The 72089-nt window shown below is 38.4% G+C and overlaps 1 protein-coding gene across 2 annotated transcripts; it reads right to left on the reverse strand.

The window, feature by feature from the left end:
• Window positions 1-16194: 16194 nt before the first annotated feature.
• On the reverse strand, window positions 16195-40324 carry bloc1s4 (biogenesis of lysosomal organelles complex-1, subunit 4, cappuccino). Of its 2 annotated transcripts, XM_069908728.1 has the most exons (6): window positions 40059-40324; window positions 34881-34952; window positions 33943-34044; window positions 32829-32963; window positions 30718-30793; window positions 16710-16799 (listed from the first exon to the last, which is right to left on the reverse strand). In XM_069908728.1, exons 1-5 carry the CDS (start codon window positions 40284-40286, stop codon window positions 30767-30769), a joined length of 564 nt encoding a protein of 187 aa, XP_069764829.1. In that variant the 5' UTR covers window positions 40287-40324; the 3' UTR covers window positions 16710-16799; window positions 30718-30766. The 2 variants fall into 2 exon arrangements, with proteins under 2 accessions (XP_069764823.1, XP_069764829.1); XM_069908722.1 differs by lacking the exon at window positions 30718-30793 and having other exon boundaries at window positions 16195-16799; window positions 40059-40323.
• Window positions 40325-72089: the final 31765 nt, after the last annotated feature.

Below are 72089 nucleotides of genomic sequence, written 5' to 3' on the forward strand. Positions count from 1 at the left end.
AACTTTTACAAAATCCATAATATATGAAAACGAAAACTACAACTATCCCACCCCCTTCCCCTCACCCTCAACAGACCCCACAAGGGAAAAAAAAACATACAGCAGTTTAAGATACATTTCAAACAAGGCGACCACATCTTAACAAAAAAAATCATAATTATGCAAATTATGTTATTTTCTCCATATAAATACAAGACCACAACTCATTATGCCAACGATTTACTTTTATCTCAACTTCATCTTTCCAAGAAATCGCAACACATTTACGTGCTACCACCAATGCCAAAAGTAAAAATGCTGTCCAAAACTTATCTAATCCAAAATCTATAAATGGAGCAGTATAACCCAAAAAAAATTAGATCTAACTAAAATTGAATTTTAAACAAATTTTGAAGAAATTCCCTAATTTTATACCAAAATGATTGAACTTTATCACAAAGCCAAACAGAATGTAAATATGTTCCTAGACATAATCCACATCTAAAACACGACTCTGAATTACCTAATCCATATTTTCTCAATTTCTCGGGGGTTAAATATAAATGATGCAAAAGAATTATAATTAATCATACTACATCTTACATTAAACAATTTATTCACAGCATCAAAACACAATCTCCCAGTCAGCCTGATTAATATCACAAATTAAATCATTTTCCCATTTAATCCTAAATTTATCTAAATTTATTTTATCCATGGTGTCTTGTAACAACTAAATTATACAATGATTGAATATTAACATCAATCATTATCCCTAAATATTTAATTTTATCAGTCCAACGGAGTTTAGTAATTTGTCTAGACTGGTTGTAATTTCCTTCAGAAATTGGTAATATTTCACTTTTGTCCCAGTTCACTTTATATCCTGATAATTTACCATATTGTTCTAAACATTCTTGCAAGAAAATTAAAGATCGTTCCGGATTCGTTAAATATATCAAAACATCATCAGTAAATAGATTAATCTTATATTCATCATCTGCTATCCTTATAGCTCTAATTTTCTCATTCTGCCTAATAGCCTGAGCTAACAGTTCAAAGACCAAAGCAAATAGAGCTGGCGACAAAGGACAACCTCGACAAGTTGAACGTGATAATTTAAAGAAAGAAGAGGTTTGACCATTTGTCACCACCATAGCAAAGGAATTATTATATAATGCCTTACCCAACCAATAAAAAAGGGTCCAAACTTATATTTCTCCAAAACTTTAAATAAAAAAGAACATTTGAAATTGAAGAGAGATTGGGTTGGTCGTGTATTTTCATCTTCTTTCAATTCAAAAGCAAAAGGAGTGGCGATCTTGATTCACAAGAAAACACCATTTGAACTTGAATCTCTGGTGGAATCAGTTGGCCGAATCCAAATGATTAATTGCAAATTGTTTGCTGAATCATGGTCCTTGTTGAATGTGTTTGCACCCAATGTTGACGACGAACAATTTGTGTCTGAAGCTTTTTTAATTTTAAGTCAAGCTAAAGAAAATATTTTGATTGGGGGAGATTTCATTTGTGTATTAGATCCACTATTGGATAATTCTCTGAAAATCTTGAAAAAATCAAAAGCAGTGGTCCAGTTGGTTTCCTTGATGAAAGACTTAAATTTGATAGAGGTTTGGAGAAGGTTAAATCCTACTGAGAAAGATTTTTCATTTTATTCCTCACATCCTGATTCATTTTCATTTTCAAGGATTGATTTCTTTTTGACATCAGCACATTTGCAATCTTGTTTTATTCAAGCTGAATATAAGAGTAGAATAATTTCTGATAATTTCTTGTGTTGGACTGGAAGTTACTCAATTAATTTTTTGGTGGAGGTTTAAATGCAATGTTATTGAAAAATAAAATCAGAATTTGTAAAATTCATTAAGGATCAAATGGTTTATTTTTTGGATTTGAATAGGAATACAGTTCAGAGTAATTTTACTTTATGGGATGCTTTATGGTCAAATTATTAGCTATGCATCAAAGGAAAAGAAGAAATTTTTGGCAGAGATTCGGTCATTGGAAAAACAGATAGCTGATTTGGAAAAAGAATTTCAGAGGAATTGTACAGAGGATAATAAAGCAGCTTTGACTAAATTGAAGTTACGATATAATACACTACAAACATATCAATTTGAATGTTTGATTCAAAGATCTAAACAATGTTATTATGAGTTCAGGGACAGAGCCCATAAAGTTTTAGCGTGGCAACTGAAAACAGAACAGAATCATTATATAAAGGGGAGAAAATAACTTTGTGTATATTCAAGAGGGAATTTTTGTGTGTATTTTGGTCAGTATGGTTAATAGTGTGAAAAATAAAAAATTTAAATAAAAAAAAGAATTAATTACACTGTGAAGAAGGATAACTCAGTTACTTTTAAACCTCAGGAAATTAATGACCAATTTTTATCATTTTATCAGAAATTATATGTTTCTGAGGGAGTTCGAGATGATGGTTCCATTGAATCTTTGTCAGAAGATGATGTGAGGAAACTGGATTCTCCTTTTACAGATTTAGAAATAAAGGATGTTATTCAACAAATGCCTAATGGGAAGTCTCCAGGAGATGATGGGTTCACTGTTGAATTTTATAAAGTTTTTTTATGATGATCTGTCCTCTTTATTTATGGATGTTCTTCATCAGGTAACGCAGGAACAAGCTCTACCAGATTCGTGTTTAAGTGCAATAATAACGGTTATACCAAAAAAAAGATAGAGATTTGAATGTAGCTTCATATCGGCCAATTTCTTTATTAGATGTGGATTATGCCACATTGACCACCGCCAGTGGGCTGATAACGCCTCAAACCGTGCATCTTGGCGCCTCACAGTTTGGCGGGCAGCAGCCTCCTTTGAAGAAGACCGCAGAGCCCACCTCACTGACAAAAGGCAAAGGAGGAAAAACCCAACACCCAACCCCAACCAACCAATTTTCCCTTGCAACCGCTGCAATCGTGTCTGCCTGTCCCGCATCGGACTGGTCAGCCACAAACGAGCCTGCAGCTGACGTGGACTTTTTACCCCCTCCATAAATCTTCGTCCGCGAAGCCAAGCCAAAGAAAAGATAAAATAATAGCAAAATTATTGGTGAATAGACTTGCTAAATATTTACCATGTTGGTACATGCTGACCAGGCTGGTTTTATTAAAAATAGGTATAATTCTGACAATATTCTTAGAGTGATTTCACTGATCAACACTTCATGTCAGCAACCCAACCTACCAATGGTAGTTGCTTTAGATGCCGAAAAAGCTTTTGATAGGGTCCAATTGATGCACTTAACTGAACAACATTAGGTTCAGAAGAACACTCCAAGATATTCGAATACTCAATTCCCAATATTCTGATTGGTAGAAAGCCCTGGAAATAATTCAATACAGAAAGCAAAAGTGGCATGAATCTGAAACAATAGATTTCAGGATCCAGGGAAATACTGCATCTGGATAGCACTTGAACATTGCACCAACACAATCTGTAGCAGAACCCTTAATCTGTCCCACTTCCAACAGTGATCAACAGAGAGAAGGAGCACACAGCCAAAGGACAATATTCAAACAAAAAAAAACAACAATCTGGTACACACAATATTTTGCATCAAACATTTGTCAAAACTTATGTGAAGCTGTCATTCCTTTTATAGATAATTGTAAACTAGTTATCAAATATAATATTCCATATTTATTTCTCAAATTATATATAATTTTCTTAAAGGGAATACAATTTTGAATTCCATCTTTCCACCCCTAAGTGTGAATCTGATTTTCAAGCAACTGCAATACAGTTCCTTGCCACCACTAATGCTATTTTAAGAAATTTCAATTGGTATATTGATTAGTTTTAACTTGTGTCTTATTTATTTTTATTGGGGAATATAAAAGGAACAAGATTTTGTGGAAATACAATACCTCTAACCTGTTATAAAAAAAATTCCCTCAAGTCCATCCAGAAAGGTCTTACCTTGCTTGGGACATGACCAAGTTGAATGCAAGAAAGTTCCCATCTCCTCACCACACCTAAAACATTGATGAGACAAATCTGATATCATTCTGTTCAATTTTTGTGGTGTAAGGAATAACTAATGTTAAAAAATCATATTGATTTGTCATACAGTCTCAACAGAGATATGACCATCTTTGTTCAACAATTCTAATATTCAAATCCAACTCCCACCTTTGATTGGACTTATGAACTCCATGTTTAGGAGTTCCTGTTTGTAATAAAAGATACATTGCAGAAATATATTTCTTAATATTTCCCCTCCTAATGAGAGTTTCTACCTCATTACAAGTACGTCGAAGTACTCGAGATGGCAGAGGTCGACAGCATCGAGTCCACGCTGCTGAAGATCCAGCTGTGCTGGATGGGTCACGTCTCCAGAATGGAGGACCATCGCCTTCCCAAGATCGTGTTATATGGCGAGCTCTCCACTGGCCACCGTGACAGAGGTGCACCAAAGAAAAGGTACAAGGACTGCCTAAAGAAATCTCTTGGTGCCTGCCACATTGACCACTGCCAGTGGGCTGATAACGCCTCAAACCGTGCATCTTGGCGCCTCACAGTTTGGCGGGCAGCAACCTCCTTTGAAAAAGACCGCAGAGCCCACCTCACTGACAAAAGGCAAAGGAGGAAAAACCCAACACCCAACCCCAACCAACCAATTTTCCCCTGCAATCGCTGCAATCGTGTCTGCCTGTCCCGCATCGGACTTGTCAGCCACAAACGAGCCTGCAGCTGACGTGGACTTTTTACCCTCTCCATAAATCTTCGTCCGCGAAGCCAAGCCAAAGAACAAGTAGGTAACAACATAGCTGAACCTAACTTTTGCCTTAAATATCCTGTTTAAAATAACAGAAGAGAGTGTTACGAGTTATTCCAATATTTATTCCGTAATAGTTCATAGAGTTTTCAGTATTTTTAATCCCTTTATGAAACCAAGCATTTAAAAATTGGTTAACCTTTGGAAAAGATACAAGACCATTTGAATCAGAGGCATCTGAGGCTATATCTCTTTTTGTTCCAATTTCGTCATTTATCTTATTTCAAATATTAATCAAATGCTTCAATGCCAGCTATTAATTTTGAATCCCATTTATACATTATATGAATTCCTCTGCTGATCTTTCTTCTACTTTATCAAATTTCATTTTAACCCATGCTGGCTTTTCTTAAAAAAAAATAAATAAAAAAAAAAATCGAATTTGAACTGCTTGATAATTATTCTTAAAATTAGGAAGCTGTAGGCCTCCCAAGTCATATTTTCACACTAACCTTTCTATAGAGACTCTTAGCATTTTACCTTTTCAAAGAAATTTCCTTATAAATATTCCTGAAAAAACTTTTGAGGTAATAATATAGGTAAATTTGAAAAAGATATTCTTGTAAATATATTCATCTTAACACAATTAACCCTTCATACTAATGTTGTAGGTAAAAATCATTCATTTTTTCAAATAAATCCTTTCAGGTAATGGTAAATAATTAAATTTATATAATTTTTGCGAGTCACATGATGCTGAGAGGTTGAAAGGATGTGCTCAGAGAGCCTATAAAATAAGGAAAATAACATCTATAAATAGAGGTTAAACTTACCCACATTGAAGTAAGATGGGCAGGAAGAGCAAGAAGCAGGTGACAGAAGATTGGGACCTGCTAGAAGCAGCAGAAACAGCGATGAGAACTCACTCGACGCTAGTGGAGCCTAGTGCTGAAGGCACAAGGCTGAAGCCTGTGATGTTGGGCTCGCCTGATGTTCTGGCAGCGGTGCTGTCGCTGGCGACCCATATTGGAGGTCTGGAGCAACAATTGGCCACCAGACTAAAAAAGGGCCTGCTCAACCTGTGGACTTCAATTGGGATTCTGACAGATCACATCGGAGTCCTGGAAGACAAGAAAGACTGGAAAATACAGCCGACCCGTGGGTTGTTGAATAAAAACAGCTGATAGATAAGTTAGATTATCTGGAAAACTACTATCTGTGCAATAACATTAGACTAATGGGCCTTCAAGAAAGTAAGTTCTTTAAACAGTGGATCCCCAAAGTGTTGGGAAGGGATTGATTTAGAGCCCCTCTAACCATAGGAAGGGCCCCATCGGACATTTAGCTCCCATCCCACCCTAAATCAACACCCAACGACAGTTCTGATCTGGTTTGTTAGTAGCCGGGTCCAAGAAATAGTGCTAAGGGCATCAATGATTTGATCAAGGGAGACAGGAGGAATTCTGGGGGCTGGCGGGCAGGGGGGGGGGGGGGGGGGGAGGGGAAGACTGATGTGCTTCCCTGACCTGAGTCCAGAATTTGACCAGGTCAAGAAAATATTGAGATAAAAAAGTAGAGTATATGATGCTGTACCCAGCCACCCTAAAAATCACGTTGCCAGGAGGGGAGAGGAAACATTTTAAGGAGTCACGGGATGTTATGTTATGCACTAGGAATTACCAGGAAATGTGTAAGCCTGCAAGAATACAGGCTGAATCAAACCCCTGAAGGAACCATGGACAGAATCCCTGAGAAGTTATGGAACAAAGGATGGGGGGGGGGGTTATTACAGTCTTACAATTATTGATTCACAAAAACAATTAAAATTATTGAGGCTATTGTTGTACATAGTAGTCAAGGTTTTGATAAAATTTTATAATGATCAGAGGAAATAGAGGTCTATATACTTTGTTTTAGGAGGTTGAGGTGGAAGATGCTATTCAAGGCTGCAGTGCAGACTGGGCAAGAGAGAAGATGGCACACGAGGAGACAAAATAGGAGGGAAGATGGCGTAGGAGCAGAGAGGAGAGGCACCAAAACAGAAGATGGGAATATCTTGAATGTTTCGCTTGTTAACTTTGATATATTGGGATTTTTTTAAATCTAGGTTTGTTGATGGGAGGGGGGGGGGTGTAAATTTCTTCTTTTACATTTTTATTTTTTATTCTTTATCCCTTCGTGGTTGGTGTGGACATCAGCATGGAAAGACCATGAATGACGGAAAGGTGTGAGGAGGGTGCTATTTAAGACAAATGGGGGTGCTGTGAAGGTGAAAAGATAAGATAATGAAACACAAATGTGTAAGACTATCAAATTTATCAGTATCAATGTAAATGGTTTAAACAGCACCATAAAAAAGTGGGTCCTGGCTCACCTTAAAAAATTGAGAGCAGATATAATATTCTTACAGGAAACACACTTAACGAAAAGGGAACATGATAAACTTAAAAGGGACTGGGTGGAACTCTAAGGCTAGGAGGTGTAGCCATTTTAATACACAAAAGAGCCCCAGTGATGGTGAGTGGTGGGGCTATAGACCCGGCTGGGATCTTTGTAATGGTACACTCCCAGTTATATTTGGAACCATGGACGCTGCTAAATCTCCATGCACCAAACTTTGACGATGAGCAGTTTATGTAAAATGCTTTTCTAAAGGCTGCAGAGGGAAAACAGAACATATTAATTGGAGAAGACATTTTTGCTTGGACCCTATTATAGATAAGACGACAAAGACATTGACAAGTTCCAAGGCAGTGAAAACCATTTTGGCCTTTATGAAAGATTTAAATTTGTTAGATATATGGAGGCAGAGGAACCCACAGGTTAAAGACTTTATTATTTTCTGACGTCTGCCCAGTTGGAAAGCAGAGTGCTTGAGCCCGAACATTTAGCAAGGCTAGTATTAGACCACTCACTATTGACCATGCAAATAACAATTCCTGAAAAACAGGCAAATGCCTCTTGGTGGCACCTTATTGCTACACTGTTGAAAAACAATGCGGTTCAGTCCAGGCCGGGCTCAGTAACATTCAATCCAAGAGAAATAAATGACACCTTTAAAACATATTATGAGAAATTGTATAAATGATGAGTTCTTGGAGGGGGTTGAGTTGCTGAGATTGGCCCAGGAGGACCAGATGGAATTAGATGCCTCATTTTCCAGTGAGGAAATCGAACAGGCCTTGAGAATGTTACAAACAAACAAGTCTACGGGAGAGGATGGCTTCTGTCGTCCCCCCGAGTTTTAGAAGGTATTCAAAGGCCTATTGATACTGTTGTTAATGGGTGTAGTGAACCAGGTGGCAGAGACTCTCCCAGAATCCTTTTCAACAGCTAAGGTTGTGGTGATACCTAAAAAGAACAGGGACCTGTTGAAGCCATCCTCATGCAGATCTATCTCACTACTAAACACAGATTACAAAATAATAACCAAGGTACTGGCCGATAGGTTAGGTCAGTACCTTCCCAAGGTGATAGATCCAGATCAATTGGATCATCAGGAAGAGACACTTTGCTAACAACTTGAGCAGACTATTTAACATTATACATTTGGCACAAGCAAAACATGATCCAAGTATAATAATTTTGCTAGATGCAGAGAAGGCCTTTGATCAGTTAGAATGGCCTTTTTTTTTAAAAAAAAGTTTTGGAAAAATTTGGAATGGGACAAACGTTTGTTAATTGGATAAAAACATTGTATGAAAAACCACGGGTAAAGTCGTACGAATGGACAAATATCACCAACATTCCCCCTCAGTAGGTCCAGCAGCCAGGGCTGTCCTCTATATCCCGGGCAATTGAACCACTGGCAGAAGCCATAAGGAAAGGTCCATTGATAAAGAGATTCAAAGTGGGTCAGTGTGAGCACAAGATAAATCTGATAGCAGATGGCATGTTGTTGTACCTGAAAAAACTTGGCCAGGTCTTTGCCAAAGTTGCTCACCACACTGGAGGACTATGGTACAATATTTGGCAATAAAGCCAACATAAAAAAAAGCAAGGTCCTGCCACTGAATATATTTGACCATGAAGAATATGAAAGAAACAGCTATTTCAGTTGGCAGGCAGCAACTGTGAAATACCAAGAAATTAAGATTGAAAGTAACCTGGAATATTTATATAAACTCAACTACCCCCCCCCTATGCTGGAGAAGGTGACAAATTAGATGGAGGGATCTGCCTATCACCTTAATGGGAAGGGTCAACTGCATAAAGATGAAGGTGATGCTGGGACTCCAATACCTCTTCCAGTTTTTGCCAATTCCATTGCCACTATATTTTTTTTAAGGTGCATAAGGAAATTCATCTGGATTGGGAAATAGCCTTGAAAAAACTGTCATGAGTTATGGGGTGGGGGTGAGGTCTAAGGTTGCCTGATTGTAAGAAATATTATCTAGAAGCTCAGTCAAGGTTCCTTGCATCCTTCTTTGAGGAAGAGGAACCACCCACTTGGGTGTAAATGGGATTGCATGCAATGGAGGAAAGGACAGCAAAAACTTTCATAAGCAAATAGGATGCCAAATTAATAGTAAAAAAAAATAACCCCACGCTGAAACATCAGATTAAAATCTGGCATGAGATCAATGAATGTATTGGAGTGTAAGTGGAAATATCACCAAAGACGCCTCTGGCTCATAATGAATTGATGCCCATGAACATGGGCAATGAAATCCTGGAGATTTGGTTTTGGCAGGGGATCTGACATATTGAGGACAACTTCGAGGGGAGACAGCTTATGTCCTTCGAGCAGCTAAAGGGTAAATACGTTTGTCTTATAGGACTTTTCATCATTTCCTCCAGTTAAAGTCATTTCTAAGGGATCGGTGGGGCCCTACAATGACCCCACCTACACCTAGTGATGTTGATGGGTTGCTTCAACTGGGAAACGCACCCAAATTTATATCAAGAATGTACTTGGTACTCCAAGGTGAAAGCCCCAAGCTGGAGCTACACAGATCAAGAGATAGGAGAGTCAGACCTGGGCATCACAATTGATGAGAGATGTTCGTCGGATTAGTGTAGAGATAGTGTGACAACAGTTATTAGTTGTAGATACAGACTGGTTCAATACAACTTTCTGCATCAGTTCTACTTCACACTGCATAAGATTTACAAAGCAAAATTGGAGATGCCGGAGACGTGCTTCAGGTGTGGAGTGGAGCAGAGAACATTCATTCAAGCAACCTGGTCCTGTGCAAAGATAGTCCCATTTTGGCAGGATTTGGTTGACATACTAGCCAGAAGAACAAAGGTAACTTTCCCGCCAGACCCAACATTGTATCTGCTGGAGAACCTTATAGCCATAAGCTACAAATTAACCACGTTCCAAATTAAATTCTTATTTATTTCTTTGTTCATAGCAAAAAAATGCATAGCAATGACCTGGAAATCTGACCTCCTCTTATCAGTAAGCGGATTACCAAGATGCATAGCTGTATTCCCACATGGAAAACATCACCGACACAGCACCTATGTTAAAATATGGCATATTTGACATATCTGACGTACACGGGAGCAATAGCTGTAGCCACACCCTGATAAGAAGACAGATCTAACAATAGACAGATTAATGAAAGTAATTATAAAAGGAGGTGGCTCCACAGTCTCTATGGACACTTACTGGAAGCTCCGACACCATATCCAGCCTCTATCCTTTTCTTTTTTTGTTTTCTCTATCTTTCCTTGTTTTTTTGGGGGTGGGGGGGGTGGGAATAGGAGTGGGAGAAACACCACATGTATATAGATTGCTGAGAGATATGGATATATTCTGTAACAGTCAGTGATGTTATTGATGGAAAATGAAAAATAAAATATTCAAAATCTCCCTTGATATTTAATCCCATCTTTTGGCCACTTGAATTTCTGCACAGATGCAAGGTAGGATTTTACTTTGACTTTGGTTATAATCGCAAGAGGTATAATTTCACTTTTATCCTGATTTATTTTATAACCAGAAATCTTTCCATATTCTTCCAATTTAAAATGTAATTTTCATAGCAAGCAAGTCTCAGGCTCTCAAATATACTAGTACATCATCTGCAAATAAACTAATTTTATGTTCTTATTGACCAACCCTAAATCCCTTAATTTCCAAATCACTCTTAATTACCTTTGCAAGTGGCTCTATAACTAATATGTACAAAACTGGAGATAAGGAACATCCTTGTCTGGTGGATCTCATCAATTGGAATGGAGTGGATATTTGTCCATTGGTCACTACTTTAGCTTTAGGATCATAATATAATGCCTTAATCTAGTTCATAAAAGTCTGTCCAAATCCAAATTTATCCAACACCTTAAACAAAAAGTCCCACTCCAATCTATCAAACACTCTTTCCACATCTAAAGCCACTGCAACACTGAAGTCTCTTTTTTTAAAATTAAATGTATAATACTAATTAATCTAGCCACATTATCAGCTAATCGTCTCTTTTTTGCAAAGCCTGTTTGATCCATATTTATTAATTTAGGTAATAATTTAGTCATTCTGTTGACCAAAATTTTGGCATTTATCTTATAATCTGCATTTAATAATGAAATAGGTCTACAAGATGAAGGTTTTAAAGGATCTCTCTCATTTTTTTGGTATCACAGTAATTATTGCTATTGAAAATTATTCTGGTGAAGTGTGAGTTATTGATGCCTGATCTAATATTTCCATAAAAATAGGAATTAATAAATCTTTAAATTCTTTGTAAAATTCAGGCTGAAAGCCATCTTCTCCTGGAGATCTATTACTTTTAAAACAAACTTATTGCCTCCTTCACCTCTACCTGTGTCAGGCGGGCACTCAATTCTGTCTGTTTTATTATCACCCTTTAAAGATTCTGACCTGCATAGTTAAGAATAAAAACTTAAAATATTCATTTATTTCTTGAGGTTTATAACTAATAACATTGGAGTCATTGTTAATTACATTAATCGTTTTGTGAAATCTGCTCCACTTTCAGTTGCCTTGCAAGTACTTTACATGATTGTTTGCCTAATTCGTATTATCTTTGTTTAGTTATTGTAATTGCTTTCTGTTCTGCAAGTTTGTAATGTATTAGACTAAAATTTATCTTCAGAACCTCTCTTTTGAAGATCCTTTTCCCAAACCATTATTTCTTTTTCTAATTGATCTCTCTTTCATATACTTTTTTTAAGTAAAATTTATAATTTGCCCTCTCAAATATGCTTTCAAAGTATCACATATTACAAACTTATCATCAGAATTCAAGTTTATAATCACAAAATATCTGAATTTGTCTAATTAAAAAAAAAATCACAAAAATCTGTTCTTTTTAGTAATGGATTCAATCTCCATCTATAAACCGATTTCTCTTTATCAGGCATTTCAATCATCATTAATAAGGGCAAATGATCAAACAAAATTCTCACTTTGTATCCCACTTTTAAAATCCTACCTTGCATCTGTGCAGAAATTAAAAATAAATCAATTCTAGAATAAGAATCGTGCCTACTTGAATAAAAATAACACTTTTCTCTAAGATGAATTCTCCTCCATGCATCTATTAAATTCAAATATCTCATTAATACCAATGTAGCCTTTGCCACTTTGGCTTGACACTCCAATAGTAAATTTAGCTAAAAATAGATAAACAAAAATTAAAATCTCCTATTAAAATATTTTCATGTGCATCTGCTAAAGTAAGAAATGTTTCTTGAATAAATTTTCCATCATCAACATTAGATGCATGTAAATTCAAAAGGGTCCATAATTCCAAATACAACAAAATCACCACACTTCTTGCCTTAGAATTAAATGAAGAAACCCAATCCAATCTCTTTTTAATTTCAGATGTTCTCAATTAAATGGGTTTCTTGCAAAAAAGAATCCCACGCTGTCTGTAAGGCATTTGTACGTTTTCCCATGTCTGTGTGGATTTTCCCCAGGCGTTCTGGTTTCCTCCCACCATTTAAAACATACCAGAGGAGTAGGTTAATTGGGTACAAATTGCGGAGCATGGACTCATGGGCTGAAATGGCCTGTTACCATGCTGAATGTCTAAATTTAAAACATTTTAAAACTCAATTGTTTTGTCCATAAACATCTTAAACTTGTAATGCCTTAGACAAAGCCCAAAGGATATGGAAACAACACCTGGAATGATGGGCTTGAATTGAAGGAGAGGCTGGGACATTTCTCCCTGGAGCATTGAAGGCAAAGGGGGGACCTTCTAAAGATTTATAAAATCATGAGAAGCATAGTTAAGGGAAATGGTCATAGCCTCTTAAGAGGGTTTATATTTAAGGTGCGAGGGAAAAGATTTAAAAGGGACCTGAGGGAACCTTCTTCAAACAGAGAGTAGAGGGTATATTCGACAAGTTGCCAGAGAAAGGGATAGAAGTGGGGATAACTGGAGAAACAACTGAAAGAAACTGCTTACAGTTAGTGCAACACTACAACAGCACCAATAACCCGGGTTCAAATCCACCACTGTCTGTGATGAGTTTGTACATTCTCCCCATGTCCTCCCTCCATTCAAAATGTACCGGGGACCTGAAGGTCATTTGGATGTGATTGGCCAACACGGGCTCGTGGGCTGAAAGGGCTTGTTACCATGCTGTAAGTCTAAATTTACATTTAATTTTTTTTAAATTTAACTGATTCACTTAAAAAGCATTTAGACAAGAACATGGATCAGAAAGGTTCAGAGGGACGATTGATGATTCTGGGAATAAAAGGGTCATCATATGAGGAGTGTTTGACAGCTCTTGGCCTGAACTCAGTGGAATTTAGGAGAATGAGGGGGATCTCATTGAAACATTTTGAATGTTGAAAGGCATGGACAGAGTAGATGTAGAAAGATTGTTTTCCCACAGTGGGAGAGTTGAGCACAAGAGGGCATAACTTCAGGATTGAAGGGCATCCACTTAGAACAGAGATGTGGAGGAATTTATTCAGCCAAAGGGTGGTAAATCTGTGAAATTTGTTGTCACGGGTGCTTGTGCAGGCCAAGTAATTGGGTGTATTTTAAAACAGAAATTGACAGGTTATTGATTAGCCAGGGCATCAAAGGTTACAGGGAGAAGGCAAGGCAGTGGGGTTGAGTAGGGAAATGGAGCAGCAAGGCAGATTCGATGAGTGGAATAAGCTATTTCTGCTATTATTTCTTCTGGCCTTATGGATTGAGGGGAATGAGCTGGTTTATCCAGCCAGGGCAGATGAACCAAAGGGCCAGTTTCCATGGTGTAATAGTCATTGGTTACTCAGTGTCCAATGCTGGCAGAATCCTAGACCATGGTTCTTCCACACAGATCCTTTGGTTGCAATTCCTCAAGACATATTCCTGCTTACCAGAATGTGTCAATCAGATGCATTTACTTGCAGAAATCTCCTCCCACTGAAAGGCCAACAGGTTTTGGGCCTCTCACAGAGTTGGTCATTTTCTAGTAGCACTAGATGTTTGTCTCTGCATACATGTCCCTTAGGACCAGTCCATAGGAGCAGTGTTCTGTTATACAGCTCAGATAGTCCTTGACAAAGACCATGGCAACCACTCCTACACCAAGTGTACAAGGCAGTGGATGATAGTCACACCTTGTTATGCAGTCACCGAGGGCTGGGTGAGGTGAGATTGTGACACGTGCTGAGCAGAAGGATGACAGGAAGGTTCCTCTCATCATTGTCCAAGTAAGGTGTTGTAGCTTGCTTGAGAACTCAGCCAATCCGATGGCTTAAAAGACAAGAATACCATACTGTACGTACAGTGCCCTCCATAATGTTTGGGACATATTTTTCCATTATTTGTCCCTGTTTTCCAGTTTTAAATTTGTAATCAAACAACTCACATGAGATTAAAGTGCACGTTCCAGATTTTATTCAAGGTTATTTGTCTACATTTGATTTGACCATGTAGAAATTATTTTTATCTATCTATCTATATGTATATTTTTTTTTCAGGTAACCATAATATTTGAGACACCGCAATGGTATGGATATTAAAGTTGTCATGTTTAGTACTTTATAGCATATCCCTTGCTTGCAATGACTGGTTAAAATTTGTGATTTATAGACACCACCAGGTGCTGAGTATCTTCTCTAATGATGTTCTGCCAAGCCTCTATTACAGCCATCTTCCGCTCCTGCTTGTTTCAGGGCATGGTCCCCTTAAGATCTTTTCTTCAGCATATTGAAGGCATGCTCAATTAGATTTAAATCGAGTGAGTGACTTGGCCATTTTAGAATGTTCCAGGGTTTAGCTTTGAAAAACTCCTTTGTTGTTTTAGCAGTATGTTTGGAATCATTGTCTTGCTGTGGGATGAAGCATCATCCAATGAGTTTGGAAGCATTTGCCCAAACCTGAGCAGATAAGATGTTTCTATACACCTCAGAATTCATTTTGCTACCTCCATCACCAGTTACATCAATGAAGATGAGTGCACCAGTGAAATGCACTTCTGTTTCAGTTAGCTTGTGTTTTCCATGAAGATCTGCTTACATGGGTAATCAATTTTGACTATAATCAGTGACAAATACTTGAATCCTGAACACAAAGCACACCAATCAAATTGTAATGACAACAGCACAAGACAACTTTGTTCCCCATGGATTACTGTGAACATCTCATGTATTTCTTGTCTTTTTAAATTCAACCAAGTATCTGTCCAGTTGCAGCATGTTTAGTGCAGTGTTATTGCAGCACCAGTGCTGTCTGCATGCATATGGACATTATACAATGTATATGACAAACATTATAGTCTCAAAATTTGATAGATATAAGACCTCTCCTTCAAGTTCATCTCGGAGTTAATGCAGCAATGCAAGTCTGGTGTCAGTATCCAATCTGCCTATATGCCACTCAGAAAATTGGCATTAACTAAACACACCTTCACACCAATAATACATCTTTAATTGGATCCTCACATCTCTGATAAAGGATTACCTCCGGATTTGCTTTCAAGGGAGCATTGGAATAAGACCTTAAAGAAAAGCAGGGACAGAATTGGGCCATTTGGCCCATCAAGTCTAGTCCACCATTCGAATCATGGCTTATGAAATTTTCCTCTCAACCCATTCTGCCTTCTCCCCATAACCTTTGACACCCTTACAAATCAAGTAGTGATCAACCTCTGCTTTAAATATATCCAATGACTTGGTCTCCACAGTTGTCTGTGACAGCAAATTCCACCCTATGGCTGAAGAAATTCATCCTCGTCCCTGTTCTAAAGAGATGTCCTTTTATTCTGAGGTGGTGCTCTCCAGTCATAGACTCTCTCACCACTGGAAACATCTTCTCCACATCCATTCCATCTAGCCCTCACAATGCTCAGTTGGTAGTGATGAGATTTCCCCCCTCATCATTCAGAATTTCCACAAATACAGGCTCAGAGTCATCAAATGCTCCTCATACATTAACCCTCACATACCCAGGATCATTATTGAATATAAAATGCATCAAATGTACCATTTTTACCATTAAAACAGATTATAAACACACATTCAAAAATTACTATACTGAAAAGCTATTTAATATTTTCCAAGGAAAAAAGAAAATCAAATTCAGTGCCAAATACAGTCATTTGTACAATATAAAAACATTTAGTAAATTGAGAATGTCTTCCTCTAAAGATGGTATAATTAAACAAAATGGCATATTTTGAAACTTGCTGTATGCAATAGGATTAAAAAGTGCAAAAAATATGGCTTTGGATCTGAGACATTGCTATTAATAAATCTAGTTTCAAAAGAGAACTAAATTATCCAAATAGCTCAAAAGCGCAAGTTTGAAAACCATTAATCTAAGGCAAGTCCAAACTATCCATCCCACAGTGCATGTATTTAGGCAATAGTGTGTACCTCGAGTGATTTTTGGAAGATTCATATGGAAGACAGGATCAGTTTCGCAACACAGCAACACTGATTCAGTTGTATCCACAAGATTCTGACCAAGTGCAGGTCAGCGTCCAACCATCTAGATCCCTCTTTCTTGTGGCTGTCATTTCAGTAACATTATTCACGTTCTTGTGAATTCTCTGCAGGGAAGTAATCTTCTGCCCGAAAGAGAGGAGCAATCTCAAATTTTTGATGCTGCTTCTTTGGAAAGGATGATTTCTACAAGAGAAAAGCACATGAAATCACCAACCACCCTTGGCACCTCAGCAAGGTTGGCATTCTTGCACACACATCAAACATTCCCTCCCACATAGAGAATAGCTCTGTGTCTCAGCGTTCAAGTGATATCACTGGCTGCTGATTTTGAAGGAAGTTTCTTACAACAAATCTAATGGTGCTGTGGATGCCCTTTTCCTAAAGGCAGACTTTATTAAGTGTCAATTCCAAGAGATCCCCTGAATCCAGCATTGATGTCAAAATATTGATTCCAAAGACCGTCACAAAGATTTTTCTTTATGGGAAAATCTGGCTTGACAAACCTATTGGAATTTTTTGAGGAAATGACAAACATTTGGATAAGGGAGATGCAGTGGAGGTTGTGTATTTGGATTTTCAGAAGGCATTTGACAAGGTGCTGCACAGGGTAGAACAGGAAACTTATTACTCGTGGGAATTGGCAGGAAGCAGAGAGTCGGAACACAGGGATCATATTCCGGTTGGCCCCAGCTGCTAGTGGTGTTCCACAGGAGTTGGTATTGGGGCTGCTTCTTTTATTGTTGCATAATAATTATTTGGATTTTGGAATGAATAGCTTTGTGGCCTCATTTTCAGATGATACAAAGATAGGTGGAGGAAACACAGTGGCTGCAGAAGGACTTAGGAGAATGGGCAGAGAAGTGGCAAATTAATTGTAATGTCAGAAAGTGTACGGTCATGCACTTTCGTATGAAACATAAACAGGCAGTCTATTTTTTTTTAAATATAAATGGGGAGAAAATTGGAAATACCCAGATACAAAGGGATCTGGGCAGGATAACCTGAAGGTAAACTTGCAGGTTGAGACAATGATGAAGACGACAAATGCAATAATGACATTCAAGAGAACAGAATACAAGAGCAGAGATATGATGTGGACCCTTTGTAAGGCACCGGTGAGATCTCACTTGGAGTATTGTGAGCAGTTTTGGACTCCTCATTTAAGAAAGATGTGCTGTCATTGGAGAGGATTCAAAGGAGGTTCACTAGAAAGGGTTATCATATGAGGAGCATTTGACAGGTCTTGGCCTGCATTCATTGATATTTAGGAGAATGAGGGGGACCTCACTGAAACATTTCAAATGTTGAAAGGCATAGACATAGAAGATGTAGAAATGTTGTTTCCCATGGTAGGAAAGTCTCAGTCAAAAGGGCACAACTTCAGCAGAGGAAGTTCTTCAGCCAGTGGGTAATAAATCTGTGGAATTTGTTGCCATTGGCAGAGCTGGAGGCCAGGTCATTGGATGTATTTAAGACAGAGACTGATAGGTTCTTGATTAGTCTGGGTATTAAAGGTTATGGGGAGAAAGGCAGGCAGTGGGGCTGAGTGGAAAATGGATCAGCTCATGATTAAATGGCAGGGCAGCCTCGATGGGCTAAATACCCTATTTCTGCTCCTACGTCTTATGGTCTTAATACAAAACTCTCACATTAGGCCAACCACAAGCTTAGAGTTTAAAAAAAAAAAATCACACTTTTATACTTTTTAAAGAATTTAAGATCAAGTTTAGAACTTACAAGATTAAAATATACTTTCACATACAAGATGTAAAATAATCCATTTAGAAATTTTATCCAAGCATAATTTCTATGGGCATTATAAAACAAGGTTAAAAAAATCCAAGGTATGAAATGAGGGTCTGAGGGATTTCTAAGCAGTAATTGTGGCTCAGAAGATCAGGTAAAAGCTCACTGGCATTTCATACAAAATGCAAGGGTACTTGGCAAATACTGCAACTGATCATTAATTTCTAAGGTTAAAAATCAAGAATTTCCTGAAGGACCAGAATATGATTAAGAGTGACTTCAACATTCAGCACTCAGAGGGAGTCACGTGATGGAGTAGTGGCCGGTAGGGTAAAACCAACCCTCTCTAGAAAAAAAGAAAAAAAAGTCAAGAAAAGACAAAGCTTAACAAATATAAAGTATAAGAAACAGAAGATAAAATTGCAAAGAGAAAGAAGATAGCACCCAAGAAGGAAAAAGTAAAAACAATGGAGAAAAAAGAAGTCACCGGAAAAGAAAGAAGAAGGCCTTACCCGCATGAAGGAACAGTGAGCCGTGGTGGCGAAGAGCGCCCGATCTCCGAGTTTGGTGCCAGCCCCATAGTCACGACCCCCCGACCGGTGAACTGCAAAAATGACTGAGCCAAACAAAAAGGTGCAACTGCGCAATCAAAGGTAAAAGCAAACACTGATGGGAGGGGGGCTTAGCCGAGGAGCGGGCAACCACGGCGCGACCAGCTGAGGGACGCCCAACACCAGGCCTCTCAGCTGTAAGATGAGGAAGGCGGCAGGAGAGGGAGTGAGGAACCAGGCGAGGAAGAAAGTCGACAGGATGAACGGCAAGAGGAGCAGCAGCAGGAGGCCCGACAGATGAGCAGCCCAGGAGGGGAGGATCAACAACAAGAGACCCAGCAAGAAGAGGCACGACCAAATGATACAAGCAGCTCATCAGGAGAATCAAAAGAGACACAGATTCAAAGAGAAGAAGAAGATGACACAAACACAGGTACAGACACAGAAAAAGAAGACCAAGATCTTCACAGAGAAATAAAAGGTAAAACTGATGGACAGAATATAGATAAAGCCTTTTTTGAAGAACAAATGAGAGCATTAAAAGAATGGTTGTCATTAGAATTTAGTGCAATTAAAACAAAAAATGAAAAGAACAGAAGATAAAATGCAAAGTTTAGAACGGGTCATGACAGAAATATGGAAAAGAGTAGAAAATGTGGAAGAATGACAAATGGCTGTAGAAATTGAAGTAAATGACATTAGAGGAAAATTGGAAGAAAATGACAAAAAAATTACAGAGACACAAGAGTTTCTAAGATATAAAAATTAGAAAATTGATATGTTGGAAAATTATAGTAGGTGAAACAACATAAAAATAGTGGGCCTGAAGGAGGGTGAAGAAGGCACAGACATGAAGGAATTTATAAAAGGATGGATCCCGAAGGTCCTGGGAATGACAAAAATGCAGGAAGAAATGGAAATAGAAAGGGCACACAGAGCACTAGCTCCGAAACCACAGGCACATCAAAAACCAAGATCCATTTGAGTAAAATTTTTGAGATATAGAACGAGAAAATATACTGGAGCGGGCAAGGAATAAAGTTAGAGAAGATAATAAACCATTGGAATACAAGGGTCAAAAAAAATTTTTTTACCCAAACATAACTTTTGAACTCTTAAAGAAGAGGAAAGAGTTTAATACAGCAAAATTGATTCTATGGAAAAAAAGGTTTTAAATTCATGTTAAGACATCCAGCGGTGTTTAAAATATTTACACCCGGGGAGCAAAACAGACTGTACTCAGATCCGGAGGAAGCACAAGAATTTGCAGAATGTTTGCAGGACAGAAGGAGAGATGAAGAGATGTAATAAGAATGAAGAATGGTGATAAAGTATATATAAAGATGTAAAAACAATGTATATGTAAAGAACGAAAGAGGGAAAAGAGAGAGGGGTAGGAAGGAAGTAAGGGGGAAAAAAGGGAGAGCTTTGTTATATGTGTAAAAAAAGTATTTTCGGGGGGGTTGGGGGGTGGGGAGAGAATAACCGTCACTGCGAAATCAGTTGACGCTTGCGAGCAAGATCGCAATCCAAATGGAAAGGGAAGTTGTGGTTGCCCGGCAAAGGATAAGGGGAAACTCAGAGAGGGGTGGGTCATTTGGGGTTAAGGTAAAATTGGGTATGGGAACTGTTGGGAGTATTTTATGTTTTAAATGTGCTGTCATACTTTAAAGGGAAAACAGAGATGAAAATGGGAAAAAGGGGGATGGAGGTGATGAAGCAGAAAAGAGGTGTAAACAAGATACAAGATGGCCACGTTGAACTATATGACTATAAACATTAATGGAATACATAACCAAATTAAAAGGAAGAGGCTATTAAATTTACTGAAAAAATAAAAAATAGATATAGCATTTGTGCAGGAAATGCATCTAACTGAAGTGGAACATAACAAATTAAAGAAAGACGGGGTAGGACACGTAGCGGCAGCATCATATAATTCAAAAGCTAGAGGTGCAGCCATATTAGTTAACAAAAATGTACCAATCAAAATAGATGAGGAAATAATAGATCCAGCAGGGAGGTATTAAATGTCAGATATACTCAGAATCTTGGAATTTGCTCAATATATATGCACCTAATGAGGAGGATGAAAAGTTTATGCAGAATTTTTTTTGAAAATTGCAGATACACAAGGAAATATATTGATAGGAGAGGATTTTAACCTTAATTTGGATCCAATGTTGGATAAAACAGGACAAAACAAGCAAAAAGCATAAAGTAGCCAAATTTATGGTTAAATCAATGCAGGAAATGAAACTTATGGATGCATGGAGGAGGCAACACCCAAGAGAGAAAGAATATCCATATTATTCGAGTAGGCATAAAATTTACTCAAGGATTGATATGTTTTTGTTGTCAGCCCATATTCAGGGGAGAGTTAGGAAAACGGAGTATAAAGCTAGACTACTATCTGATCATTCACCCCTGTTATTAGTAATAGAAATGGAAGACATCCCACCAAATACATATAGATGGAGGTTAAACTCCATGCTAATTAAAAGGCAGGAATTTAGAGAGTTTATTGAACGCCAAATTAAAACATTTTTTGAAATAAACACGGAATCAGTGAAAGACAAATTTATATTATAGGACGCAATGAAAGCCTTCATTTGGGGGAAGATAATAAGTTATGTAACTAAGATGAAAAAGGATTACAATCTGGAAATAGAGCAGTTGGAAAAGGAGATAGTAAGTACAGAAAAGGAACTAGTAAAAAGGGATGATATAATGAAAAAGAGAGAATTGGCAGACAAAAGAATAAAATACGAAATACTACAAACATACAAGGTGGAGAAGAACATAATGAAAACAAAGCAAAAGTATTACAAACTGGGAGAAAAAACACAAACTATTAGCCTGGCAACTTAAAACAGAACAAGCTAAAAGAACTGTATTGGCATCAAGGAAAAAGGACAAACAAATTACATATAACCCAATAGAGATTAATTAGAATTTTATGAACAATTATACCAAACTGAGAACGAGGGGAAAGATGATAAAATAGAAGAGTTTTCAGCTAAAATTGAACTGCCGAAATTGCAAGAAGAGGAACAAAACAAACTGATAAAACCATTTGAAATAGAGGAAGTACAGGATATATTAAAAAAGATGCCGAACAATGAAACACCAGGAGAGGATGGATTTCCAATAGAATTCTATAAAACATTTAAAGAGCTATTAATTCCTCCTCTCCTGGAAGTAATGAACCAGATAGAAGAAACACAATTCTTATCAGATTCATGCAAGACAAAAATAATTACAGTAATACCAAAGATGGGGAAGGACCCATTAACACCAGCATCATATAGACCAATATCGCTACTTAACTCAGATTATAAGCTAATAGTGAAATTATTAGCAAACAGATTGGCCGATTGTGTACCAAAAATAGTAAAACAAGATCAAACTGGATTTATTAAGAAAAGACAAACAGCGGATAATGTCTGTAAACTTATTAATCTAATTCATCCAGTTCAAGGAAATAAGAAGCCAACAGTGCCTCTTGTTTTAGATGCAGAAAAAGCCTTTGACAGAGTAGATTGGAAATATTTATTTAAAGTATTACAGAGGTTTAATCTACCAGAAAAATATATTAATTGGATTAAAGCATTGTATAATGGTCCGTTGTCGAAGGTAACAGTAAGTGGATATGTATCGAGCCAATTTAAATTAAGTAGATCAACTAGGCAGGGATGTTCACTATCTCCCTCACTGTTCGCTTTAGCAATAGAACCATTGGCAGAACAAATAAAAACAGAAAATAAAATAAAAGGGATAAAAATAAAGGAGAAGGAGTATAAAATCAGTTTATCAGAACCAGAAATATCAATAAAAGAACTACATAAGAAATTGAAGGAATATGGAGAAACATCGGGGTACAAGATCAACGAAAATAAAAGTGAAGCGATGCCAATGAGTAATGCGGATTATGTAGAATTTTTAAAAAATCACCATTTAACTGGCAAACACAAGCAATCTGATACCTAGGGATCAGGTTAGATAATAATTTAAGCCACTTGTACAAACTAAATTATCAGCCACTAATAAAGAAATTGCAGGAAGACTTAGAACATTGGATAGAATTACTGCTAACGTTGATAGGGAGGGTAAATTGCATTAAAGTGAATGTCTTCCCAAGGATACAATATTTATTTCAATCATTACCAATTCCCTTAACAGAGAAATTCTTTAATGAACTAAAGAGAATAATAAGGAAATTCTTGTGGAAAGGGGGTAAACCGAGGGTAGCGTTAGATAAATTAACAGAGAGGTATAACCAAGGTGGTTTGCAGTTACCAAACTTTAAAAATTATAGAGTCGCACAATTAAGGTATATCAGATTTTTACCAGCAAGGGAAAAACCAGACTGAACTAAGTTAGAACTAGATAAAATAGGGAAGAAGGTACCGGAACATATACTTTATAAGTGGGATAAAAAACTGGTGCAATATAAAAGCTCACCAGTATTGCATCATTTATTTAATATATGGAAGAAGATCCACTTAGAAAGGAAAAGAAACAAATTACCAAATACCAAAATTGTTATTGACACAAAACCCATGAATCCCTTTTACAATAGATAACCTTTCCTTTAGAGAATGGGAGAGAAAAGGAATCAAAAGAATAGAAAATTGTGTTTTGGGAAATAATTTATTAACATTTGAACAACTGAAGTACAAATATGGAATAACTCATGGTACAATATTTGCATATCATCAACTGAAAGTTTAAAGAATAAATTAGGAAACAGATTGAGATTACCAGAAGGAAGCAGCTTTGAATATGTGATTACAGACACAATGATAATTAAAAGATTTATAATGAACATGTACATTAAGCTGCAAGATAAGGAAAATGATGAAATAAGCTATAAACCTAAATAAAAGTGGGAAAAGGATTTAAACATAAAGATAAAAAATGAAGTATGGGAAAAGTTATGTTCTGGAACTATGAAGAATACAATAAACACAAGGTTACGCATGATACAGTATAATTGGTTACACAGGGTATATATCACTCCTCAAAAATAAAAGAATGGGATCCAACATTATCAGATTGATGCTTTCACTGTAAGAAGGAAATGGGAACAACAATACATGCAATTTGTGCATGTACAAAAGTGAATACATTTTGGGAAGATCTAAATCAGATATTAAATAAAATCACAAAAAAATAACATACCAAAAAATCCAGAGATCTTTCTTTTAAGTAACATAAGTAGTAATGAATTAGGTCTCAAATTGGATAAAGTGCAAAAAAGATTAATTATGAGAGCCTTAGCAGTAGCAAAAAAATGTATAATGTCAACTTGGAAAATGGAAGAGAGCCTGAGAATACAGCAATGGTACATGGAAATGAATAAATGTATTCCATTAGAAAAAATAATATATAATTTAAAAAATAAAGTCATATTGTTTGAACAAATTTGGGAACCATACATGGAACATAACAGAGAGGGCTTGGCTCGAACCTCCATACCCCAAAATGATAAGACAAAACGATTTGATTCAGTGTGTAAAAGCAGATGACGCATTTTTCTTGTTTATTTTTCATGCGTGAAGACATTGTTTTATGATTTTATTGTATTGTATATGTTGAATATTTATTGGTCGGAGGGGAGTGGGAAGCGGGGAGGGAGGGTAGGGGGGAAAAAAGGGAGAAAATGCCACTGTGTATATTTAATGAGAAATGTTTGTATATATTTTGGTTGATATGGTTTAGAGTGTGAAAAATAAAAAAATTAAAAAAAAAATCAGCACTCAAGTGCTCAGATGTAGCACCAACAATCAATGGCTGAGGAAAGGGTTTACATTCCCCATGAGTGAATGGGAAAGGAGTCATCCTGTTCTCCCAAGGAGGTGTTGGTGAGCTGCTTAGTTCCCAGTGAAGGCACTCCCACAGGGCAGTACAATGGAATCCTGATAGTTTAGTAAAGATAAAAAGAACAGTGTCTGTTAGACTTGGAGGGGAGATTACTGGTGATGGAATTCTCATATGCCAGGAGTCCTTGTCCTTCTTGGTGGTTAAGGTCATGGGTGAGACGTGCCTCTTCTAAGCTTCCTGAGCTTTGTTGGAACTGCACACGCAAATGTGTGGAGACAATTTCAGCACCTTCCTACTTTATAGCAAAAAAAGCTTTGAGCACACTCACTGCTGAATGCCTAGCCTATCTGCTCCTGTAATATTAGGTGCTTGGCCGGTCCAGCCCATGTTCTCTACATCTCTCTGATGCAATTAGTGAGAACTGTAACACTAGCACCACCAAAAGTTCAGGGGAATTTGTTACATTCTCTCATTTCGGACATTATCCAAAACTGAACAATAAAAATAAAATGCAGATGCTGGAAATCTGATGTGAGGAAACTTTGGATGTGCTCAGGTCAGGTAGCATGTGAGGAAGGAGAAGGGGAGACCCTCCAACAGAAGTGGCATGCATGTCCTTGTAACATAATCAGCCCATGACCACGTTCTGATCTTTATGCCCAAGATCATGTGCTACCTCATTTTCAGAGGAGCAGCAAATAGCATTAAAGCCCCACCTCTGATCGTTGGATCGAAGGATGGTCACTGCAGCAGCAGCCAAGTGCCCCACTGGACATTCCCTTCTATCCTCTGCCCATTTTTCTCTCTTTCAACTCTAATATGAAGTACATTTAGATGTTTGTGTTATGATCTATGCTGCACAATCAACTTGACCCTTCATTTTAACGTATTGAACCTTCCTTCCCACACTTAGTTTAAAATTTTAGCTACACTTTTATTTGGTAGAAACTGGCCACAACTTGAAGCCCATTCCTCTCTTATTCTACTTCAACTCCCACATTCTGCAGCAGTAACATGGTTCTTTTAATTTATTAACTTTATATAATTAATATTGTCTCTTATATAGGTATCTAATATATATATATAATATATGTGTCTTATCTATTCATCTATACAGTATATCTATTAAAAAATTACATTATAAAATTAATTTAATTTTATGATACCTGCATTTAATTTATTGTCATCCAATATGTATTTTCAGGGACGTGGCCATGTGAAGAGACAGAAGACGTGCCTTGGCTGTGCTCTCCGTGAAGAGTTTATAAAAGGTGACTTAAAAGTATTTTTCTTCAGCTTTTCTTGCATACAAGTTTACCAGTACTGATATTTAATAAAGATAAATGGAAAAAAAAATGAAAGTAAAGACGCAAGAAGCGCTGAGTTTCCCTGTGACATCAGCTGATAGTTCGAAGGAAGCTGCTTCAACTTCTTCAGCTTCAGGAACTTCTGCTCGAGAATTACAGACAATCATATCAGGGATGGATGCCTGAGGAAAGTGGTTTGCAAAAGTTGAAGAAGTGATGAAAGATTTAAAGGACATGATCAAGAACATGGGTGAGTCAAATTCCGATTTAATGGAACAAATGAGCAATGCGGAAAGAGACTTAGGAATGCACGGTAAGAAATTGGAAGAACTACATGACCGAGCAAAACTGATAAGCAAATATTCCTTGATAAGATTGATCATATGGAGAAATTTAGCAGATAAAATAATGTACAAATAATTGTTTTAAAAGGTGAGGAAGGAGGAGATGCGGTTAAGTTCTTTGAATCCTGGATTTCTGAGGTACTTTGTGCTGAGTCACTCGGTGGACAAGTACTTATTGAGAAAGCTCATCGAACCTTCTGACCTAGAAGAAATGAGAATGCGCATCCTCGACCAGTCCTTGTAAAGTTGTTGAGCTTCAGGGATCGGGAAGCGATTCTTAGAGCAGCATTTAATTATGCTAAAATGAACAATGCCCCACTGAAATGGCAGGGACAAGAGATCACGTTCTTCCAAGATTTTAGACCAGCAGTTGGACAGAAAAGGTAAGAACTTGACAGCTCTGGGTGAAGAACATGAGGTACTCCATGGTGACTTTACGATTGGAGGAGTCAGAAGGCGACCAGTGGTTTTCAAGACAAAACAAGAGGCAGAAGTATTTGTTCATGGAGTTTAAGAAGAAAAACAACTTTGGAAGTGAACTTCCTTCATAATATTTTTGTGGACTAAGTAAAGAATTTTCTTTTTGTTGAGTTTTCTGATATTTCTTAAATATCTTATTGATATTTTGTGGAGAACTAAGGGAAATGTTGAATGTTGAAGAAAGTAGTAGCAGGGTGTACACTCTGATCTAAGTTGGGGGGGGAAATCAGTAATAGCATCAGGAGGGAAATTTGTTTTAAAGGTGGAGCTTTAGGGTGGGGTTCTTCTTCTTCATCCCTGGAGGATTCTGTGGGCTTTTATTGCGGGCTTCTGGGTTTCTTGTTTACATCACCGTCAGAGAAGGGGTTTGCATTTTTTTTCAATAGGGAAGAGATCACGACATTGTTTAATTTTTTTTATTGTGACTGTGTTACTGTGCAATTTTTGTCTGTAAACCAATATGAATAAAACATTAAATGTGTAAGTTTTAATGTTAATGGTTTAAACAAATCAAATAAAAGGAAGAAAGTTTTGGCTCATTTGAAAAAAGTTAAAGGCAGATGTAGTCTTTAACAGGAAACACATCTTACTAAGGTGGAACACAACAAGTTAAAGAGAGCATGGTGTGGCAGGATTTCTCCATCAATTAAAGGCAGAAGAGTCAGCCTTCTGCCACCTCCACCCGTAAAGTCGCCAGGTAGAGCATGGAGTACCTCAGGTTCTTCGCCCGGAGCTGTCAAAGGCAAGAATGGTTACGATTCTAATAAATAAAAACGAGGCAGTTATTGTAGAAAATATATCAAATGATCAAGTGGGGAGATATGTAATGATAAATTGTAAGATTTATTCAGAATCACGGATGCTTATGAATATTTATGCACCAAACTACGACAATGAGGCCTTTATGAAGAATATATTTTAAAAGTGGCTGAGGGGAGACAAAATATTTTGATAGGATGGGATTTTAACCTGTCTAGACCTGATATTGGACAAATCTGCAAGAACATTAACTCGGGCTAAGGCTGCTAAATTGACATTATCCTATATGAAAGATTTCAATTTGATTGGTATATGGAAGCAGCTTAACCCAACCAAGAGACTATTCTTTCTACCCAAGGGCTTATGATTCACATACAAGAATTGATTTTTTTTTAAACTGTCGGCTGGTGATGAAGTCAGAGGGTTCATCAAAACTACTTTCTGATCACTCACCACTTACAGTGATTATTTCAATAGCAGAAAAACAGGAAGGTGTTATTAGATGGGTTTGAACCCCATGATGTTGAAACAGAAGGATTTTAAACAATTTATTAGATGAAAAATAGAATATTTCTGTGAACCAAATTTGGGATCCACATATAATAGATTTTGAATATGGGATACAATGAAGGCTTTTTTGAGAGGTCAGATTTTTTCATTTATGAAAAATGTTAAAAGGGAATATAATGCAGAATTAAATAAGTTACAAAAACAGATATTGAAATTAGAAAAATAATTCAGGACAAGTATAGAAGAATGGAAAATAAAAAGATATGTTATAACACTTTACAAGCTTACAGAGTGGAGAAAACAATACTAAAACTAGGCAGAAATATTACGAATTGGGGGAAAATGGGCTCATAAAATGAAGGCATGGCAATTAAAGGCAGAAGAGTCAGCAAGAGCAATAAATGCAATACAGAAGGAAGATGATATAGTTACATATAATCAGCGAGAAATAATCAATGCCTTTCGACAATTTTATAATCGACAATTTATAATCAACAGCTTTATAAATCAGATATGACAGGGATGAAAACAAAATATGCAAGTTCTTAGAAGAGGATGAACTTCCTAGATATGATGAAAATGATAGAAATGACCTGGAAACCACTTTTACAAAGGAAGAGACTGAGAAAGCATTGAGTACGTTGCAGGCTAACAAGTCTCCGGGAGAGGATGGGTTTCTACCTGAGTTCTATAAAGAATTTAAAGATATGTTAATGCCATTACTGATAGATGTATTAGACAGGGCAGTGGAGACACAGACACTCCTGGAATTTTTTTCAATGGCAATAATTACGGTATTACCCAAAAATTGAGACCTGTTAAAAGTGTCGTCGTTTAGGCCAATTTCTCTTTTTAATGCTGATTATAAAATTGTAGCAAAGGCATTTGCCAATAGGCTTGGGCAATATCTACCAAAATGAATACATCCACACCAGCTTGGATTTGTAAAGGGTACACATTCAGCAAATAATCTAGCCAGATTGTTTAACATAATACATATGGCAAAAGTGAGGTGCAATCCAAATATAACAGTTTCTCTAGACACTGAAAAGGCACTCGACCATCTAGAGTGGCTGTTTCGGTTTAAAATACTGGAGAAATCTGGTACAAGGAGGGGATTTATTAATTGGATCAAGGTGCTATATCACAGCCCACAGGCGAAGATAATTACGAATAGTCAAATGTCGACAGCGTTCTCTTTGAGTAGATTTAGGCAAGGATGCCCTCTGTCTCCAGCACTATTTATAATGGCAATTGAACCTCTAGCTGAAATTATTAGAAGATATCCTGAGATTAAGGGCTTCATGGTCAGATAGGATGAGCATAAAATGAGTTTATTTGCGGACGATGTATTACTATACATGTCAGAACTGGAAGGGTCCCTGGAAAATTTACAGGACACTCTCAGAAAATACTGTAGAGTTTCTGGTTACAAGGTTAATATGGACAAAGGTGAAATAATGCCCTTAACAAACCATGATTATGAAAGATGTAAGAGAGGCAGTAGGTTTAAATGGAGAATGGACACGATTAAGTACTTGGGGGTAGTAACAGAGAACAATTTACAAAATCTGTACAAGTTTAATGATGTCCCTCTGCTTAGAAAAATAGAACAGGATTTACAGAAATGGAAGGCCTTGCCGATAACACTAAAAGGAAGAGGGAGTTGTGTAAAAATGAAAGTGATGCCAAAACTTCAATACTTGTTCCAATCACTACCTATAGTTTTACCTAAGAATTGTTTTAAATGGTTAATCAAGTAAGACAATTCCTATGGAATAATAAAATGCCTGGAATTGCATATAAAGCAAAACAAAGAAAAAAATCCTAACTCTACACCCTTTTTCTCCCCCCCCACCTCTTTATTAAATATCTCTTCGTGCACCATCAGAGCTCACAATTTAAATTAACCTCGAGATTCAGGGAGCAATCACTTTTTGAATATAGCAGCATTATTACACTTGACCACCAACATAGTTCGAATATGGTCGCCATATTTTGAGGAACGTGTTTTTTCATTGGTATACCACTATCCATCTCCGTTATTCACCTTGCCAAGGTAATTGGGGAGTCAGACTTCCAATTGGCTGCAATACATTTTTTAGCCATTGCTAGTGCAATTTTAACAAACAAAATTTGTAACTCTGTAAGATCATTACTTATGTTTATAAAATTGCTTAACAAATAAAGTTCCGGGTCACCTGGGAAAGTCACCCTTATAATTCTTGTTAATACTTCAGAGACTCCTTACCAAAAGGGCCTCAACTTCACACATGCCCAGGTTGAGTGAAGAAATATTTCTTCTTCCATTTTACACCACAATTCTGATATTTCTGGCTTTGCTTTTTGTAACTTCTGTGGAGTGAGATTTAGCTGGTGCAAAAATGTATACTGCACCAATCCTATCTCACATTAATAGTTGAAGTTATACTAGCCACACACCATTCACACCAGAATTGTTCTGATATTGCAACTCCTAAATCAGATTCCCACCTTTCCCATAATCTTTAAAAACCGGGTTTAACACTTTCTAACTGAAGAGCAAAATACATTCTAGTAATAAATTTGGATATGTTACCCATCCAAACCGTTCATTCCATTTCACTAACTCCTGGAGGAGTCAATGTCTATCCCCATTGTTCCTCAAGAAAGCTCTTAGTTGAAGAAAACATAGAAAAGTGCATTAGGTACATCATAGGTTTGTCTCATTTGATCAAATAACATCAGAACATCATTTTTATAACAGTGTATAAGTGGGTGAATAAGTTGATGGGAATTGGAGAATAGGATGCCGGGAAAGTTAGTAGGGGAAAATGAGAATGCTCTGAGCCATTTGATGAACTAAATGGCCTTTTTCAATCATGGAAACTAAATCAAACAAGATTTAAAATGAAACCACAGTAAAACTCCAATAATCTAGCAACCTGTTGTTTGGAAATCCTGATGGTTGTGAATCTTGCTCACCTGGTTCTCCCTTCCATGCTTCCTTTAACTTCACCCTGTTTACTGGATCACTTTTACACTGTGGTGTAAAAAGTGAGCCTGAAGGGCACTGGTGTATTAATAAGAGTAGTATTCAATACTCTTGAAAATCTGCCAGTCCGGAACCAAAGACCAGAGCATGCCAGTTTAGTGAAGTTTTAATGTACCTCTACACCCTCCAAAGACATTGCACACAAATGTCACTGTACTCACACATGCTGCCTTTATGGATGGTGATGGTCCAAACACACCTTTCCAACATTGTTACTCGCATGTTAGAATCCAGTATTAATTTAAACACTTTCCCAATACAGTAAAACCCCTTGTATCTAGCACCTATATGGATTGGTAGATGCCAGATAAGTGCATTTTACAGTTAATTGACTTACTTTTATAATGCCTCACTAATACATCTGCATTAAGAGTATACAGTTTCAAAGACAAAAATTCTGTACATGAATTTATAAACCTTAAAGTATTTTACTTTATTTTCAGTCACATTCTTTAGAAACATTTAATGTCGCTGCATCTGCAGGTTCCTCCCCTCTATGGAGCCGCCCCAAAGATGAACAATAACATTATAGATAATTAACCCCTGCCCTCCCCCAAGTTTATAGATAAAGCCTCTATCCGGGGCGACTCTTACTAAGCAGGGATAAGGAGACACTTTAAGAGAGTCACCCCGACGGCGAGTGGCATCAACCTGCTTTTCATTCTGGGCAACACCATTGCTGTTTCACACAACTTTATTCAAACAGCTGCTGTGGGCGGGGGACAACCAAGACCCTCCGCTGGCTGAATGTTTGCCCCCATCTTCACCAAAGGTTTATGCGTTACTTGAGAGAGCATTTACGTTTACAATTTTAAACTTGCGTATTTTTTCCCTATTATTTTATTCTTATTTAATTTCATTTTTTATTTTATTTTCCTCGATTTTATTTTGTCGTTTTCTTGTATTCTGGATACCAGGGCTATTATGGCAACCTAAATCTGCTGTCAGTATACAAGACCATAAATCTTGTGCACATATGGCACAGCAACCTTGCTGTGGGCAAGAGTGCTTGGATGTGGAAGTTAGGTAGTTTGTCAGAGACCCACAACATCCCTTGCTCATTTAGCTCCCCTTTCAAATGCACTGAGCAATGTAAAAATTGCTCTTCCAGGTACTAAATAAACTTAACACAAAATTAATTCCAGTTTGAGTATCCTTTCTTACTTGCTGCCAATAAAGAATCCCAGCATTTAAAATATAACTACTACAAAGTTTTAATTATTTGGTGATTTTTAAAAGTTTGTTAAATTTTTTTAATAAAAGTAGTTTCTGATTTGTAATTTAACATAATGTACAATTTCTACTCACTGTTAATGTTACGTAGCCTCTCGTGATGCTGCCTGACCTGCTGAGTTCGTCCAGCAGTGTATTTTTATTTTGCTCTAGATTTCTGCAGCTGCAGTCTCTTGAGTCACCACATTTTTAAAACTTTACAGATTAAGTACGGTATCTGTTGTTTCGGATATTCATTTTTTCGATCCACTTGGTTCATAGCTGGTTCAAAATGAGTCTTTTTCCTGAGAACCTCATTTAAAAATTGAATTTGCCAGTATTCAGAAGTGCATCTCCTACTGAGGCTCAAACAAATAAATGTACAACTAATACAAGAGCCACAAACCTTAGAAGTGCATTGTTACGCACAGCATGCTACTCACGTTAAAGAATGCCGAGGTACTGAACGAATGCAAGATTTTCCGAAATGCACTGGGAAAGGATCCAAGCTCGGCTTCTGCTTGTGTAACTTGATCATCCAGCGCAGATAAATTCTGTCCAATCATCTTAACAAAGGCCTGAAATTTGCATTTTTAAATTATTTTTTAAGGGATGACATGTAACTATTTAACCAATTGCATTTTATTTGTACTTTCTTAACATAAACTGCTGGAAAAAAAGTTTGTAGCTAGGATTTCTGCATTATGTGAAAATGGTCTATTTTAATTTTAAATTCAGACATACAGCATGGCAATAAGCCCTTCCAGGCATGATCCCGTACTGCCCACATACCCCCAATTAACCTACAACCCAAGTATGTTTTTTTGAAAGGTGGTAGGATACTGGAGCACCTGGAAAAAACTGACACAGGTCACGGGGAAAACTCCTTATATACAGGGCTGGATTCAAACACAGGTTACTGGCACTTGTAATAGTGTTGCGCTGTTACATTAATATTAATTTGAAGGCATAAGGAAAGAACCTCAAAAAGCTTTTGTGCTCATCCAAGTCTATTTTTAAATTATGTAAAAGCGATTAAAAAAAAAAGCACACACACACACAAATCAGATTCCAAATATTCAGTGTGTCCCAAAATATTGGGGAGCCAATGAAGTATCTTTGAAATGTAGTCAACGATGTTACGAAGGAAGAATCAGTTAATTTCTCAGTACAGTTAATTAAAACATTTTAATCACTAGAAGAACTAGGAAAACAGAATACAGGTTTAATAGACAGTGGAGATAATTAAAAGAAACCAACATCCAGTTATGACCTGAAATGCTCTTCAAGGAAGGATGTTAGAAACAAACAAACAAACGAAAGCCTTCAGAGAATAATCCAAGGCTCAAAGGAGGAGGAACTAAATGAACACGATTTCATACTCTGCAGAATGTTAAATCGATCCATAAATGGAAGTTAACTAGTAGTCAACTAGTAAAACAAATTAAAGGGAAAAGTTGACAGAAGTCCCCACAGGGATGCCTTTTCTATATAAAAAAGAATCAGGCAGGTTTCCACAAAGACTGGATAAATGTTGAACAAAAGTCAACTGCTCACCTCGAGTTTATCAATCTTTTTGTACATTTGCTTCATTTCATCGGCTTTAGCGTGGATTTCAGGTATATTTTCATTCATTATCTGAGAGGAATCATTTCGAATCTACCACAGAAAATAACAATTTACTCTATTAAAAATCACATTATGGATCCTGCAGATTTTTTTGGAAAATTTTATTTCAGAATTTTACAAAACAAAAAAATACAAAATATAATCTAAAACCACCCTGTACTACCCCCCTCAACCCCCTAAAACCCTCCTCCCCTTCGGAGTTTATTTAAAAAAAAAGTAATATCAGGTAATAACAGGTTGTATGGTGTGCCATCTTTTTACATCTTTCATCACAAATTTTTTAAAAATTACTTACCATCCAAACCCATACATTCCAAATACAAACTCCACATTTTAACAAAATAATTATTCCATAAATTATACATCATCTTTTCTAAATAAATACATGATTGAATTTCATTATGCCATCTTTGCATACTCAGTTCAACATCATTTTTCCAAGTAACAGCTATATGTTTTCCAGCTATAGCCAATCCTATGAATCCTACAGTTTGAAAAACTAAAACAACAATCCTCTTGTGTTTCTGCAACTTGACACATTAAGATGACATTCAATGAGCCTGAAATTTTCAATCCCTGCTTTTGGAGCACCAAATACCAGTTGATACATTTCAAGTCCTTGTGTCGTCTGTCTTCGGAGTCCATCTATCCTGCAGTGAAGTTGAGCCACATTTTATTTACCCTAGGGATGAAACATTCCCTTTTGAGTAACACAGGCTGTTCAAATAATGTAATGTCAAAACCGTACCTGTATTCCATGGGAACAATGCTGACGATTCTCATGGACAGCCTGTACAACAAGGTACAGGAAGATTTCATGACAAAATCATGTTAATGGCAAAAATAAAAATGGTTAAATTACTTACCATGTCCAACATTCCACAGAATTCATCCACTTTGGAAAGCATTTCTTCTAAACACATCTCCAATTGCTGAATCTGCAACTCAGAAACAAACTTGTCAAACTGTCTTGAAAAGAGGTACAATTCTAACCAAGTACAATTCCCTCGAAAGTACTCTGCTTCTGACAGGTGGTTAAATCATAATGCCCTGTTTGCTTTCCTTTTCACCTGACTTTGACATTGTCAAATGGCATTGCAAATCAGCTTTTCCTACAATATTTCCAGAATATCATCCTCTCGATGCTGCACCAATCTACAATTTTAGGCAACTGCGGGTACCTTGGAATTACTTCCATCAAAATTAAAGAATGCATTAAGACCCCTGGTATCCAGCACCTATGGAGATTAGTAGATGCCAGGTACCTTCGGTTGTCTGATATTGCGTGTTGCATGAACTAATGGCGAGGTGCACCAATTTTAAATTTCGTATTTTTTACCGATTTATTTTCCTTTGCCAGTTGCTCAAGTCTGCTGGTTCCTTGAATTCCCGATTACAAAGATTTTACTGTATTATGAAATAGTTGGGAGTATTCAAAATAGCTCTGTGGATGCTGGTAATTCTGTCACAGGCTTGGGAAAATAAGCAAGTCACTATCCATGTAAACGATGAATAAGGACACTGGCAGAGGCGATGAACAAAACTCAATGCACCTTAAGCTGTTTAACATCTCTACAGACCTAGATGTCCATAACTGCAGTAAACTCAGTGAGACAACACAGCATTAAAGTGGGAAGAAGAAACTAAGGCAATTGATTAGGCAACTAAAGTGTTCCTGTGCAAACAATGACAAGCTGAAGGACATGCAGCATGCATGAGAGAAATGGACAATGTTTCAGGTCAGGACCCTTTACTGAGATTCCCCTTTAAGCTTTTCCTGAATGTTTGTCATTTCCTCAGTTCAAGGGTTGGGGCATAATGTCATCATATTTCCTTAAGATATAGGAGGTCCCTGATTACAGATACAATGATAATCAAAAGATTTATAACAAATATGTATATTAAACTGCAAGAAAAGGAGAATGAGGAAACAAATGGTAAAACTAAACAAAAATGGGAACAAGATTTAAATATAAAGATAAAAAAGGAAACATGGGAGAAGTTATGTTCTGGAACAATGAGAAATACAATAAATACGAGGTTACGTATGATACAATATAACTGGATACACAGGCTATACATTACACCGCAAAAGTTAAATAAATGGGACCCAACAGTATGTGATAGATGTTTTCGATGTAAAAAAGAAATGGGAACAACAATTCATGTAATCTGGACATGTGAGAAAGTAGAAAAATTTTGGGAAGATCTAAACCAAATATTAAATAAAATTACAGAAAACAATAAACCAAAAAACCCAGAGATCTTCCTCCTAAGTAACATAAAAAAACAAAGAATTTGGAATTGATTTGGATAATGCACAAAAAAGATTTGTTAAGATAGCTCTAGCCGTAGCAAAAAAATGTATTATGTCAACCTGGAAATCGGAAGATAATATGAAAATACAACAATGGTATATAGAAATGAATAAATGTATTCCATTAGAAAAAATAACATAGTTTAAGAAATAATATTGAAATATTTGAACAAATATGGGAGCCTTACATGAAACACAATAGAGAAAACCTACCGGGGACATTCACTACCTAAATTAACGAAAGGAGAAGGAAATGAAAAGAATTGACTCAGTGGAATTTCTTGTTTATTTTTATTGAATGACAACATTGTTTGACTGGTTTAATGTATCCTAGATTTTGTACTTTAAATGGACAGGGGGGGGGGGGGAATGGGAGGAGGGAGGGAGGGGGGGAGAAAATGGCACTGTATATATTTGAAAAGGAAAAAGTATGTATCATGGTTAATGTGGTTTATGGTGTGAAAAATAAAAAATTTTAAAAAAGATATAGGAGGTCCCGATTCGATGTACGATCAAAACAATCTCATACCCCATTAATTTGCTTTGTAACCTATTGTCCCTGCATTCCTTTCCTCAGATTCTACCAGTCACCTGGGTGCTAGCAATAATTTATAATAGTTAATTAATTTATCAACCCACACACCTTTGGGATGTGGAAGGAAAATAAAATTCCTGAGGGAAACCCATGTAGTGACAGGCAGAACACGTAAACAAACAGCAACAGAGGGTCAGGGTTGGACCCAAGTTGCATTAAGAGCTCCTCCTGCTCCATCACTGGGCCACCCTAATGAGGATAAATACAGAAGGTCTCTGAGCTTCAGCTCTTGCAAAAGAAAGTTTAAATAGCACAGAAGTAAATTAAACAGAACATGGAATTGAATATTATACTCTTAAGATGATAACTGGTGGCATGCAGCAGGTGACAGTCAAAGCCTGAGTAGGAAGGTAGTTGTTCAGTAATAGTGTTGTGGGATGTTCAGATTACCGAGGCTCTGGAACCAATGGAGGGGTTGGAATAAGCACTGCTGACAGCACAGTCCACACCCAAACACAGAGAATATCAACATCTTTGCAGAAATCTGAAGTGGAGTTGTGAAAAAGGACACAAATTAAAATGACAAAAAGATGATCCAAGAAAATGCTGATTGGAGGGATATGTGAAATTCAAAAGATGCAGCAATAAGGTTAAACATCAAAAGTTACAAATAAAGTGAAAATACATGTTGGAGGACAATAAATTGGATATAGATATCATAAAATTAAGTTGCAATTATTAACCTCCTTTCACTGACTTCATTATGTGTTTTCATTCGAAATGCCACTTTATTGGCTCAATGAGTGATATTCTTTATAGTTATTCTGAAGATACTGCCAACTATCAATGCAGTAACTTTAGCAAATAAATTGCAGCTTACTACAGTTCAGTACTTTGGGAGTTACACTTATTAAATATATGTCTTTCAGCTGAAACCTTAAACAGAGCCTCCATTTGCATTCTCAGGAGCTTGTCATCGGCAGAATCACAAGCCCCTTTCACACTTGCATCGCACTAAATTGGCCGTTCAGTGTCCTGGGATAGGAATGGGGGTTTGTCTTTTCACACTTGACCACTCCTAACTGGGACACTGAACACTTTCACACTTGCAAAGAGTCATCTCCAGGATTAGGACTGTTCTATCTTCTACTAGTGACATCATGATGCATTGAGAGATGGCGGATCTGCCCCAAATCCTGATCAATGTATTATGATCTTATATTTAAACAAAATTAATCATGTCTAATTTTAACATAATTAAGGTTTATGTGCAGCACAGTATGACCCCTTCAACCCCTATTGTTGCTGTGCCAACCTATATATAAACCTTTATGAGGGACCGTGGGAAAGTGATAGCGGTCAATTTTTAAACAGAGTAGGAAAGTTGGTAGAGTTTTAGTGCACAATTTATATAGCGTGGGATAGTTGGTAGCGCTATGGTGTATAATTTATAAATACCATGGGAAGAAACGATGGCAGACCTGCCCTCCCAGAATTTTGTGCGGCAAAGAAGGGCTGTATGCTCGGCTGCATGCACAGACCATTCATAGAAAGATTGCCACACGCAATTCTGGAAAGTCAGGACTGCCATTGCTTTTTCCCAAGGTCTTTATAAATTGTACGCTGCAGCGCTACCAACTTTCCCATGCTGTTTAAAAATTGTCCGTTATTGTTATTTATTTCCTCTCTCTCCCCTCCCCCCACCAACTTTCCCTCGGCAAAGTTTATACCTTCATTTTAATCTTTTCTTCCTTCACATTCCTGCATTCACACAGAAACCCAAGACATTTCAATCCCACAATGCAATTGGCCATTTCACATTTGCAATGCCGGCGTCTGCAGATGCCAGGGATTGCACTAGGGGTCAATAATGTCATCTGACGCCAGTGTGGAACTGATTTTGCTTTAAAGGCTGATTAGTCGTTAATTCCTGGGATCACTTGCAAGTGTGAAAGGGGCTAAGACGGCAATGAGGAAGAGAACAGGAGTGCGATAGATCAGTTAGATGAGTCGTGCCGCAACAACAACTTTGCACTCAATGCTAGCAAAACTAAAGAACTGATTGTGAACCAGGAAAATACAAACCAGACCTCAATGAGGGGTCAGCAATGGAGGGTAATGAAATTCGTGGGTGTCAACATCTCTGAAGATCTATCCTGGGGCCTTCATGTCGATGCAATTATGAAGAAGCCTCACTAATGGCTATACTCTGTGAGGAGTTTGAGGAGATTTGATCTGTCACCAAAGTCTCTTTCAAATTTCTACAGGTGTTCTGTGGAGAGCATCCTAGCTGGTTGCATCACTGTCTGGTAATGGAGGTGCCAATGTACAGGACAGGGAAAGGCTGCAGATGGTTGTGAAACTCAGCCAGGGCCATCATGGGCATTAGTCTTCACTCCTTTAAGGACATCTACAAGATGTGGTGTCTCAAGGAAGCAGTCTCTATCATCCTCTCCACCCAGGCCATGTTCCCTTCTCAATGTTACCATCATGAAGTGGGTACAGGAGCCTGAAAACAACACCCAACTGCACAGAAACAGCTCTTCCCCCTACACCATCAGATTTCTGAACTGGACAGCGAACCACAGACACTACCTCACGTTTTCTCTAATGTTTGCACTCATGTATTTTTAATGTAATCTTTAAAGCGATTTCTGCACCTGAAATGCTGCCGCAAAAAAACAACAAATTTCATGACACAGGTTCGTGACCATAAATTCGGAGTCAGATGGTAAAAGCAAGGCGTTCGTTACTGCACTCGTCCTGACCACCATAGGAGACCTCACCTTGTCATCATGCTGGCAACTGCGGAATTTTCAGGAGACTGTGGATGTTGGCCTCCGGAGGGAAAAGAAACCATCTGCTCAGAGGGAGAAAAGTACTGCAGACGATTCGGGTCGACATCCTTCATCAAGACTCATGACAAAGTTTTGATGGAGGGTACGGCCGTTCTTTTTCTCCCCCTGATGATGCTGCTCCACCCGCCGAGCTCCTCGACTACACTGTGAGGCTACACCATTGGCCCAACCCCGCTCGACATGGAGCGATGCGGGGAGTTACTGCAGTACACATCCCGAGGAAGTTCCAGATGTTCCCCTGCATTCCGCAGGCACGCAGTACTTTAGGAACCGAAACGCAACCCTAAACTTTGCAGGAAGCCCTGAATCGCGGGCAGGATCCATCGCCGCTCACCTCCTGCCCAGCGTTGGCTGTTAAACAGTCCGAGTAGAAGTGCGCCGTCCGCTGCAACAGTGCCTCGTGCTCGCTGAGCGCTGGGGGCCAGCCCGGCCCGGGGCTCTTCTTCGCCGCGCTCCCCGGCCCGTGGAGCTCTTCTCCTTCCTCCTCTTGCCCGGTACTCACGCCTCCCGGGCTCCCAGGGGAACCGACGTCGTTAAGTGCCCCGGCCCATGTTTCCGCCATCGCGCCGAGTCAGCTGATCGAGAGTCGGGCAGGAGGCGGGTCCGGAGAGGCCGCCCCAGCGGAGTTGTTCACGCCCCTCCTGGAACCAGCCCAACCCTCGTTGGCCCCGCCCCAGTACACCATTCAATTAGTGAGATCGTTGGCATATCTGCAGCAGCCATCAGCTCCTTTATTCAGCTTGTCTGGTTAATAACATTTTCCAAACTAAAGGGCAGTAAGGAAGAAATGAGCTTTACCAGATTTCCCTCAACTGTGAATGTATCGATCTTTGTATATTTATTGTCTCCTTTTTTCTGTCTCCAGGAACATTGTGGTAATTTAATTTATACTATTGTCGTTGGTGCACAGCTGCACCAGGTCAGAATTTCGGAGGATCGAAGTACAGTGCCCTCCGTAATGTTTGGGGCAAAGACACGTCTTTCTTTTATTTGTTTTAAATTTGTAATCAAACAATCCACATTTAATTAAAGTGCACATTCCAGACTTTATACATGGTTATTTGTTCAGATTTTGGATTGAGCATGTAGAAATTACAGCAGAGTCCCCTCATTTAAGGGCACCATAATGTTTGGGATATTTGGATTCACAGGTGTTTGTGAGTATTGGGGTAAGTTTAATTGCTTCATTGGTCCAGGTATAAGAGAGCTTGGCTTGATTCTAAGCTTTTGATCACCTTGAAGTCTGCAGTTACCATTTTTTAACATGAGGACCAGAGTTGTGCCAATGAAAGTCATTATGAGGCTCCTTATAGACAACGCAGGATTAGAACCCCAATCCCGATCGCTGGCGCTGTAAAGGCATTGTACTAACTGCTATGCCAACCATATCTTCCAAGACAGAAAGAAATATCACCCAAACCTTAGATAACCAAAATCAACCTTTGGAACACCATTAAGAAGAAAGCACGTACTGTGAGCTCAATAATCGCAAAGGAACTGGTATTCCACGGAAGACCTCTACTGCTGATGACAGAAGAATTCTCATCATAATGAAGATAAATTCCCAAACATGTGCCCGACAGATCAGTAACACTCTTCAAGAGGTAGATGTGGAAATGTCAGTGAAATGGTGCAAGAGTGACAACCTGAGTCTCAACGTGGACAAGAGGAAGGAGATGATTGTGGACTTCAGGATGAAAAGGAATGACAACCCTTCACTACACATCAATTACTCTGTAGATGAGAGGGTGCAGAGCAACAAGTTCCTTGGAATTCACTTAATCAATGACCTATTGTGAACACACATTTCCTCACTTGTCAGGAAGACACAACAGCGGCTGCACTTCCTGAGAAGACTGAAGTGGGCAAGGCTACCGGCCATCATCATGTCAGCCTTCACAGAAGCTCTATCGAGAGTGTTCTGGCCGATTGCATCACAGTGTTTTATGGTTGCTGCAGAGAAATGGATCTGAGGTCAATCCACAGGACCATAAGAGTGGCAGAGAGGATCACGGCAGTCTCCCTCCCACCATCAATGCGATCTACCAGGATCGTTGTCTGAAGAGGGCACAAAATCATTGAGGATCCCTTTCCCTGCACACAGCATCTTTCAGCTGCTTCCATTGGGGAAGAAATACAGGAGTATCAGAGCCAGCACCACCAGGTCAGGAACAGCTTCTTCCCACGGCAATCCAAAGGAACTGCTCATACTAACCATCCAAGACTCTCATAAATACAAAACAACATTTGTTTATTTTTTTTTAGTGTATTATCCTGCATATATATTGCTTGCTTGTATGTGTATTATGTATAGTTGTGTGTCTGCATGCTTTCACCAAGGATTGGAGAATGTTGTTTCGTCAATTAGGTAACAATAAACTTGACTTGACTTGGAATTATGACATTGAGGCCATTATTGATATATGGTTACAGGAGGGGCAGGACTGCCAGCTCAATGTTCCAGTGTTTTAGAACTGATATAGGGGGAGGGGTGAATTTGACAGTCAGGGGAAGTGTCACAGCAGTGCTCAGAAAGGACTGAGGGCTTGTCAATTGAGGTTATATGGGTGGAACTGAGGAAAGGGAAAGGTATCATGGAGCACCCAATAGTCAGCGAGAATTGGAGGAGAAAATCTGCAGGGAAATAGTATACAGCTGCAGAAAACAAAGTTGTGATAATAGGTGACTTTAACTTGAGCCTGATGTCAGTGGTGGGTGGAAAAGACATTGGAAGATGTTCTGTTACTGGATATATAAGTATTTGGATAGACAGAGACTGATGAGGGATAGTCAACATGGCTATGTGTATGGTAGTTCATATTTAACCAATCTGATAGAGTTTTTTGAGGTTACCAGAAAAGCTGAAGGAAAGGCCATGGCAGTTGACTACATAGACTTTAGTAAGGTCTTCAGCAAGGTAACATGGGAGATTAGTTAGGTATGTTCAAACACTTGGTGTTCACTGTGAGATAGCAAGATCAAAGTTCAGATTTATTTTCAGAGTGCATACATGACATCACATAGAACCCTGAGATTTTTTTCCTGTGGACCAGGCAGAATTCAGGCAGAATTTATACTTTCTTGATCATGCAAAAAATTGTACCTAAGAAAAGGTACGTCTACAAAAGAGAAAAATGTAAATAAGGAGGAAGTTCAAACAAACTGGGCAATACAGAAAATAAAAATTAAGTATAAATAATGTGCAAATTAAGAGTCCTTAAATGAGCCTTTGAGTTTGTTATTTCGGAGTCCAATGGTGGATGAGTAGCAACTGTTAAGGCTTTGGAGCAGGAGTTGGATAAACTCCGGAGCATTTGGGAGGCAGAAGGTGTAATAGATAGGAGTTACAGGGACACTACTGCACCTAGGAGACAAGATAAAGGTAGATGGGTTACAGTTGGAAAGGGAGAGGTAACAGGAAAGTAGAGAAAGCCCTCCTCCCCCCCCCCGGGAATTCCCCCAAAAAACAAGAATATAATTTTGGATGACCTACTGAGTACAAGCATGATAATCAGATCTCTGGCATGGAGTCTGGTGTTGTGGCTAAGAAGGGAAGGAGGAAAAATAGGTGAGCTGTAGAAATAGGGGATTCCATAGTTAGGAAGGCAGATGAGAGGTTCTGTGGAGAGATCATGAATCCTGGATGGTATTTTGCCTCCCTGGTGCTAGGGTCTGGGATATCTCAGATTCAGTTTACAACATTCTTAAGTTGGAGGGTGAACAATCAGGTGTCGTGGTCCATGTAGAGACCAATAATGTAGGTAGCAAGGGTGAGGAAGTCCTGTAAGGAGAGTTCAGGGAGATAGATGTTAGGTTGAAGAAGAGGACCTCCAGGGTAGTACTCTCAGGATTTCTTCCTCTGCCATGTTCTGGAGAGGTTAGAAATAGGAGGATACGGTAGCTTAAAATGTGGCTGAGGACATGGTGTAGTTGGGGGGGTTCAGGTTTCTAGTTCACTGGGTTCTGTTCCAAGGAAGGTGGGATCTGTACTGATAGGATGGATTGCATCTGAACTGGAAGGGGATTTACATTAAGTTTAAACTAGATTTGCAGAGGGAGGGGAACCAGAATGTTAGTGTATGTATAGACAGAAATAAAAGGTTTGTATGTGACAGAAATTTTCTCAGGTGCATTTATTTTAATGCAAGGAGTATTGTCAGAAAGGCTGATGATCCTAGTGTGTGGATTGACACCTGGGATTATGATATTCTTGCTATTAGTGAGACTTGGTTGAAGGAGGGGCAGGTAAATTATAGGCCAGTGAGCCTGATGTCAGCAGAAGGTAAATTATTGGAAGGAGATCTAAGAGACATGATATATAGGTATTTAGACAGCCATGGGCTGATTAAGGATAGTTAGTATGGCTTTGTGCACGGTAGGTCATGTATAAGGAATCTTGTCAAGATTTTCAAGGAGGTTACCATGAAGGTCGATGAAGGAAATGTCATGGATATTGTCCATATGGACTTTAGTAAAGCCTTTTACAAGGTCCCACATAGGACGTTAGTTCAGAAAATTAAGACACTAGGTATCCATGGAGAAGTTGTAAACTGGATCAAAATTTGCTGTATTGGAGAAAACAGAGAGTGGTAGTGGATGGTGGCTTCTCAGACTGGAGGCTAGTGATGTGCCTCAGGGACCAATGTTGTTTGTTATCTATATCAATGATCTGGATGATAATGTGGGAAATTGGATCTGGACAGTGAGGAAGATTTTCAAAGTTTGCAGAGAGATCTGGCCCAAATGGGAGAATGGGCCAAAAAGCGGTAGATAGTGTTTAATGCAGACAAGTGTGAGGTGTTGCATTTTGGAAGGGCAAACAAAGTAGGACATAAATATACAGTAAATGGTTGGGCACTGAGGAGTGCCGAGGAGCAAAGAGATCTGGGAATACAGATGCATAATTTCCTGAAGGTGGCGTCACAAATGGACAGGGTTGTAAAGAAAGCTTTTGGCATCTTAGCTTTTATAAATCAAAGTATTAAGTATAGGAGTTGGGATGATATGTTGAAATTGTTTAAGACATTGGTGTGCCAAATTTAGAGTATTGTGTGCAGTTCTGGTCGCCAAACTACAGGAAGGATATCAGTAAGATTGAAAGAGTGCAGAGAAGATTCACTAGGACGTTGCCGGGTCTTCAGGAGTTGAGTTACAGGGAAAAATTAAACAGGTTAGGAGTTTATTCCTTAGAGCAAAGAAGAATGAGGGGAAATTTGATAGAGATTTACAGGATTATGAGAGGTTTAGACAGTGTGGATATAAGCTCTTCCCACTTAGATTGGGGAGATAAATACGAGAGGTTGTAGTGGCAGTTACACTGCTACTGAAAGAACACACAACCAGACGGGTTGAGCTCAGTGAGGAGAAAACTAATTTATTGCTGGCTGCTGGGTTGGATTTATATTCCCAGCCTGGACCTGCCTGAGAACCGCACTGGGGGCGCTGACGTCACTCGGGCGTCACGTGGTCCCACGGGCTTCTGAGCCCGGTGCTGAGAAGAAGGGGAAACCCCCGAAGGCGCCATTTTGGCCGGCTGCCCCGCCGCGTTGATTACAAGCGGGGCAGGTTCACCTGCCTAGTGGCATGCCGCTGTGAGAAGTGCCTTCGCGTTCACAAAATATTGTCGAGACAAAAGTTGAGAACAAAGAACATTTATTTATATTTACAACATTGCAAGGTTGGGTACTCTCCCCTTACCTCGGGAAAGTACCCCGAGGGCGGGAAGCCTCTGTTTTTATACAATTTTTACTTCACCTCCCCTTACATTTGTCTTACGTTTGTCCTTCTTGGATTGGTTTGGCACTTTTCCCTATTCGTCTGACTTTTGACTGACTCCAACTTTCTCTATCCCGTTCTCACATCTCCTTTCCCCACCCCCTATTAAACAAGCTTTTTGTGTGTATGTGCATATTTCTATGTCTGCTTAAATTCCTGTTATCTTGTTTACTTTGTTCTGCTTTTTCATGCATCATTTTACACAAAGAACATTTTAGCTTTTTCCTTGCTTTTTTCTTTCTACCTTCTATAACTATTTCAGAATTCCTACCATTAAGATAATAACTGTTTCTAAACTCCTACACCGCCACACAGCCCTTCCCAGAACCGGCGCCAATGTCCTTTTTAGCTGGCCAGCCTCGCTTCTTGAGCTGGGCCACAATCACTGGTTCGGTGGGGTCGAGGTGAGCTGGCTTCAGCCTGTCCACAGTAAACAACTCCCGCCTGCCGCCGATGTCCAGTGTGAACGTAGTCCCTGAATGCTGGACAACTCTGTACGGTCCCTCGTAAGGACTGTGCAGAGGTGCTGCAGGCGGGCCCCAGTGAATAAAAATGTACTCTGCTGAGTGCAGCTCGCTGGGAATGTAAGATGGCCGTGTGCCATGTCTGGGCGGTGGTGGGGGTGCGAAGTAGTCCAAGTGGGCCCGGAGGTGGGGAAGTAACTCATGCGGTGACCGCTGGGGGGTGTGAGGTGCGTTGATGAACTCACCAGGAAGTGCCAGCGGTGCACCATAGACCAGCTCAGCTGATGACGCCTGCAAATCCTCCTTGGGCGTGGAGCGGATGCCCAGGAGCACTCAAGGGAGTTCATCCACCCAGTCGGGACAGGTGAGTCGGGCCATAAGTGCCGACTTAAGGTGGTGGTGCAGACGCTCGACCAGCCCATTGGCCTGCGGGTGATAGGCCGTGGTGTGGTGTAGCTCTATCCCCAACCTGTTGGCAAGCTGTGCCAGAGCATAGAGGTGAACTGGGTGCCTCGATCGCTGGTGAGGTGATTTGGAACGCCGAACCAGGCGACCCAACCGTGCAACAGCGCTCAGAGCAGGAGTCCATGGAGGCGACTGGCATCAGGATCGCCTCGGGCCAATGAGTAGTGCAGTCTACAACCATGAATAGGTAATAGTTGCCCTGGGAAACTGGTAAGGGCCCTACTATGACCACATGAATGTGGCTGAACCATTCCCGGATGTGGTCAAACTCTTGCGCGGGCGCCCTGGTGAGCCTGTGCACCTTGGACATCTGGCAATGGGTGCATGTTCTGGGCCAGCCCGCGATCTGCTTCCACAGCCCATGCCAGACGAACCGCTTTGCCACTATACGGACCGTGGACTTGATGGACGGGTGTGAAAGGTCGTGGATGTGATTGAAGTCTTGCCTGCACTACTGCTGGGGAACCACTGGCTGCGGGGTGCCCATGGAGACTTCACACAGGACGGTGCCTTTGCCACTAGGAGTCGGGAGGTCTTGGAACTGCAGGCCCGTAATGGCAGTCCTGAAGGCTCGCGTCTCCTCATCGGACTTCTGGTCCCGGGCAAACTGGTCGAAGTCGAGGCTGGGTGTCAGCGTGCAGATGGCCAGTCGGGAGAGTGCATCGGCGACCACGTTGTCCTTCCACATCTTGTGCTAATGTCGGTGGTAAACTCTGACACAAAGGATAGGTGACGCTGCTGGCGGGCCGACCAGGGATCCTTTGCCATCACGAGCGCCTGAGTGAGGGGTTTATGGTCAGTGACGATGGTAAAAGTCCTCCCCTCCAAGAAATAGCAGAAATGCCACACCGCCAGGTATATGCCCAGTAACTCATGGTCGAAGGTGCTATACTTGCACTCTGGTGGGCGGAGAAGCTGGCTGAAGAATGCCAGAGGCTTCCATTGTCCATTCACCTGCTGCTCCAGAACGGCGCCAATGGCTGTGGCAGAGGCATCGATAGAGAGCGCCATATGCAGGTTGGTGTGCAGGTGGGCGAGAATGGTAGCCTTTGCGAGGGTGTCCTTGGTGGCCTCGAATGCACTGCAGGCCTCTGGGGTCCAGGTGAGCATTTTGTGCTTGGCTGTGATGAGGGCGAATAACGGCTGCATGATGCGCACGGCTCCTGGGAAGAATTGGTTATAGAAGTTGAACATACCCGCGAACTCCTGCAGCGCCTTGAGGTTGTCCTGGCGTGGGAACTCCTTGATAGCGGCAACCTTCGTAGCGGTGGGCGTGGCTCCTTCGGCCGTGATGGTATGATCCAGGAACTGCATGGACTCTTTCCCGAACTGGCAATTGGCTGGGTTTTTTTTTTAATTTTTTATTTTTCACACCATAAATCACATTAACCATGGTACACACTTTTTCCTTTTCACACATATACAGTGCCATTTTCTCCCCCCCCACCCCCACCCTCCCTCCTCCCATCCTACCCTCCCTACCTCGCCCCTCCCGTCCATTTAAGGTATACAATCTAGGATACATTAAGCCAGTCAGACAATGTTGTCATTCAATAAAAATACACCAGAAATTCTACTGAGTCCATTCTTTTCATTTCCTTTTCCTTCCGTTAACTTAGGTAATGATTGTCCCCGGTAGGTTTTCGCTATTGTATTTAATGTAAGGCTCCCATATTTGTTCAAATATTTCAATATTATTTCTTAAACTATATGTTACTTTTTCTAATGGAATACATTTATTCATTTCTATATACCATTATTGTATTTTCAAATGATCTTCCAATTTCCAGGTTGACATAATACATTTTTTTGCTACGGCTAGAGCTATCTTAACAAATCTTTTTTGTGCATCCTCCAAATCAATTCCAAATTCTTTGTTTTTTATGTTACTTAGGAGGAAGATCTCTGGATTCTTTGGTATATTGTTTTCTGTTATTTTATTTAATATCTGATTTAGATCTTCCCAAAATTTTTTTACTTTCTCACATGTCCAGATTGCATGAATTGTTGTTCCCATTTCTTTTTTACATCGAAAACATCTATCAGATACTGTTGGGTCCCATTTATTTAACTTTTGAGGTGTAATGTATAGCCTGTGTATCCAGTTATATTGTATCATACGTAACCTCGTATTTATTGTATTTCTCATCGTTCCGGAGCATAACTTATCCCATGTTTCCTTTTTTATCTTTATATTTAAATCTTGTTCCCATTTTTGTTTAGTTTTACCATTTGTTTCCTCATTCTCCTTTTCTTGCAGTTTAATACACATATTTGTTATAAATCTTTTGATTAACATTGTATCTGTAATCACATATTCAAGGTTACTTCCCTCTGGCAAACTCAAACTGCTTCCTAATTTATCCTTCAAGTAGGATCTCAATTGGTAATATGCCAGTGCTGTATCTCGAGTTATATTGTACTTATCTTTCATTTGTTCAAAGGATAAGAATCTATTTCCTGAAAAACAATTTTCTATTCTTTTAATCCCTTTTTTTTCCCATTCTCTAAAGGAAAGGTTATCTATTGTAAAAGGGAGTAACTTGTTTTGCGTCAATATTAGTTTTGGTAATTGATCATTTGTTTTATTTCTTTCTACATGAATCTTCTTCCAAATATTGAGGAGATGATGTAATACTGGAGAACTTCTATGTTGTACCAATTTTTCATCCCATTTATATAATATGTGTTCAGGTATCTTTTCCCCTATTTTATCTAATTCTAATCTCGTCCAGTCTGGTTTTTCCCTTGTTTGATAAAAATCTGATAGGTATATTAATTGTGCGGCTCTATAATAATTTTTAAAGTTTGGCAGTTGTAAGCCTCCTTGTTTATACCATTCTGTTAATTTATCTAGTGCTATCCTCGGTTTCCCCCCTCTCCATAAAAATTTCCTTATTATTTTCTTTAACTCCTTGAAGAATTTCTGTGTCAGTTGTATTGGCAATGCCTGAAATAAGTATAATATCCTTGGAAAAATGTTCATTTTAATACAGTTTATCCTTCCTATTAGTGTTAGTGGTAAATCTTTCCAATGCTCTAAATCGTCCTGTAATTTTTTTCATTAGTGGATAATAATTGAGTTTATATAGTTGGCCGAGATTTTTGTTTATTTGTACACCTAGGTATCTTATTGCTTGCATTTGCCATCTAAATGGTGATTCCTTCTTAAATTTTGAGAAAACCGCATTATTCATAGGCATTGCTTCACTTTTATTTACGTTTATCTTATAACCCGACACTTCTCCATATTCCTTCAATTTCTTATATAATTCTTTTATTGATAGTTCTGGTTCTGTTAAGTACACTATAACATCATCCGCAAATAAACTGATTTTATATTCCTTGTCTTTTATTGTTATTCCTTTTATATTATTATCTGTTCTTATCAATTCTGCTAGTGGTTCTATAGCTAACGCAAACAATAAAGGTGATAGTGGGCATCCCTGCCGTGTTGACCTGCTTAAGTTAAATTGCTTTGATACATGTCCATTTACTGTCACTTTCGCTAATGGTCCCTTATATAATGCTTTAATCCAATTAACATACTTCTCCGGTAAACTGAATTTTTACAATACTTTGAACAAATAATTCCATTCTACTCTGTCAAAGGCCTTCTCTGCGTCTAAAGCAACTGCTACTGTAGGTGCTTTATTCCCTTCTACTGCATGAATTAAGTTAATAAATTTACAAATATTGTCTGTTGTGCGTCTTTTTTTGATAATTCCAGTTTGGTCTAAATTTACCATTTTCGGTACATACTCTGCTAATCTGTTTGCTAATAGTTTAGCTATTATCTTATAATCTGTGTTAAGTAAAGATATTGGTCTATATGACGCTGATGAGAGTGGATCTTTCCCTTGCTTTAGTATTACTGTAATTATTGCTGTTTTACATGAATCTGGTAAGCTTTGTGTTTTATCAATCTGGTTGATTACTTCCAGGAGGGGCAGAATTAATAAGTCTTTAAATGTTTTATAGAATTCTATTGGGAATCCATCCTCTCCTGGTGTCTTATTATTTGGTAATTTTTTTTATTATCTCTTGTATCTCTACTATTCCAAATGGCTCTGTTAATTTATTTTGTGACTCTATTTGTAGTTTGGGTAGTTCAATTTTAGTCAGCAATTCATCTATTTTCCCTTCTTTCCCTTCGTTTTCAGTTCGGTATAATTGTTCATAGAATTCTCTAAAGTTTTCCTTAATTTCTTTTGGATTATATGTAATTTGTTTGTCTTTTTTCCTTGATGCCAATACCATTTTCTTAGCTTGTTTTGTCTTAAGCTGCCATGCTAGGATTTTGTGCATTTTTTCACCTAGTTCATAATATTTCTGTTTTGTCTTCATTATATTCTTCTCCACCTTATATGTTTGTAGTGTTTCATATTTTATTTTTTTATCCGCTAATTCTCTTCTTTTAGTTGTATCTTCCTTCATTACTAATTCTTTTTCTATATTTACTATTTCCCTTTCCAACTGCTCTGTTTCCTGATTATAGTCCTTCTTCATCTTGGTTACATAACTTATTATTTGCCCTCTAATGAATGCTTTCATTGCATCCCATAGTATAAACTTATCTTCCACTGATTCCGTATTTATTTCAAAATATTTTTTTATTTGTTTTTCAATAAATTATCTAAAATCCTACCTTTTAAGTAACATGGGGTTTAATCTCCATCTATACATTCTTGGAGGGATGTCCTCTAACTTTACTGTCAATATTAAGGGTGAATGGTCTGATAGTATTCTAGCTTTATATTCTGTTTTTCTTACTCTATCTTGCATACGACCTGATAACAAAAATAGGTCTATTCTTGAATATGTTTTATGTCTAGCCGAGTAATATGAATATTCCTTTTCCTTTGGGTGTTGTTTCCTCCATATATCCAAAAGTTGCATTTCTTCCATCGATTTAATTATAAATTTGGTTACTTTGTTCTTTCTGTTAATTTTTTTTCCCAGTTTTGTCCATATTTGAATCCAAATTCAGGTTAAAATCCCCTCCTATTAATATGTTCCCTTGCGTATCTGCTACCTTCAAAAAGATATCTTGCATAAACTTTTGATCTTCTTCATTAGGTGAATATACATTGAGTAGATTCCAAAACTCCGAATATATCTCTCATTTTAACATTACATATCTCCCTGCTGGATCTATTATTTCCTCTTCTATTTTAAATGGCACATTTTTACTAATTAATATAGCTACTCCTCTTGCTTTTGAATTATACGATGCTGCTGTTACGTGTCCTACCCAATCTCTCTTCAATTTCTTGTGCTCCAATTCAGTTAAATGTGTTTCTTGCACAAATGCTATATCAATTTTTTCTTTTTTCAGTAAATTTAGCAGTTTCTTCCTTTTAATTTGGTTATGTATTCCATTAATATTTAAAGTCATATAGTTCAACGTAGCCATTTTATACTTTGTTTATCTTCCCTTTCCGTTTCTCCATCATTACCTTTCCTTCTTATCCATTTCTGTTTTCTTGTTTTAAACCCTTTATAAGACAACATTCCTAAAACATCAAACATTTTCTTTATTCTCCTATTTAAAACTTCTTTAGCCCCAATCTCCCTTTCCCCTCCTGAGTTGTCCTTTATCCCTTGTCGGACATCCACATCTCCCCTCTCCATTTGGATTTGCGAATTCACTCGCAAGTGTCAGCTCATTTTGCAGTGACCGCAACTCCTCCCCACCCAGCCCCCCCCAGAAAAGATTTCACTTTTCATATGTAACAAAGGTCACTCTTTTAGTTCCCTCCTTATTCCCTCTATTCCATTTCCTTCCCTTATTAATTCTTGTCTATACTATCTATATTTTCCTCTAAATACGGATACATTCATGTATGCACATTGTACATATACACACATACATATAAATCGTGGTCATTTTTACTCTTATTACATATCTTCATCTCTCTGGTTCTTTTGTAGTTGTTCTGCAAATTTCCTTGCTTCCTCTGGATCCCAGAATAGTTTTTTTTTCCCATAAGATCGTTTTCGATGTATTGAACTCCTTTCTCTTCTTCAGGAGTTCAAAACTTATGTGTCTTTTTAGTTCTCAGTCTTTTGTACTCTCGTTACACGTCTTCATCCCTCAGTCTATTTTGTAATTGTTCTGCAAATTTTCGTGCTTCCTCTGGATCTGAGAATAGTCTGTTTTGTTGTCCTGGAATAAATATTTTCAATACCGCTGGATGCTTTAGTATAAATTTATACCCTTTCTTCCATAAAATCACCTTTGCTGTATTGAACTCCTTTCTCTTCTTCAGCAGTTCAAAACTTATATCTGGATAAATGAAGATTTTTTGCCCTTTGTACTCCAGTGGCTTGTTGCCCTCTCTTACTTTTTCCATTGTCTTCTCCAGTACCTTTTCTCTTGTAGTATATCTTAGGAATTTTACTAAAATAGATCTTGGCTTTTGTTGCGGTTGTGGTTTAAAGGCCAATGCTCTATGTGCCCTTTCTATTTCCATATCTTGCTGTAGTTCTGGACATCCTAGGATCCTGGGGATCCAATCTTTTATAAACTCTCTCATATTCTTGCCTTCTTCATCTTTATGTTATTTCCACTATCTTTATGTTATTTCTTCTGTTATAATTTTCCATTATATCTATTTTCTGAGCTAACAGTTCTTGTGTCTCTATAACTTTTTTATTAGATTCCTCTAATTTCTTTTTTAAGTCCTCTACCTCCATTTCTACTGCTGCTTCCCGCTCTTCCATCTTGTCCATTCTCTTTCCCATTTCTGTTAAGGTCATATCTATTTTATTCATTTTCTCTTCTGTATTGTTTATTCTTCTTCTTAAATCATTAAATTCTTGCACTTGCCATTCTTTAAATGACTCCATGTATTCTTTAATAAGAGAAAGTATATCCTTTATCTTGCCTTTCCCTTCTTCTTCTATTTCACTGTACTCTTCCTCTTCTTCTTCCTCTGGGTTGGCCATCTGTTGTTTCTTTGTTGCCCTTCTCTTCTTTCTTGTTTTCGTTGTCTTCTGTGTTCTCCTCTTGCTGCAGGTGTTCTGCAGCTGTCATTGCCGGCTGTGGAGATCGACTCCCCAGCTGGTCACCCCTCCCGTCGGTGTGTTTTTTTGCATGCGCATGCGCGGTTACGCACTTTTACTCGGCTCAGCGAGCCATTTTTGTAGTCCACTTTCTACCGACCTGAGGGAGCGGGTTTCTCTCTCCACTGCGGGCCTCTTCGAACAGGTAAGGCCTTCTCCTTCTTCTTCCGTTGTCTTCTCTTCCTCTCTTCTTACCGTTGATTTCGATTTTTCTTTTTTCGTCGCCATCTTCTTTCCACCTTTATACTTACTTTTCTTTATTTTTTATTTTTGTGCCTTTGTGTTTTCCTTTGTTTTTTCCGACTTTTCTGGAGAGGGCTGGAGTTCACCGTCCGGCCACTACTCCATCACGTGACTCCTCCCTCCGCAATTGGCTGGGTTGATGGTGAGGCTGAAATCGGCCAGCCGGGAGAAGAGGGCGCGCAGGTGGGCCTTGTGTTGTGCCCGATCCCTGCTGGCAACGAGGATGTCGTCCAAGTAAATGAAGACGAAATCCAGGTCTCTGCCCACTGAGTACATGAGGCGCTGGAAGGTCTGAGTGGCGTTCTTTAGCCTGAACGGTATGCAAAGGAATTCAAACAAGCCGAAGGGGGTGATGATGGCCGTCTTGGGTATGTCCTCAGGGTGCACTGGGATTTGGTGATACCCGCGCACCAGATCAACCTTGGAGAAAACCCTTGCACCATGCAGGTTGGCCGTAAAGTCCTGGATGTGAGGGATGGGGTAATGGTCAGGAACTGTCCATTCGTTGAGCCGTCGATAGTCTCCACAGGGCCACCGCCACCAGAGGCTTTTGGGACCAGGTGGAGCGAGGCCCACAGGCTGTTGCTGAATGATCCCCAGCTCCAGCAGTTGCGAAAACTCTTCCTTCACCACCTGGAGCTTGTCAGGCGGGAGCCGGCGTGCCTTGGCGTGAACCAGTGGACCCTGGGTGAGGATGGTTATGCTCTTGGTGGTCCCTGCAGGGGCCGGGTATTCTACTGCAATGCTAGGGGCAGGCTTGGCGTGGTCATGCCCGTGGTTCATGACCTGCTGAGCCCTCCGGTAATTGCTCGAGCCACAGCACTGGGCCTTCTGAGAAACCTTCCTTGGGTCAGTAAAGCTCTCTTGGCCAGTAACAGCCTGACGTCTTCGGGCAGATGGTCGAGGAAAATGCGCTCGAAGAGTGGGCAGTTGGTGTGATCACCCATGAGCGCGAGCATCTCGTCCATCAGCTCCATCGGGAACCTGCTCCCCAGGGCGTCGAGGTGCAGCATCCGAGCGGCACACTGGCACCTGGATAGTCCGAGGGATCCAGTGAGCACTCGCTTGATGGTCTAATATTTGTCTTCGGCAGGCGGATGCTGAACGAGGTGCAGCACACGCTTGGCAGTGGCCTGGTCCAGGTGGCGACCATATGGTAGAATTTGGTCGTGTCGGATGAAACCTGGCAGAGGTGAAACTGGGCCTCCATGTGGCTGAACCAGGTTTCCAGCTCCTGAACCCAGAAGTCAGGCAGCTTGATGGCTATAGCACTGATCCCAGGTTCGCTCATGTTGGGTTCAAAGTTGTTTGAACCAGTCGGGGTCACCAATTGTAGCAGCAGCTACACTGCTACTGAAAGAACATGCAACCAGATGGGTTGAGCTCAATGAGCAGAAAACTGGTTTATTGCTGGCTGCCGGGCTGGACATACTCCCAGCCCGGACATGGCTGAGAACTGCACTGGGGGGCGCCGACGTCACTCGGGTGTCAAGTGGTCCCACGGGCTTCTGAGCCCGGTGCTGAGAAGAAGGGGAAACCCCCAATGGCACAATTTTGGCCGGCTGCCCCACTGCATGGATTACAAGCAGGGCCAGTTCGCCTGCCTAGTGGCATGCTGCCACGAGGTCATAGTTTTAAGCTGAAAGGGGAAAGGTTTAGGGGGAAAATTAGAGGAAAGTTCTACACTCAGAGAGTGGTGGGAGTGTGGATTGAGCTACCACCTGATATGGTGAATGTGAGCTTGATCTTAAGACTAAATTGGATAAATAGACATAGAACACTACAGAACTGTACAGGCCCTTCAGACCTCAATGTTGTGCTGACCCATATATCCCTTCCTAAAAACCAAAGTACTAAATCCTCCCTACCCCATAACCTTCTACTTTTCTTTCATCCATGTCTGTCTAAGAGTCTCTTAAATTCCCCCAATGTGTCAGCCTCCACCACCATCCCTGGCAAGGCATTCCAGGTACCCACAACTCTCTATGTCTCCCCTAAATTTCTCTCCCTTAACTCTGGTGTTTGCTGATCCTGCCCTAGGAAACAGGTGCTGGCTGTCCACCCTTTCTATGCCTCTCATAATCTTGTAGGCATCTATCAAGTCTCCTCTCATCCCTTAATGCTCCAAAGTGAAAAGTCCCAACTCTGCTAACCCTGCCTCAAAAGACTTGCTTCCCAATCCAGGCAACATCCTGGTAAATCTCCTCTGCACCCTCTCCATAGCTTCCACATCCCTCCTATAGAGGTGACCAGAAATGAACCCAATACTCTAAGTACGGTCTTATCAAATATTTGTAGAGTTGTAACGTGACCTCTCCACTCCTGAATTCAATCCCCCCCATAATAAAGCTCGGCATCCTATAGGCCTTCTTAAATATCCTATCAACCTGTGCAGCGACCTTGAGGGATGTATGGATTTGCTCCCCAAGGTCCCTCTGTTCATCCACACTCTTCAGTAACTGACCATTAACCCTGTTCTCAACCTTCTGGTTAATCCTTCACCTCACACTTATCTAGAGTGAAAACTACCTGCCATTTTTTGCCCAATTCTGCATCCTGTATCATCTTGTAACCTTTGACAAACTTCAGCTCCATCCACATCTCTTCCAACCTTTGTGCCATCTGCAAATTTACTGACCCATCCATCCGCCTCTTCATCCTGGTCATTTATAAAAATCACAAATTGCTGGGGTCCAAAAATAGATCCCTGCGGCATTCCACTAGTCACCGACCTCCAGGCAGAATACTTTCCTTCCATTACTACTCTCTGCTTTCTTCTTGCAAGCCAATTTTTTATCCATACAGCTAATTTTCCACTGATCCCATGACTCATGACTTTCTGGATGAGTCTCTTGTGGGGGATCTTGTCAAAAGCCTTGATAAAATCCACGTAGACTATATTTACCGCCCTACCCTCATCAACTTCTTTTGTTACCTCCTCAAAAACCTCGATTAGGCTTGTGAGGCATGACCTTCCCTTCACAAAGCCATGCTGACTATCCTTGAGTAGACTGTAATTTTTCAAATGCTTGTAAATTCTATCCTTAAGAATCCTCTTCATTAGTTTACACATCACTTACATAAGACTCACCAGTCTATAATTTCTGGGATTCTCCCTATTACCTTTTTTTAAACAAGGAGACTACATTTGCCATTCTCCAATCCTCCAGCACCTCCCCTGTGGCCACAAAGGACTCAAAGATCATAGCTACTACCCCAGCTATCTCTTCCCTCACTTCCGCCAGCAGCCTGGGGTATATCATGTTCGGCCCCAAGGACATATCAATCTTGATATTTTTAAGAGGATCTAACACTTCCACTTCCTTAATCTCTACCTTGTCTAGCACATAGGCCTGTTCAATTTTAACCTCACCATGATCAAGGTACTTTTCTCTTGTGAACACTGACACAACATATTCATTTATGACCTTCCAAACCTCCTCTGCCTCCAAGCACATGGTGCCTCCCTTATGCTTTAGCGGCCCCACCTTCATTCTCCCCCAAGGTTCTTCACATATGCCTTGGTGTTCTTCTTAATTCTACATGCCAAGGCCTTCTCATGCCCCCTTCGAGCTCGCCTAAGTCCTTTATTAAGCTCCTTCCTGGCTACCATATACTTCTCATGAGCCCTTCCTATTTCCTGCTTCCTATATCTAATGTATGCTTCCTTCTTCCTCTTGGTTTGTTGTCTGACCTGTTTTGTCAGCCACCGTTCCCTTTTCCCACCATCTTTTCCTTGTCCCAGTGGGACAAACCTATGTTGAACCCTTAAACTTGCTCCACATTCCTTCTGTGCTTTCAGCCTTAAACATTTGTTTCCAATTTATTCTCGCTAGTTCCTGCCTCATCCCTTCATAATTATTCCTTCCCCAGTTGAGCACTTTCCCAGTTTGACTGTTTATATCCTTTTTCATAGGTATGTTGAAGCTAAGGGAGTTATGATCACTCTCACCAAAACGCTTCCTCACTGTGAGGTCCGCCACCTGACTAGGTTTATTGCCCAGAACCAGATCCAGTTTGGCCTCTCCTCTAGTTGGCTAGTTCACATACTGTGTCAGGAATCCTTCTTGTACCCACCTGACAATTACATGGATGGGAGAGGTCTGAAGGGTTATGGATTGGGACAAGGTCAATGGGACTAGAATGAGATAGAAATAGGAGAATAAGGAAAATGTTGGATGTTGTAGGAATGTTGTCTGGTAAAGAGTTGAAAATAAGAAAACAGAAATGGAAAAGGAGGAAAGGTAATGATGGAAAAATGGAAAGAGAAGATAAACAAAATATAAAATGGCTACGCTGAACTATATGACTCTAAATATTAATGGAATACATAACCAAATTAAAAGGAAGAAACTACTAAATTTACTGAAAAAGGAAAAAATAGATATAGCATTTGTCCAAGAAACACACTTAACTGAATTGGAGCACAAGAAATTAAAGAGAGATTGGGTAGGACATGTAACAGCAGCATCGTATAATTCAAAAGCAAGAGGAGTAGCTATATTAATTAGCAAAAATGTGCCATTTAAAATAGAAGAGGAAATAATAGATCCAGCAGGGAGATATGTTATGATAAAATGTCAGATATATTCAGAGCTTTGGAATCTACTTAATATATATTCACCTAACGAAGAAGATCAAAAGTTTATGCAAGATATCTTTTTGAAGGTAGCTAATACGCAAGGGAACATACTAATAGGAGGGGATTTCAATCTGAATTTGGATCCAAATATGGATAAAACGGGGAAAAAAATTAACAGGAAGAACAAAGTAACCAAATTTATAATTAAATCAATGCAAGAAATGAAACTTGTGGACATATGGAGGAAACAAAACCCAAAAGAAAAGGAATACTCACACTACTCGACTAGACATAAAACATACTCAAAGATAGACCTATTCCTGTTATCAGTCCACATTCAAGGGAGAGTTAGGAAAACGGAATATAAAGCTAGACTATTATCGGACCACTCACCCCTGTTATTGGCAATAGAGCTAGAGGACATCCCTCCAAGAATGTATAGATGGAGATTAAACCCCATGCTACTTAAAAGACAGGATTTTAGAGAATTTATTGAAAAACAATTAAAAATGTACTTTGAAGTAAATACGGAATCAGTGGAAGATAAGTTTATACTATGGGACGCAATGAAAGCATTCATTAAAGGGCAAATAATAAGTTATGCAACCAAGATGAAGAGGGACTATAATCAGGAAACAGAGCAGTTGGAAAGGGAAATAATAAACATAGAAAAAAAATTAGCAATAAAGGAAGATACAACCAAAAGAAGAGAATTGGCGGATAAAAAAATAAAATATGAAACATTACAAACATATAAGGTGGAGAAGAATATAATGAAGACAAAACAGAAATATTATGAACTAGGTGAAAAAACACACAAAATCTTAGCATGGCAGCTTAAGACAGAGCAAACTAAGAAAATGGTATTGGCAACAAGGAAAAAAGACAAACAAATTACATATAATCCAAAAGAAATTAAGGAAAACTTCAGAGAATTCTATGAACAATTATACCGAACCGAAAACGAAGGGAAAGAAGGGAAAATAGATGAATTTTTGACTAAAATTGAACTACCAAAACTACAAATAGAGGAACAAAATAAATTAACAGAACCATTTGGAACAGTAGAAATACAAGAGATAATAAAAAATTTACCAAATAATAAGACACCAGGAGAGGATGGACTCCCAATAGAATTCTACAAAACATTTAAAGACCTAATAATACCGCCCCTCCTGGATGTAATCAACCAGATAGATGAGACACAAAACTTACCAGATTCATGTAAAACAGCAATAATTACAGTGATACTAAAACAAGGGAAAGATCCACTCTCACCAGCGTCATATAGACCAATATCTCTGCTAAACACAGATTATAAGATAATAGCTAAACTATTAGCGAACAGATTAGCAGAACAGGTACCGAAAATGGTAAATTTAGACCAAACTGGATTTATCAAAAAAAGACGCACAACAGACAATATTTGTAAATTTATTAACTTAATTCATGCAGTAGAAGGAAATAAAGCACCGGCAGTAGCAGTTGCTTTAGACGCAGAGAAGGCCTTCGACAGAGTAGAATGGAATTACTTGTTCAAAGTATTGCAAAAATTCAGTTTACCGGAGAAGTATATTAATTGGATTAAAGCATTATATAAGGGACCGTTAGCGAAAGTGACAGTAAATGGACATGTATCAAAGCAATTTAACTTAAGCAGGTCAACGCGGCAGGGATGCCCACTATCACCATTATTGTTTGCGCTAGCTATAGAACCACTAGCAGAATCGATAAGAAGAGATAATAATATAAAAGGAATAAAAATAAAAGACAGGGAATATAAAATCAGTCTGTTTGCGGATGATGTGATAGTGTACTTAACAGAACCAGAACTATCAATAAAAGAACTATATAAGAAATTGAAGGAATATGGAGAAGTGTCGGGATACAAGATAAACGTAAATAAAAGTGAAGCAATGCCTATGAATAACGCGGATTTCTCAAAATTTAAGGAGGAATCCCCATTCAGATGGCAAACGCAGGCAATAAGATACCTAGGTGTGCAAATAAACAAAAATCTAGGCCAATTATATAAACTCAATTACAATCCACTAATGAAAAAATTACAGGACGATTTAGAGCATTGGAAAGATTTACCACTAACACTGATAGGAAGGATAAACTGTATTAAAATGAACATTTTTCCAAGGATACTATACTTATTTCAGGCATTGCCAATACAACTGACAGAAAAATTCTTCAAAGAGTTAAAGAAAATAATAAGGAGATTTTTATGGAGAGGGGGGAAACCGAGGATAGCACTAGATAAATTAACAGAATGGTATAAACAAGGAGGCTTACAATTGCCAAACTTCAAAAATTATTATAGAGCCGCACAATTAAGGTACCTATCAGATTTTTATCAAACAAGGGAAAAACCAGACTGGACGAGACTAGAATTAGATAAAATAGGGGAAAAGATACCTGAACACATATTATATAAATGGGACGAAAAATTGGTACAACATAGAACTTCTCCAGTATTACACCATCTCCTCAATATATGGAAGAAGATTTATGTAGAAAGAAATAAAATAAATTACCAAATACCAAAACTAATATTGACGCAAAATAAGCTACTCCCTTTTACAATAGACAACCTTGCCTTTAGAAAATGGGAAAAAAAAGGGATTAAAAGAATAGAAAATTGTTTTTCAGGAAGTAGATTCTTATCCTTTGAACAAATGAGAGATAAGTACAATATAACTGGAGATACAGCGCTGGCATATTACCAACTGAGATCCTACTTGAAAGATAAATTAGGAAGCAACTTGAGTTTACCAGAGGGAAGTAACCTTGAATATGTGATTACAGATACAATGTTAATCAAAAGATTTATAAAAAATATGTATATTAAACTGCAAGAAAAGGAGAATGAGGAAACAAATGGTAAAACTAAACAAAAATGGGAACAAGATTTAAATATAAAGATAAAAAAGGAAACATGGGAGAAGTTATGCTCTGGAACGATGAGAAATACAATAAATACGAGGCTGCGTATGATACAATATAATTGGTTACACAGACTATACATTACACCGCAAAAGTTAAATAAATGGGACCCAACAGTATCTGATAGATGTTTTCGATGTAAAAAAGAAAGGGGAACAACAATTCATGCAATCTGGACATGTGAGAGAGTAGAAAAATTTTGGGATGATCTCAATCAGATATTAAATAAAATAACAGAAAACAATATACCAAAGAATCCAGAGATCTTTCTCCTAAGTAACATAAAAAATAAAGAATTTGGAATTGACTTGGAAGATGCACAAAAAAGATTTGTCAAGATAGCCCTAGCCGTAGCAAAAAAATGTATTATGTCAACCTGGAAATTGGAAGATAATTTGAAAATACAACAATGGTATATAGAAATGAATAAATGTATTCCATTAGAAAAAATAACATATAGTTTAAGAAATAATATTGAAATATTCGAACAAGTATGGGAGCCTTACATTAAATACAATAGCGAAAACCTACCGAGAACAAACATTACCTAAGTTGATGGAAGGAGAAGAAAAGAAAAGAATGGACTCAGTAGAATTTCTGGTGTATTTTTGTTGAATGACAACATTGTCTAACTGAATTAATGCAACCTAGATTGTATACCTAAAATGGATGAGGGGGGGGGGTGGGGGGGTGGCTTGGGAGGAGGGAGGGGGGAGGGAGAAAAAGTCACTGTAAATGTGTGGAAAAGAAAAAGTGTATATCATGGCTATTGTGATTTATGGTGTGAAAAATAAAAAAGTTAAAAAAAAGGGACTAGAATGATGGTAAGTACAGACTAGAAGGGCTGAATGGCCTGTTTTTTTGTGCTGTAGTATTCTACGGTTCCTGAACTGATGGCACCTATACCTCTTTCCTGATGGCAGGGTCGTGTGGATCCTTAATGATTGCTCTCTGACAGATTAAACTGGTTTAACTGGTAAAGTCAGAGTGGTAGAGGATAATTGCCTCATTGACTGGCGACCTGTGATTCGTGGCATACCACAAGGATCAGTGCTTGGTTCATTGTTCTTTGACATCTGGATGATAATGTGGTAAAGATTCGAGGTGGAGTAGGCAGTGAGGAAGGCTTTCAAAGCTTGCAGAGAGATCTGGACCAGGTGGAAAAATGGGCTGCAACATGGCAATAGAATTTAATGCTGACAAGTGTGAGGTGTTGCCCTTTGGGAGAACAAACCAAAGTAGGTCATACACTGTAAACAATAGGGCACTGAGGAGTGAGGTAGAACAGAGGGATCTGAGAATGCAGATACATAATTCCCTGAAGGTGGCATCACAAGTAGATATGGTCATGAAGAGTGATTTTTGTACACTGGCCTTCATCAATCAAAGCATTGAGATGGGAGTTGGGATATTACGGTGAATTTGTACAAATCTAACTACTGAAGATTGAAAGAATGCAGAGATTTACAATGATGTTACCAGGGCATGAAGAACTGAGTTGTAGGAAACGTTTAAACAAATTAGGACTTTATTCCCTGAAGCGTAGGGAATGAGATGCTGGAGCAGGTCATGCAGCACCTACAGGTAAGATAGTCTATCAATGTTTCAGGTCGGGATCTTTTGCTTCATAAGGGTGACCTGAGTTCTTCCAGCATCTCATTGTTTGCTTAAGATTCCAGCGTCTGTAATTTTTATTTCTCTATTGAGCTTCAATAGTCTATTTACATCTATTCCCACCATCTCTCACTTATCTTGTGGCATATCTCTACAAGTTAATTATATCCTGGTTATTGTTTAGTTAGATTGTTTTCCCCTCAGAAAATTATAACCTTGCTCTGTTTTGTGCTGTGGCTCAGACTATTTATTTTTATGTTTTGGAGAAGAGTAGAGAGTTTGTAGTCATTCATTATATTGGTAGTATCTTTAAATAGTTCTTTAATTGATAAATAGTTTACATTTGATAACCATTGCTTTTGCTTCTCTACTTTGTGTATTTTCTTGTATACATTTATGTATTCTTAGTCAGCTTTGACAATTTAAATAGTAATCTAAATGACAGCCCTTTCACCTTGTATAATTTTTATTGGCCAGTGCTCCTGAACCATTTTCCAGAGAACAATGCACAAACTCACATAAGCCTCTTTCACACTATAGTGCACAATTTATAAAGACCGTGAGAAAAAGCTACTAGCTTTCCCACGCTGTATAAATTGTGCACTAAAGCGCTACCAACTTTCCCATGTTGTTTAAAAATTGTCCACCATTCCTATTGCTTGCACTTTCCCATGGTCCCTCATAAAGGTTTATATAGGTCGGCACAACAGCAACAGGGGTTGAAGGGCTCGTACTGTGCTGTACATAAAGCTTAATTATGTTATAATTAGTCATGATTAATTTTGTTAAAATATAAGATCATAATACATTGATCAGGATTTAGGGCAGGTCCACCATCGCTCGATGGTGGAAAGTAGAACAGTCCTAACCCCGGGGATGGCTCCTTGCAAGTGTGAAAATGTTCAGTGTTCCAGTTAAGAGTGGTCAAGTGTGAAAAGCCAATCCCCCATTCCTATCCAAGGACACTGAACAGCCAGTTTACTGGGATGCAAGAGTGAAAGGGGCTATAGAGATGGTACAGAATGTTTATCGTGACACCAACTTGAATGCAATTTTTGCTGGGATTCCTGGCAAAAAGAGAGGTGCTTTAAAGAGATAGAAATATCAGATAAGGAAGAAAAGCCCTTTTTGTCAGAGTGCAGTGATTTTTTTTCAGTAGAAGATCATTGCCAACATTTCCTAATCTATCTTTAATGTAAGGTAACAGTAGTGATTGTCAACAGTAAACAATACACAGAAGTTGTTTTCTCCTTCAAGCAAAATTGATGGGACTATTTGGCAGGACAGACAATTCCAATGGAAGAAGAAATAATGTTAATATTTCAGGACAATAACCTTTCATCAGTATTAAGAAAAGTTAGAAATAAAATGAGATTTTAATTGCAGAGAAAGAGGTGCAGAACACAAATCATTGAAATCTACAGCACAGTGCAGGCTCTTTGGCCCCCAGTGCTGTGCTGGCCAAATAACCTACTCTAACAATTACCTGGAATTTCCCTACTGTACACGCCTCTATTTATTTCAGTTCCAGGTTCTCTTAAAAGGTCCTAATGTACCTACATCCATCACAGATGCCAGCAGAGCATTCCATACCCCCACCACTAAGTGTGAAAAACATCTTCTGCATCTCCCAGCAAATCAGCTCCTGTCTGAATGGCGACATGGTTCAGTTCTCATATCGTAGCCACAGGTCTATGGCAGATGCCATCTCACTGGCTCTACACAAAGCCCTGGAACACCTGGACATTAGGATGCTCTTTATCGACTACAATTTGGCATTTAACAGCATCATGGCCTCAAAATTGATCAGCAAACTCCAAGACCTGTGAGTTAACACCCCACTCTATAATCAAATCATGGATTTTCTCACCTCCAGACCACAATCAGTGAGAATTGGTAAGAACATCTCCTCCACAATCTCCATCAGCACCAGAGCATCACAGATCTGCATTCTTAGTACCCTCCTCTACTCACTTTACACCTATGACTGTGTGGCTCAGTACAACAATAACACCAGTTACAAATTTGTTGACAAAACAGTGATAGTGGGTTGTACACAGAAAGGTAATGAGTTAACATACAGGAGGGAGATTGAAAACTTGGCTGAATCATACACCAACAACAACCTTGTTCTCAATTTTACCAAAACTAAGGAGCTGATTGTTGAAGGGAAGCCAGTGATCATTGAGGGATCAAAGTGGAGAAGGTGAGCAAATTTAAGTTTTTGGGAGTCACTATTTCAGAGGATCCTTCCTGGACACAACACACTAATGACATTGTGAAGAAAGCACATCAGCGCCTCTACTTCCTCAGGAGTTTGCAGAGGTTTGGTTTGACACCAGAAACCCTGGCAAATTTCTACAGAGGTGTGGTGGAAAGTGTGCTGACCAGCTGCATCATGGTCTGGTATGGGGAAACCAATACCCCTGAGCATAAAGCCCTCCAAAAGGTAGTGGACACAGCCCAGGACATCACAGGCAAAACCTTCTCCACTATCAAGAACATCTACAGGGAACGCTGCCGTCAGAGAGTAGCAGCAATCACCAAAGACCATCACCACCCAGGACATGCTCTGTTCTTGCTGCTGCCATCAGGTAAGAGGTATAGGTGCCATAAGACTCGCACCACCAGGTTCAGGAACAGCTGCTACCCCTCCACCATCAGACTCCTCAATGACAAACTTAGAGACTCATTTAAAGACTCTTATTTATGAACTTTATTAATATATTTTTAAAATTTTCTCTGTATTACACAGTCAGTTTGTTTACATTTGCTATCTGTTTACAGTTCTTTTTTGCACTCCCATTAAGTGATAATTCTGCCTTGTTGCAGAAAAAGAACTTCAAGGTTGTATGTGATATCATTTATGTACTCGGACAATAAATCTGAAATCTGACTCCCAAGTACCTTAAAACTGTGCGCATGTGTTAGCCATTGCAGACCTGGGAAAAAGCCTCCGGCCATCCACACCATCAATGCCTCTCTTCATCTTATACACCTCCATCAAGTCACTCCTCATCCTCCATTGCTCCAAGGAGAAAATACCACTCAACAAGAGAACCAGAGAAAAGGAAGGTTATGATGGAGTGAAGAGCAGGAGATATGCAAGTGGAATTGGTGAAGAGTGGACGAAGATACTGAAGGCTTAGGGAATATCAAATGCCAGTTACATTAACATTTAAATCACCAGTGGTGAGAAAAACAATCAACAAAAATAGAAGATGCAGGGTGGAATGTTACTGAATATAAACCCAAAAAAATCATTACTTTTAGTGGTGGGTGAGGAAGACTGTAATGTAGCTTGGTCCAGAGGAAATCCTAAGGTCCTTGTGTGAACAATGCAGCAGCTGTGTATAAGGCTGAAGGTAGAGGGATGAAAAATAAAAGGGACTAAACCAGATGCTTCACGATATGCTCACAGGCTGTGGATTTCCGCAAATGCCATTTTACAGAGATGTCAAGGGTTGTATGCATGTGGAAGGAGTTTTGGAGTCAAGAGGCGAGTCGCTTGGGGGAGTCACGTGATGGAGTAGTGGCCGGTAGGGGAATTCCAGCCCTCTCCAGAAAAGTTAAAAAAAGATAGAGAAAAAGCAAAGGCACAAACTTAAAAACCAAAACAAAGTGAAAGTAAAAGTGTGAAGAAAATGGCAGCGAAGAAAGAAAAACCAAAAACAACGGGAAGAAAAGAAGAAGGAAAGACGTCGGAAGAAGAAGGTGAAGGCCTTACCTGTCCGAAGAGGCCCGCCGTGGAGAGAGAGGCCCGCTCCCACAGGTCAGTGGAGGTCCCGGGCTCGGGACTACAAAAATGGCTCGCAGAGCCGAGTAAAAATGCGCAACCGCACATGAAAAAAAACACACTGACGGGAGGGGGGAACAGCTGCGGAGTCGACCTCCACAGCTGAGAGAGACACCTGCAGCACAGCAGCAGGTGCAGAACACAGACAATAACGACAACAAGAAAGAAGAGGGTAAAAAGAAAACAAGGAAACAACAGATAGTCAACCCAGAGGAAGAAGAAGAAGAACAGAAAGAAGTGGAAGAAGAAGAGAAAAGCAAGACAATGGATGTATCTTTTTTTAAAGAATATATGGAATCAGTGAAAGAATGGCAATTACAAGAATTTGATGAGATAAAAAGAATGCAGAAGAAAAAATGAATAAAATGGAAGTGGCCATATCAGAATTGGCAAAAAGAGTGGAAAATATGGAAAAACGAGAAACATTTGTAGATATGGAAGTAAAAGACTTAAAAGAGAAATTAGAAGAATCTAATAAAAAAGCTAAAGAGGCACAGGAGCTGTTAGCTCAGAAGATAGATATAATAGAAAACTATAATAGAAGAAATAATATAAAGATAGTGGGCCTTAAGGAAGATGAAGAAGGCAAGAATATGAGAGAATTTATAAAAGATTGGATCCCCAGGGTCCTGGGAAGACCAGAATTACAGGAAGAAATGGAAATAGAGAGGGCACATAGAACTTTAGCCCCGAAACCACAACCGCAGCAAAAACCAAGATCCATTTTAGTAAAATTCTTAAGATATACAACAAGAGAAAATATATTGGAGAAAACAATGAAGAAAGTAAGAGAGGACAAAAAGCCACTGGAATATAAAGGTCAAAAAATTTTTTTCTATCCAGACATAAGTTTTGAACTCCTGAAGAAGAGGAAGGAGTTCAATACAGCGAAAACGATCTTATGGAAAAAAGGATATAAGTTTATGTTAAGGTACCCAGCGGTACTTAAAATAATTATTCCAGGGCAACAAAACAGACTATTCTCGGATCCAGAGGAAGCAAGGAAATTTGCAGAACAACTACAAAACAAGCAGAGAGATGAAGACATGTAATAAGAGTAAAAATGACCACGATCTATATGTATGTGTGTAAAGGGGTATATGTGTGCATACATGAATGTATCCGTATTTAGAGGAAAATATATAGAGAATAGACAAGAATTAATAAGGGAGGGAAATGGAATAGAGGGAATAAGGAGGGAATTAAAAGAGTGACCTTTGTTACATATGAAAATTGAAATCTTTTCTGGGGGTGGCTGGGTGGGGAGGAGTTACGGTCACTGCAAAATCAGCTAACGTTTGCGAGTGAATTCGCAAATCCAAATGGAGAGGGGAGATGCGGTTGTCCGACAAGGGATAAAGGACAACTCAGGAGGGGGAGGGGAGAATGGGGTTAAAGAAGTTTTAAATAGGAGAATAGGGAAAATGTTTGATGTTTTAGAAATGTTGTCTTATAAAGTGTTCAAAACAAGAAAGCAGAAATGGATAAGAAGGAAAGGTAATGATGGAGAAACGGAAAGGGAAGATAAACAAAGTATAAAATGGCTACGCTGAACTATATGACTTTAAATATTAACGGAATACATAACCAAATTAAAAGGAAGAAACTGCTAAATTTACTGAAAAAGGAAAAAATTGATATAGCATTTGTGCAAGAAACACATTTAACTGAATTGGAGCACAAGAAATTAAAGAGAGATTGGGTAGGACACGTAACAGCAGCGTCGTATAATTCAAAAGCAAGAGGAGTAGCTATATTAATTAGTAAAAATGTGCCAATTAAAATAGAAGAGGAAATAATAGATCCAGCAGGGAGATATGTAATGATAAAATGTCAGATATATTCGGAGTTTTGGAATCTACTCAATGTATATTCACCTAACGAAGAAGATCAAAAGTTTATGCAAGATATCTTTTTGAAGGTAGCAGATACGCAAGGGAACATATTAATAGGAGGGGATTTCAACCTGAATTTGGATTCAAATATGGACAAAACTGGGAAAAAAATTAACAGAAAGAACAAAGTAACCAAATTTATAATTAAATCGATGGAAGAAATGCAACTTTTGGATATATGGAGGAAACAACACCCAAAGGAAAAGGAATATTCATATTACTCGGCTAGACATAAAACATACTCAAGAATAGTCCTATTTTTGTTATCAGCTCGTATGCAAGATAGAGTAAGAAAAACAGAATATAAAGCTAGAATATTATCGGACCATTCACCCTTAATATTGACAATAAAGTTAGAGGACATCCCTCCAAGAATGTATAGATGGAGATTAAACTCCATGTTACTCAAAAGGCAGGATTTTAGAGAATTCATTGAAAGACAAATTAAAATGTATTTTGAAATAAATATGGAATCAGTGAAAGATAAGTTTACACTATGGGATGCAATGAAAGCATTCATTAGAGGGCAAAAAATAAGTTATGTAACCAAGATGAAGAAGGACTATAATCAGGAAACAGAGCAGTTGGAAAGGGAAATAGTAAATATAGAAAAAGAATTAGTAATGAAGGAAGATACAACTAAAAGAAGAGAATTGGCAGATAAAAAAATAAAATATGAAACACTACAAACATATAAGGTGGAGAAGAATATAATGAAGACAAAACAGAAATATTATGAACTAGGGGAAAAAATGCACAAAATTCTAGCATGGCAGCTTAAGACAGAACAAGCTAAGAAAATGGTATTGGCATCAAGGAAAAAAGACAAACAAATCACATATAATCCAAAGGAGATCAAAGAAAACTTTAGAGAATTCTATGAACAATTATACCAAACTGAAAACAAAGGGAAAGAAGGGAAAATAGATGAATTTCTAACTAAAATTGAACTACCAAAACTACAAATAGAGGAACAAAATAAATTAACAGAGCCATTTGGAATAGTAGAGATACAAGAGATAATAAAAAAATTACCAAATAATAAGACACCAGGAGAGGATGGATTCCCAATAGAATTCTATAAAACATTTAAAGACTTATTAATTCCTCCCCTCCTGGAAGTAATCAACCAGATTGATAAAACACAAAGCTTACCAGATTCATGTAAAACAGCAATAATTACAGTAATACTAAAGCAAGGGAAAGATCCACTCGCACCAGCGTCATATAGACCAATATCTTTACTTAACACAGATTATAAGATAATAGTTAAAATATTAGCAAACAGATTAGCAGAGTATGTACCGAAAATGGTAAATCTAGACCAAACTGGATTTATTAAAAAAAGACGCACAACAGACAATATTTGTAAATTTATTAACTTAATTCATGCAGTAGAAGGGAGTAAAGCGCCAAAAGTAGCAGTTGCTTTAGACGCAGAGAAGGCCTTTGACAGAGTAGAATGGAATTATTTATTCAAAGTATTGCAAAAATTCAGTTTACCACAGAAGTATATTAATTGGATTAAAGCATTATATAAGAGACCATTGGCAAAAGTGACAGTAAATGGATATATATCAAAGCAATTTAATTTAAGCAGATCAACAAGGCAGGGATGCCCACTATCACCCTTATTGTTCGCGTTAGCTATAGAACCACTAGCAGAATTGATAAGAACAGAAAATAATATAAAAGGGATAAAAATAAAAGACAAGGAATATAAAATCAGTTTATTTGCAGATGATGTTATACTATACTTAACAGAACCAGAACTATCAATAAAATAATTATATAAGAAATTGAAGGAATATGGAGAAGTGTCGGGTTACAAGATTAACGTAAATAAAAGTGAAGCAATGCCTATGAATAATGCGGATTTCTCAAAATTTAAGAAGGAATCACCATTCAGATGGCAAATGCAAGCAATAAGATACCTAGGTATACAAATAAATAAAAATCTCGGCCAACTATATAAACTCAATTATTATCCACTAATGAAAAAATTACAGGACGATTTAGAGCATTGGAAAGATTTACCACTAACACTAATAGGAAGGATAAACTGTATTAAAATGAACATTTTTCCAAGGATATTATACTTATTTCAGGCATTACCAATACAACTGACAGAGAAATTCTTCAAGGAGTTAAAGAAAATAATAAGGAAATTTTTATGGAGTGGGGGGAAACCGAGGATAGCACTAGATAAATTAACAGAATGGTATAAACAAGGAGGCTTACAACTGCCAAACTTTAAAAATTATTATAGAGCCGCACAATTAAGATACCTATCAGATTTTTATCAAATAAGGGAAAAGCCAGATTGGACTAGATTAGAATTAGATAAAATAGGGGAAAAGATACCTGATCACATATTATATAAATGGGATGAAAAATTGGTACAACATAGAAGTTCTCCAGTATTACATCATCTCCTCAATATTTGGAAGAAGATTCATGTAGAAAGAAATAAAACAAATGATCAATTACCAAAACTAATATTGACGCAAAATAAATTACTCCCTTTTACAATAGATAACCTTTCCTTTAGAGAATGGGAGAAAAAAGGGATCAAAAGAATAGAAAATTGTTTTTCAGGAAATAGATTATTATCCTTTGAACAAATGAAAGATAAATACAATATAACTCAAGATTCAGTGCTGGCATATTACCAATTGAGATCCTACTTGAAGGACAAATTAGGAAGCAGTCTGAGTTTACCAGAGGGAAGTAACTTTGAATATGTGATTACAGACACAATGATAATCAAAAGATTTATAACAAATATGTATATTAAACTGCAAGAAAAGGAGAATGAGGAAACAAATGGTAAAACTAAACAAAAATGGGAACAAAATTTAAATATAAAGATAAAAAAGGAAACATGGGAGAAGTTATGTTCTGGAACGATGAGAAATACAATAAATACGAGGTTACGTATGATACAATATAACTGGATACACAGGCTATACATTACACCTCAAAAGTTAAATAAATGGGACCCAACAGTATCTGATAGATGTTTTCGATGTAAAAAAGAAATGGGAACAACAATTCATGCAATCTGGACATGTGAGAAAGTAGAAAAATTTTGGGAAGATCTAAACCAAATATTAAATAAAATTACAGAAAACAATATACCAAAGAATCCAGAGATCTTCCTCCTAAGTAACATAAAAAACAAAGAATTTGGAATTGATTTGGATGATGCACAAAAAAGATTTGTTAAGATAGCTCTAGCCGTAGCAAAAAAATGTATTATGTCAACCTGGAAATCGGAAGATAATTTGAAAATACAACAATGGTATATAGAAATGAATAAATGTATTCCATTAGAAAAAATAACATATAGTTTAAGAAATAATATTGAAATATTTGAACAAATATGGGAGCCTTGCATGAAACACAATAGCGAAAACCTACCGGGGACATTCACTACCTAAATTAACGAAAGGAGAAGGAAATGAAAAGAACTGACTCAGTGGAATTTCTTGTTTATTTCTATTGAATG

This window comes from Narcine bancroftii, chromosome 1 (assembly GCF_036971445.1).
Source record: "Narcine bancroftii isolate sNarBan1 chromosome 1, sNarBan1.hap1, whole genome shotgun sequence".
Classification (NCBI taxonomy): Eukaryota; Metazoa; Chordata; class Chondrichthyes; order Torpediniformes; family Narcinidae; genus Narcine; species Narcine bancroftii.

What these genes read in the sequence shown, in the direction of transcription:
- bloc1s4 (XM_069908722.1), bottom strand. Translation starts at nt 40,286, where the DNA reads ATGGCGGAAACATGGGCCGGGGCACTTAACGACGTCGGTTCCCCTGGG. An exon ending in CAGCCAACGCTGGGCAGGAG is followed by an intron (nt 34,953 to 40,058) that starts GTGAGCGGCGAT and finishes TCTGAGTTGCAG; the next exon opens with ATTCAGCAATTGGAGATGTG. An exon ending in TCTGTGGAATGTTGGACATG is followed by an intron (nt 34,045 to 34,880) that starts GTAAGTAATTTA and finishes TTTCTGTGGTAG; the next exon opens with ATTCGAAATGATTCCTCTCA.